The sequence below is a fragment of the Oreochromis aureus genome, linkage group 18 (assembly GCF_013358895.1).
Source record: "Oreochromis aureus strain Israel breed Guangdong linkage group 18, ZZ_aureus, whole genome shotgun sequence".
In the NCBI taxonomy this organism is placed as follows: domain Eukaryota; kingdom Metazoa; phylum Chordata; class Actinopteri; order Cichliformes; family Cichlidae; genus Oreochromis; species Oreochromis aureus.
In genome coordinates this window covers 15,704,888-15,776,575 of record NC_052959.1, presented here as the reverse complement: position 1 = coordinate 15,776,575, position 71,688 = coordinate 15,704,888, and the positions used below count along the sequence as shown (strand labels likewise).

Sequence of the window (71,688 nt, the reverse complement as noted above, 5' to 3'; positions counted from 1 at the left end):
GACATTGAACATCAACCATTAACGGCATCAAGTGAGGGGAGGGGTAAAAACATCTTATTGGATGTTTTCTCTGTGTAGGTGTGTTAAGTGCAGCGATGATAGCTCCATATCCATCCTCCAAACATATAATGTACATTATAATGTACATTGGCTTGGTGCTCTGCAGCATAGAGTATTTGTTTCACTGAAGAGGTTTCAGATAGCAGAGATTCATCATTGCTGTTGCTCATCATTTTAACCTTGAAGTAGCATGAGGAGGGATCCAAGCTGTTGTTTCTGTGTCTTTTTTAAAAATCTGGTTCTATGAAAACACGAGTTTGTTGGCTAGATTAGGACGGCACGATCAGGAGAGATGACACGTGTCCTCACCTTGTTATTGATATGTGCTTCTTCCTTCCTTTATTATTATTTATATTGTTTTTTCTACATAACCCCTTGCAGGTATAACCCTGAAGGAAAATGTTTAATGTTGCTGTTGAAGCTCTCTGCACTGTATTTTATTGTGACAGGACCACTGACAGTTTTGTTGCATGGCACTTTATTGAGTTAATGTCTCGTACCATTTACTCTGTTATTTTAACCAAAGCGTTCTTTTTCTTTTTGTAATCGTTTCACTTACTGTGCAGTTTTGTGCAAAGATAGTTTTTTTTAAAATGTTATTTTATTTTAGTGGGATTTTAAATGAATAGTTTGACACTTTGGGAAAATACTTTTCCTGCTGAGACTCAGATGAGAAGACAAAAAGCGCACTTATGATCCTGAAGCCAGCAGATTTTATTAGCCTAGCTTGGCAAAAGGGTAGGAAACAGAAAGCTTGGCTGTGGCCATTGACAAAAAGGGAAAATAGCACCTCTGAAGCTAACTAAATAGGACTCGTTTAATGCGTGACTAATTCTTGCATAAATAGCTGCAAGCATCATGGAGTAAAATGCAAATTAGTGAGCTTTAGAAGTGCTAGTAGGTGATTTTGTTGCTTGAGTTAATCAGTTTTCACACAATAAATCCACAATTCTGGCAAAAAAGGTGAATTTCCCAAAAGGTTACACTATTCTTTTAACCAATGAGTCGCACCAGATTTGATCTAACTGGGAGGACAACTGTACTGTGTGTGGTTGTCATTTTTATTTTTATGGATCAGCAGAGTTGCTGCGTTCGATAAGCTGACTTGTGAAGACTCCTCTTGTAGCTCAATAGAAAGGACAAAGTTGTAATCGACCGTGGACCTTCAGTCTTTTTAGGGCGGTTGCTTCGAGTGGACGAGAGCGTTGTCCTAGCACCAGATAGTGCCTCCCTTTCTTCACCTCTCTTTTCTTTCCCTCCTTGATCCTCGTCTTTAGCATCAATGCTAAATAAAGTTACTCACATGCATTCATGATTAGCTTTTATGTAAAGTTATAGTAAATGCTGTTAATCTTTGTTTTTTTAATTTTCATTATGTATATCAATGTTTTGGAGAGTGAATATTATCAATGATCCTCTATAGCATATAGTTATTGCCTGTAACAGACTGTAAATGTTGCCTTTGACAGCAGTCTCCCTGCCAGCTTTTGTACTGTAGCTGCTCGGCATTTGACAGCCTGACGCTTGTGTCGGACATCGGTAAAGTATGACTAACTTGATGTTGTCATGACAAGGAATGGTTTGTAGGTCTTTTTTTTATAAAAATCTATCGATAATGTTGCTTTGAAATCAAAAACATCTTTATCCTGTGATGCAAGAGTGACAACATTGGGTCAAATTTACCGAGTAGGCATATAATGCATTCAACACAGGCCTGGTCAGCCAGCCGGTCTGCCTGTCTAATTTCCATTGAAATGCTAATGATCAGTTTTCTACACTCTGTAAGCAGAATTTAGGACTCTGTGTGCCACAGGCCAGCCAACTTGTTGAGCAACACAGCCTAAATCATGTACAAGTTTGTAGAAAATCTGACTCTAGTTAAATTTGCCATTTTATTACAGTTTTATTATGTTTTTTTTGCCACTTTGCGTTTTTTATGTTACTTTGTCTGTAAGCAAAGAGTTAATTGAGTTTATTTATTGCTGAATGTGTTGGGTAAAACATGTTGTCTGCTGGTACAGAAGACAAATGGAAAGTTTTATTTGTAAAATATCAAAGCATAAATTATGTTCTTGAAAATTAATGCACTTACGCACAAAGCATCTTTATTTAATATGATTTTTGTATTAAGCATTTAGAAAATCTAGAGGACTTTAAAAAATAATATATACGTCAAGGTAGTCGATACACAAACACTGGCACGTGAATTTCAAGGCTTCCAACCCTAACAGTTGAAGAGTGCCATGTTCAGAAACACTTTGTGAGGTAGTTTTAGTGTGCTGGCCAGTGATTGTTGAACGGTACGAGTCGATAGTTTTGTTTTTCTTTTCCTTTGGCTGTTTTTAGCTGTCACAACTCTGGATCAAAGCATGCAGGTCCACTTATCTTCCGCTGTCCCCTCTCTCCTGCCTTACCGCTTGCTAATGACAACAGCTTTCCACTCCTGAAAGTGCTGCTTGTAAAGTATGTCATCCATGATCCCCATAATGATTTACTGGAAACCTTCCTCTTGGCTCTTGTCTTGTATATAAATGGAGATTTCTGTGTTTGGGTCTCATTACACAGATGATATTAACTCTCTTTTACTCTGTATACCATGATGAATAAGAATAATTGACCTGCTGCTTGGTTAAGTGTCACTGCAGAGTACAGAGTGCGGATCAGGAAGCAGTTTCGGACCTCTCGGCTCAGTGTGAGTGAGACGGTCATCCTGGACTGGGTACGTGACCCCAAGTCTCTGCTCTTGCTCGGAGTTGCTTGACAGAAGCAGAAACAGGTCGCCGCCTGTGATAAAGTCTTAAACTCAGTGCTCACGTTTATCTTTTGAGTGTTCTGGAGTTCTTTCTCATGTCTGTGGACACATAACAAAAGTTGTCAAAAAAAAAAATGAAGCAAATAAATAAATGTGTTGAAAAACGTGTACGCATTTGAATCTCGTGTGTTTGATTGTTACCGTGCACAGTTTAGTTGAGTGTGGAGTTCCCCTGGGATCTATTCTTGGTCCCCTGATGTTGACTCTTGTTGTCCTAGTTGGATATTATTGAATATTTTTTTGAATATCTGGTTACAGTGTACTGTAGGAGATCAGAACTACAGTGGTAACACTTCACTGTCATCTATCTAATATTAAATTGTCTGGATACATGAGAGATGTTTAAAAAATAAGTGTTACATTTTCCTCAAAGCTTTTATTTTCCAATTCCACACCAATGCACACTGTGTTTTCTTTTGACATTATTATCAGTTCTTGGTCTCATACTAAATACATTTATACAAGGAATAGGTGACTGATTTTAAACTTTGATATACCGCAATATGCAGAAGTCTTGAGCCACCCCTAATTGCTTTTGATTTTGCTTCAGTAGCCAGACTTTCATATCATTTTTTTAGAGTCATCCAGTCCTTGTGGCATTTTTTTAAGCCACTTAACACTGACCTAGAAATCATTTAAGCATAGAAAAGGTGCCTAACTCGAGGGATGAGCCATTGTTGTGTCCACACATAACAGATAAGTTATAAAGAAGCAGTTTTGAATATTTAGACACTTTGTTACTAACAGCCTGTCACAAAAACAATTTGTTCCCATTTATTTACTTGAATCTCTGAAAAATGTAAAGCACTGTTTGACAGGCATAAAATTTTGCAATTACAAGGTGATTTCCAAGGAGCCGCTAGCAGAAAACTCAGCATGGTGTGCAGTGTGTCCTTACAAATTTGAGGAAACTGACCAAGTGAAGGGAAAAAGAAGACATTAATTTAAAAGTAAATTTAAAAGACAGAAAGAAACCAATTTAGTAGGTTATTTAATTTCAGTTTGTTGATTGCTTATCTCCAGCACATCATACTTTTCTGACTGCCATGTGTCATAATGCTGTATATAACTGTACTTGCTCTGTCCAGTCTTGGCAGGTTGAACGTCTAAAGAGCCAGAAATGTGTCCGATAAAACATGACCCCAGTGAGAGACTGTTTTTGCTGACAGTGCAACCTGATAAATGGATAACATTATCATAAAGCTTTTCTATGTTCTGTTACATAATAGTTTGTACTTTTGCTCAGGGTGAGCACATCTGCATGCGTTTGTGCAGCCCTCCATTAGTGATCATGTGCTCACCAAGTGCTCTGCAGCAGCAGGGCCAGTCAGGCTAATCCCCTAAAAACAGAGGCAGAAAAACTGGGCTACACACAAAGGCCCTGGACTGGTTTAGCTGTCTGTCACCAAGCACCAACCAGTATATTTGTAAAGGTACTGTAGGTACTCACATGTTGTGTTGTGGGTCTCTTTTCATATCTTCATGCCACATATATATGCGTATGCATATGCATTCACGCTTTGCACACTTCCAAGAAATTTTAAAGACAGCTGCTGGTTAATTGAGGTTAACTTCTTTTTCAAGAATCTTAGGCGATAACTCGATTCACAAATCTCTAAATACTGTGGGAGTGACAAAATATCCACCGTAACCTTGATATTTACAAAATGAAATGTACTAATTACATTACTTCTACATATATTGTCGTATCATAGGTAATCATAGAATGTATATTTTTTGTAGGCAGGGTTTAGTGTGAGGTTACAGACCATTTCTCCATCTGTCAGGAATGTGGACAGAGGACACAAATGGATGACGAGGCAGATTAAATGAAAAAAAAGCAAGGCTTTGTTTGGGCTGATGAAAAATCCAAAAACACCAAAATTTCAAAAGAAACATGAAGCAAAAAGAAGGAGAATAAATTTCCATTGGTGCACTGACAGGGCAGCACATCAAATGAACCAACAAAAAATGGGTGGTAAGCACAATTAAACATACACAGAGACTTGATCAATTCAGGAACCACCAAAGTTCAAATCTACCATGAAATGGAAACTGCTGGAAAGCCAGTGTAACTGTCCACAGTGAAACAAGTTTTACATCCTGATGCACTGAGAGGGTGCTTGACAGAAACTTGCACCTGCCCATATTTACACATGAACTAGTAACAGGTAGCTGAAGAGAAAAGTTTCAGGGACAGACGAGCCAAATATTGAGCCACAAAGACAAGATGTATGTTCAGAGTAATAAAGGTGAGGCGTTCAAACCTAAGAACACTGTACCAGCTGACAAGCATGGGGGTGATAGCATCATGCTCTGGGGCTGTTTTGCTGCCAGTGGTGCTGGTACACTGCATAAAGTGGATGAAAAGATGAAGGAGGACCATATTGAGAACTTGAGGACTGCGATGGGTCAATGCCAGGAAGCTAAATCAACTCTACCAATTCTGCTAAGAAGAGTAGTCAGATATGCAGCCAGAAGTACATCAGAAGCTTGTTGAGTGTCTGTTTCAGGTGCAATTTGCTAAGGGATGTATAGATGTATATACTTTTAACCCTATGTGGATTAGAGACAATTAAAAAGAAATTCACACTTGTATAGCCAATTCTTGTTTTAATTAGAATCCCAAATTACCATAACATTCATGCTCATGACGAGTGGATGTAAACTTCTGAGGACAACTGTACATTCATAGAGCCATCAGTCTATAGGCTACTTCCAGGTCCAGGTCACCCTATCCCACTGCTTTAATTATGCACACCAAGAAGGACCCCCATCTGTGTTTTTAGTCCAGGTGATGTTGTTCCTTGGTCTTTCTATTTATTGTCAGGTACTGAGTGAAAAGACAACCATCAGTTTCTGGGTTCTCTGTGTCATTATTCTATTTTCTATTATTATTTTTTTGTAACTAAAAGCAAACTTTGATCCAACTTTTATCTTGTGTCAGATTACTGGACTGTCAGGACTATACGGTAGGTACAACATACATTCTGAAAAACAAAGGCTGATTAATACAACAGGAAATTAGAGAGTGTATAATAAGAGTGTGACAACTTTTTGAATATATATATATATATATATATATATATTTCTCCACTGACTGTATTTAACCTTAGATGGCAAATCCTAAATTGAGAATTTCTTGTGTTTTGTTTGTTTTTTTATAAGTGGGGTGAAAGATATACAGCAATCACTTATAAACTGATGAAAGTTGCAATACAATGTCAGTATTAAAGGAATTGATATATTGGTTTAAGAAAAGGCACTAAATTTGGTGCATATACAAACAGCTTTTAGAGGATAGAAATACCAATAACAACAGGCTGTCTACATTTTTCACAAGTATTTTATAAAACCCTTAGCTACTAGGCTGTAAAAGTCACTCGTTGCTTTCAAAAGTGTACAAACATTGTAATTATCTGTGTAGTATTTAGTGTATTGGATGGCATGAAGCAGGATATCATGTCTCTCCCAACTCTAACATGCTTTCTCCTGCACTCCGTGTGGGCTACGCTACATTTGCTGATCAGTTTCCAGTTTCACCGCCTATTCTTCCAAGTGCTACGAGCTGCGGCCTGCATCTTTACATTAACTCTGAATGTGTGTGCGTGTGTGTTTGTGTGTGTTTGTGCCTCGGTGTTTTAGCCGATTACTTGGGAGCTATTTGCTGTTGTGTGGTCTGTGTCACATTTCTGCACTGGTTCGGATCATCCTTTGCTGGTTTTACCTTTTCTGTATCTACCCTTGTCATTTTCAGAAAGAGGAGATTCTGCATGCAGTGAATGAGCACAATCAACATGGAGAACAGCAAGGTGACCAGTCGTCCGTGTAGATGCTAAAATGAAAGTTTTTACCTCAGAACAAACGTGCAGTGTTTTTAAGAGCAGTCACTGGCTAATAAAGTCACTAACTGCTGCAGAGTGTTGTAGACATCACTGAAAAGACGAATTTGTGTTCAACTACTATGGCAAATTGAAATACCTATTCATTTCAGTTCAATTTATATATTGCCAAATCACAACAACCTTTGCATTAAGGCGCTGTGAGGAAATGTAAAAAGTACATGTTTTAACTTGCAGCAATTCTTAATGATCTGATGAACTGACTGAACACTAGAAAGTCACTACGCTCCCCCTTTTTATAGAGTTTGTTTATTTAAATAAAAACCAAAACAGATTTACTGTAAAGGCCTGTTGCTACATTTGTTGAACTGCCCCTTAAAGCATTGCTCATCCCCGCTGTGTGCATGTCCCCAGCAGCCAGTGAAGGAGGTGCCCCCCCTGCCTCGCCACCCAGCCCCTCTTCCTGTGACCTCTTCCTCTCTGACCCCTGCTGTCACTTCAAAACACCACGCTACAGGCTCCATCCAGCATGTGCAGGTGGCCTCATCAGGTGATTAACACATCCAGCATATTTGCATTTATTTATATATTTGTTAAAGTAACATGAGAATATGAAAATGCAGCCATTTCATGTGTAATTGACAGCCTTGTTCCCATTCTTTTCTTATACTCATAATCACACTAGATATCTGCAGGTAACACAGGATTTCACATACAGATATATATGTAAGTATATATAATGTTTGTTCACTTGTTTACAGTGGTGACATCGTTCAATCATCTGAGGCCTCCAGAGAGGGACCTCACGCCGTTCTCTCAGATGAAGTCTGTTAAGTCTCTGAGGCATGCCGGCTTCACTGCGGTCTTCACTGGACAAGCGGTGAGCTGGCTGGTGCATTGTTATGTAGTGTACTGTACTGTGTTACATATCAGCGTGGCTGTAGCTCAGGAGGTAGAGCGGGCCATCTGCTAATTGGACGGTTGATGGTTCGATACCTGGCTGTTCCAGTCTGCATGCCAAAGTATCCTGAGCAAAGTCCTGAACCCCAGGTTCTTCTCTGGTGCTTTATAAGAACCGGCCAGTATACATTTGTTTTAATTGAATATGAATTTAGGCTCAAAAAATAACAATAAATTCGTTGTGAGCACCGCCCCCTATTTACACAATAACCCAGTCTAAAAGTGGATTCCCTGTTGCTGCTCTTGGAAACCCGGAATGGACACATTCATCCATTTTTTTAATCATCCATCCATCCATCCATCCATCCATCCGTTCGCTTCTGTCTTCTGCTTCCTATTTAGGGTTGTTGGGGGCTGGAGCCTATCCCAATGGATTTTGGGATATTATTCACAGATCATGATCTTCTTCCCATGGAAATGACAGCAATGTCCTCTACATAACACTGTGTGACATTAACAGAATGTAACCTGAAAAGCGAAGTGCCTTAAATTGAATTCTTCCAAATGACCAACAGGGGGCGACTTTGGCTGGACTATCGTTCAACCCAGGGGTCGGCAACTATCAGCCGCATGCGGCTCTTTAGTCCTTATAGTGCGGCTCCGCGTGGTTTGGGCAAATAAATTAGAAGTATTTAGCTGAAGTGTATTTTATTTATGTTAGTTCTTTTTAACTCGTAGTTCTAAAATGGAAGATTATTGTGATATTGAAATATAAAAATAAAATTATATTCTATTATTTTTCATCGCTCAAAATACACACTCAGTAAACACCCGTGCATTTATCGAGACTTTCAACCCCAGGTAGGCCAATTATGGATCTTCGGATCCACATTATGTCAGCAGCTGTTCTCCACCGTGAGCTATGTTAAAGACAAACACCGTTCACGCCAGACAGATGACAGTCCTGTGTAAACTGACTTATTAGCCCCGATTTGCGGACTCTGAGAAAGTTCAGGAGCAGAAGTCCCATTGTAAACAAATCACGAGGGGAATGGACATGCTTTTCAGCATCTCTTTAAGCACTTGGGCATACAGCCGGCTGTGAATTTCAGCTCACAGCCCGATACCTGCAACAGCACAACAGCACAGATAGCTAAAGGCAGCGAGGCATGATTGCGGGTGTCGCTCAGGTGCGTCCGCCTCTGCAGCGGCGCTGCAGACCACGCCCGCCACACACATTAACCAGGTAAAATACATATTTAGGCAGAATTTTGCAAATATCCATTTTCAGCAGCATAGTGCGTTTTTTTCCAATTATTTTTTAAGAGTCAGGTCAAGGCTCCAACAGCCCAAAAAGCGATATAAGGTCTGACAACAGTTTTGTTTGCTACATGGATCATTTTCGTTCAGGTTGGTGTCTTTCCTTTTGTTATATTTCTTTAAGAGTTCAAAATGTGTTAATTACATAAATAAAATGTAATTTTCTCTGTAGCACTTCATGGATTTTATAAGCAACACACTTTATTGTTCACACAAAGCACAAAGGTAAAAAACAATATATACAGTGTTATCTTCATTTTTAGATGTCAAAAAGTATTTATGCTCCCAGTGTTTTCTTTTGCGTGGAAACCGGGTCCAAGTGGCTCTTTGGTTTGCAGACCCTGGTCTAACCTAACCCTAACCCAGATTGAGTCTATAAGGGAATGACATTATTTCAAACTGTGTAGGACCTCAGTAAACACCTTTTGTCATTTATTGTTTTTAGACTTTATTATAACAGAAAAACTGAGAACTGAGGGGGAAGATACGCAGAAAATGGGCAACAGTGAATTGAAATCCCTGCCTCTACAATAACCTTTCAAAATATGAGTTATCTGTGCAACCCAGTGAGCTAAACCAGCAGTCTGATGAGTCTGACATCACCATGAAAGAATAAACTGTCTTCATTAGGAAAAATGTTTATGAGGATTTAATTTCAGTGATTTTATCTTCAGTACTTTCCCTCTGTCTCACATTATTGCACGCTGACAGAAGCTTGACAGCGGGGAGGTGCCGGAGGAGTTACCGATTGTCGACGTGATCCTGGCTGACATTGACTCCCTCGTGCCGACACATGACGAAACAGGTCGTCCTATTGCCGAGTGGAAACGACAGGTGATGGTGCGGCAGCTGCAGGTCAGGCTGCAGGATGATGAGGAACAGAGGAGACAGGTACTGTTCAGCTTTTATACTGCACTGTGTATGCAAAATTCCCAAAGCGTTGAGCTACTTGCTTAAAATCCATATTGTTCCCTGTAACAGGACATAGCTAATGGCTACATGCCAGTGGATGGCTGGAAGTACTCCCAAGCCCACAATGCAGTCTTGGGACCCTTTGGTGAACTCCTAACAGAGGATGACCTGGTGTACCTGCAGCAGCAGATTGAGTCTGTTTCACATCAGAAACGCTGCCAGGCCTATGAGCTGGAGCTGACCAGGCTGACTGAGGAGCTGAGGGCAATTTTACCTGATCCTATTGTCAACATTTCCCTCAACAGAGAGGTTCTGCAGCAGATGGACTCTGAGGGGAAAATGCACCTGACTTTGCCAATCTGGTGCAGCCGTGTCTCAGAGATTATCAAGAATATGTCTCTCCTGGTGGCTAATCTGACTCAAATCACAGAAAAAGATGGTGAGATGGGGTTGGTGGAGGGGATGGTGGAAGGGATGAAGGGTTTACAGAAGATAAAAGGTAGCCCAGGAATTGAACTGGGACAGGGATTAGTGCAGACTGGTCTAAACTCAGAGGAAGCCCATGTGGAGGCCTCCAGTGTATGTAGGATACCGCACATAGGGATGGCATCTGCTTTTAGCCATCGTTTGGAGAGCAACAGCTACAGAAGAGCACAAAGGGAAAAGGTGGAAAGGGAGATCCAGCAGTCTGGAGTCTCAGTTAGAAACCTCCGATCAACCTTTGAGGGTCAGATTGGTGGAATTTATCCCTTTGCTGGGGTTATAAAAGCAGGAGGGGGGTTGACGAACCAATCTGTAGATGGAGCTTCAAGTGGAAAGAACAGCGATGTCAATACAAGCTTCAGATGTGAGGTCGGCCAACCTGACACTCCTAAAACAGCTGCACCTGTAATGGAAACAACCAGCTTAAGAAAAGAGCGAATCGTGGTGCTATTCCTGAGCCACTGGAAGAAATCTGCATATGCTATTTCAGTGAGAGCAGCAAGGCAGAGGCAGGGACAGGCTGCAGCACCAGGAAGAGTGACAGAAGCACAGCCCCAACAGAAAATCCCCTCCATGTTTCAATTCTGCCAACAACGAGGTGCTGTGGATAAAATGCTGAACTCCTGGAGAAATAAACTAGAACTTAGAGAAGTGCAACCTTTACCTTCCTTTAGCATTTCACAAAATCCTGCCCTTTGTGTAACCTACTCCCCAGAGCAATTCCTTCCAGATGTGGATGGTGTTGCAGTGAGCCACGACACCTTGACCCTCGATCTCTTTATGCTGGGTTACTTTCACATCTTAGAGCAGGATTTGTCAGCTGAGGAGAGGAAGATGAGACACCTCCTTTGCTTTGAGGTCTTCGACCATGTTGGCAGTTTTCCTTGGGAGAAGGTGCGGGACTTCCATAAAGTTGTCCTCCAGGAGATCCAGGCTGGGAGGCGACAGTGGAGCGACGGCTTCGAGGACATCAAATTTCACTTCTTTGGTGATTCAAATCCATGCCACTGTCCACCACCATCATCATCATCATTGCTGCCAGATTCCAAATTAGTACCCAAAGTTATAGTTCAAAGTGCTACTCTGGATGAGCGCTGCAGTGACACAGACTTCTCCTGCTTCCACAACGAAGACATTTGTAAATATATCGACCGCAGTTTTGCTTTCTGGAAAGAGAAGGAGGCGGAGTTGTTCGACTTTGAACATTAATTCTGCTTGTTAAACGTGATGCTTTTGCACAGATTGATGTTGTTGTGTTTGTTTTGTTGAACTAACAAAATTTGATACGGAATGCGTTGTAGCAGTATTAAAAGGTGTGACTGATAAATAGATGTAGTTATTGTGTAGCTAGAAAATAATGTAAAAAAAAATGTGATTTCCCATTTTGTTACACTGACAAAGTTACAGCAAACATTTCATAAAGTTTAGATACTGTTTTCAGTTTACATAATTTGAGGGGTCATTGCAATTTGTTTGGACTCTATTTAAAAGGACAGTGCAGTAAAAATACATATCGAAAGCAGTTTGATGTTCATGTTAAATGTGTCCCAGCACATGAAAACCGCTGCCTAATATATTCTCGGCTGTGTAAAGTGACAGCATGTCTTGTTAACAACACACACTGTGAAAACATCGGCTACCCTGTGTTAGAAACCAGAAAGTGCTGAGTTTGAAAGACAGGGAGGATCTGATAAAATATGTAGATGCAAAAGATGCATGTGCCTCTCAAACCGCAGTTATGTTAAAACGGAAGTGCATCTCCTGTCAGTTCTAAGATTTTATGTATTGGGACTTAATAGAGAAATACAAAACATGACACATTAAACTGTAAACATTAAGCCAAGACGCAGGAGAAGCGTAGTACACTATCACCATCCTCAGTGGAATTAAGAGGTTACGTAGCAGTCACGTGCTACTAATCAAATACACGTAATTAACTGATAATTAGCCAGTGTGAGCGCCTCTATAAAAGCAGAAGTTTTGGCAATCTGCTGCTCTTGAGCACTGAGCATTGAGGTGTTTGTTATTACAATGCCAAAGAGGAAAGAAATAAGCAGTAACCTTAGAATAGCAACTGTTGCTGCCCATTAATCTGGGAAGTGTTAGTGTAAGGCCTTTTCCAAACAGCCAATCTTCCCAGGAGTGGATGTTTGCGAAAATACAACCCAAGGTCAAACTGCAGAAAGGGTTGTCAAGAGAAAGCCTCTCCTTAAAAAGAACATGGCTGCATGGCTTAGGTTTGCAGAGTTGTATCTTTAACAATAATCTTAGGACCGATGAGTGAAGATGTTTCACCATAATGCACAGCACCATGTTTGGCAAAAACCAAATACAGCATAGCAGCACAAACATCTGGCTTGAACGACGAGTCAGCATACAGAGAGGAGGTGCAACAGCTAACGGACTGGTGTAGAGTCAACAACCTGTCTCTGAATGTGGACAAAACAAAAAAGATGATTGTTGACTTCAGGAGAGCACAGGGGGGATTACTGTCCACTTAACATCGATGGATCCTCTGTGGAGGTCGTCAAGAGCACCAAATTCCTTGGTGTTCACCTGGCAGAGAAGCTCTCCTGGTCCCTCAACACAAACCCCCACACACCCCTCACACACACTCGTCACCATGCTGCCTTCTCACAAGAGGTACTGGAGCATCCGGGCCCTCACTGCCAGACTGCGGAACAGTTTCTTCCCCCAAGCCATCAGACTCCTGAATACTCAGTGACTGGAATCACACACACACGCACACCTTCATACATGTCACTACAAGCACTTATCTGCAGAATCTCTCTCTCACACACACACACACACACACACACACACACACACACACACACACACACACACACACACACACACACACACACCTTCAGACACCAAGTTACTTTTGCACAATACTCAGTTGGACTCTCTTGTCTTGTTTTTTCTTTTGCAATTTTTGCACATTGCACTTTACGTAGTCCTGTCTTGATTGTCTGTTATATGTCATATGTAGCACCATGGTCTCGGAGGAACATTGTCTCGTTTCACTCTGTACTGTACCACTTTACATGGTTGAAATGACAATAAAAAGCCACTTGAACTGACTTGTCTCATAGCCACAAATCACGGGCACCTTGCAGGGATTGAGCTGACTGTGAATCCTCTGTATGCCTCTGTATCAGCCATTTCTCTGAGAGCTAATGTTTGGCTAAAACTGGGGTCACGTAACAGGACAATGATCCCAAGGAAAGCAGCAAATCTGCAACAGAATGGCTGAAAAAGAAAAGAATCAAGATGTTGCAATGGCTGAATCAAAGTCCAAGCCTCAACCTGATTGAAAGGTTTTGTGCTGGGACCTTAAAAGAGCTGTGAATAAATGAATAGCTGTAAAATGCAATGAAACGCAGTAATGTAGTCAAGACGAGTGGACCAAAATCCCCCCACAACAATGTCATACAGAAAAAAGCACTTCACCTTGTTGCTGCTAAAGGTGGTTCTTGCTGAATCATTGGCTTGACTCAGTTTTTCACATACTGTTTCTACAATTTGACTTTTTTATTAAATAAACATAACACCCTGCAACATGTCCAGTGTTGTTGTTCATCTCAGTTTGTATTTACCTCGTTTTACTGGATACATTTTTAGTCATGTCACGATAGGTAAAACCTTAAAAATGCCAGAGGCTGGACTTTCTTTTTACCACGACTCTATGTGGAAACGTGATGCTATAGACAGAGTGCCCCTAACACATTTTACATTACCTATTCGGCTTTTAATCTGAAGTGATTTTTACTAATTTGGATCAAAAATATCAAAGGTACAATGATGGAAAACCCCTCAAATACTAAAGTAACAGTATCTTCATACTGTTTCGGGCAGGAGTCTCCATGGACCACACTGTGCTCTGCAAAGAGCATAAGAAGGAGGAAGAGCAAAATCTGTAGAGTTGGAGGTATACACTGGAGAGAAGAGGAATGAAAGTCAGCAGAAGCAAGACAGAATACATGTGTGTGAATGAGTGGGAGATGAGTGGAAAGCTGAACATGCAAGGAGCAGAGGTAGTGAAAGTAGATGAGATTAAATACCTGGGGTCAGCTGTCTAAAGCAACAGACAGTGCAAAAGAGAGGTGAAAAAAGAGAGTGCAGGCAGGTTAGAGTGGGTGGAGACAAGGGTCAGGGGTGATTTGTGGATTTGGATAGCAGCAAGTATGAAAGGGAAGGTTTCCTTTCTTTTTGACAGTGGCACCGACAAAAAGACAAGAGGCAAAGTTGGAGGTGGCAGAGCTGAAGATGTTGAGATTCTCACTGGAAGTGAGCAGGATGGACAAAATCAGAAATGAGTCCATCAGAGGGAAAGCTCAGGTTGAGTGGTTTGGACATGTGCAGAATGAGGAACAGTGGATATACTGGACAAAGGGTGTTAAATATGGAGCTGCCTGGCAGGAGGAAAAGAGGAACACCTCAGAGAAGATCCATGGATGTAGTAAAGAAGGACACACAGAGTTTTGGTGAGACAGAAGAGGATGCTAAAGATAGGGTTAAATGGGTGGTGGATGATCCGTGTTGACAACCCCTGAAGGGAGCAGCAGAAAGAAGCAGAACATGAGAAACTGTACTATGATATATAAATACTTACTTGTGAGTAAATGAATTGCATTTATTTTTTTATAATAGAGGAGCATGGAGCAAATGCACAAAATGTGTCAAGTTTAGTGTCATAAATGACAACAGACTATAATCTTCTCACGGGAGAAGTCGTGACAAACGAATTTCTCATGTTTTTGTTTCAAAAATCAATAAAATGATTAAATTGGTTATGATGTTTCAAACAGGATAACTGGTCATTAACTTCTTAGAACTCAGAACTAGTCATTAGTAGTGTTGCTGGGCATTTTCATTCATATCAACATCCTATTTTAGGAAATGATACTGAATATACCTTAAAGTTACATTTAACTGTTTTATATGGCTGGTGAATAAATAAAAATTACAATATTTATTAAATAAATGTATTTTTAAAATCGTCTCTTAGGGGTTTCTCTTATTTACCTTAAACTAAAAATCATGGGCGTTTTTAATTAGTTTATGTCCAAGAAAAAACAAAAAAACAAAACATAGTACAGCTTCAGGCCCAATAGAAAGGTGAGGGACTGAGATAGGTGAGGTCGCGCAGGCGCACAAGCTCCCTAAATTGACAGGAGGATGCTGAGCTGCATTCCCATCATTCTGTGAGGAGAGGAGGATCCCCCTGCGCAGGCACAGCGGACGAGACACCGAGCGATAAAAACATATAAAAATAATCCAAGTCGAGCTGTTTATCTGCCACCATGTCCGCTGGAGGAGACCTGGGGAACCCCCTGAGGAAATTTAAACTCGTGTTTTTGGGAGAGCAGAGCGGTGAGTCAGAGCTCGGGCGGGTTTGGGTCATCCTTATCAAACATGCGCATATATCGAAGGCCATGTATGTAATCCGTGATCATTTTGGGAAGTTCAAAGTGAATCCAGAAGATGTTTCTAGTGGCTTTGCTATATTAGACGCCCATGTTGCCCCTGGCATAATTTGTAGCTGTGGAAATTTTGATTAACCGATTAAGAAAAAGAAAGAGAAATGGCTCGGATATAAACGCAAATTCTTGTATATCACCTAGAGGGCTTTGATGTTGTTGTTTTTTTACTTGCCGCAAAGTGCCATCATTGGAAGCAGGCGCTGTGAATTGTGGTGTTTTGATGTGCTGCAGTGACCAACAAATATGCCCAGCCTTTTCCAGATAACGCTATATTTCCCCATACATCGCTTATTTCTGACACAAACGACCCTTTATTGTGTTATATGACAGCGTTTAACATTTCCCTACCACTCGATGGCTATTTTTTTTTTCTTTTTAAAGAAGAAGATAATAAGCGGTCCCCCATGTGTCAGTTCGGGACACACCCTAGGCTGGCGATGTCTGTAGCATCTCTAAACCTCACGGTCTCCGATTCGGTCCCATAAATAATCAAATAAAACAAAAAAACGAGAGCTTGACAGCGCCACGATATTATACCAGAGCTATTTAATTCAATAATCCGTGTATTCAGGGTGTGATCGGCTGTGTATGTGCGTTGATGTGATGGCACAAATTCAGGAGGAGCGGATCGATAATGGTTTAGCGCTGTAAAGCTGCCCGAATACGTGTTCAGACATCAGACATCCAGAGTGGCAGCAGAGGAGCCCTTATCCCATCAAAAGCACCAGCAAAGACTAGAAAAACACATAATTAGGCCTAATATGACAGCAGCTCGGCCTGTTTGTGTCTTACATTGTGATGCTTTAGTGTGTGTGTGTGTGTGTGTGTGCTGCATGTCTAAGACAGAGCTGTGTGTCGACTGAAAAAAGCCTCACGTTGTGTTTGCGTGGCCTGTACTGCAATGTTGCTGTCCACGGTGCTGAAACGAGGCCTGGTGTGGCCACTGCCCATCGCTGGCTTCAGGAGTACTGCTGTCTGCGTACTGTGCATGAGGCCCTTCTGGAAAGAAAAAAAAAAGTCCTGTCCTCACTCATGTGCGGATCTGATGTAAAATGGTGCTGCTGGGAGGGATGTAAATAAAAATGGAGATCACTAGGCTCACCTTGATCCTCTGAGATCAAGTCTCCTTCGGCATCAGTCCAGTGAGCATTAACAGCCGGCCTTTTTGTTACCGTGGTCACATTTCTGGACACAGTTTGTGTTTTCGTTGCAGTCACCTCTCACATTATTTTCAAGGATAAAAGACAGGACGGGAGGGGGAAGACTACTTATTGTATTTAAATTGTTCACCTTTGGTTGTATGGTAAAACTAAAGTGCTGAGTAGTGGCAGAAATACACAAAAAAGAAAGGAAAATGCAACGGAGAAAGAGAAGGAGAGGAAAATGCACGCATAAATCAAGACCAAATGGGAAAACACATAAACGATTAGCACAAAACATACAGACATTTCACAAAAAACAACATTGCAACATTACTTTGGGATTTTGGTTCTTATCTGAACCCTTGAAGTGGAATAACATTTGAATTTCACTTTAATTATTTGCATTGTTTAGAGGCGTACATGTTTCTATGAAGAGGAACATTTACACATTTGATAACAGGAAATCTAAGATAACAGATTTTTCTTGCTTACTTTGAACTGAAATCCATTTTGCTGCCCTTATTTTGAGCTATTCATTGATTCATAATCACATATTAACTCAGGCATATTTTTGGTGAATTACCGGGCAGATTTTGTTCCAGTGAGTCATGGATTTTTTCTCCCCCCTCCTTCATTTCTTTTCATTTTTACTGGCTTGATAGCTGGCACTGGTTAAATATTCATATATAACTGTGGTGTTGTCACATCAATGAAGCATATTTTCATTATGTTGATTGAGATCATATATCTATGTGTCTGGACCCTGAAACCAACCTGTGTGTGCTCTGTTTTAGTGGGGAAAACGTCTCTCATCACTAGATTCATGTATGACAGCTTCGACAACACATATCAGGTGAGATCTGGAACAGATCCAGAACCTAAAAACAATTTTAAATTATTAAGCAGCATTGATTGATGGCGTTGCTGATTAGCATCTATACGAAAGAGGTATTGGTGGTATTGCTTATAACTGTAAAAGAAATTCAATTTTTCTTTTGAATGTTGAAGGTTAATATGGGACCGTTATTGCAGCGAGTGCTTTTTGGTCAAAAACACTCAGTATATTAGATTTGCACGAATTATGTCCTGATCTGAATCATGCCATTTATTCAAACATGATCAGGAACAGCATTGCAGCACTATTAGTTTCTTTAAGAAGAGAAAATATATCATTCCCTCCTTCGCCTTTCTCAGAAGTTTGGTACATAACAAGTCTGAAGGATTGGGCCCTGAGGGCAGCACAAATTAAATTAGTGTTTCAGTCTGATTCAATTTCTGTGCTTGTTGGCTCCCTTTTTTTCCCCCTTTCTTAACAGCTTTATGTATTTGAACAAAAATCACTCTGCTAGGAACAACAGATGGTGCAGAGAAACATTTAAATTTTAATGATTGGGTTTTTGCTGATGATTTTTTCCCCCTCTTTTGTTCTTTCCTCTCCACAGGCGACCATTGGAATTGACTTCCTATCGAAGACAATGTACCTGGAGGACCGGACAGTAGGAAACCTTGATCTTCATTTTTAAAATTCTCATTTCTAAATACATGCGCAGATGACTTGAGGTTTTAAGTAGGAAACAGCCCAATTTCTTCTCTGCTTTGACTAATCCTTGATTTGATTTGCTTAATTATTCCCTTCCGTCACACACTAATGTGATTATGTTATGGTTATTTCTGGTAGTAACAGCTTTGGTGAGCTGACTTTTCTGGCCCTAATAACTCAGAGCCTTACCCATGGATCATCTGCTTTAGCCAGTATTAATACTTTTTCTTTGTCAGGATATTATTGTGCTCTGCCAGCCTGCACAGGAGCTGATACTGGCTTATCCTCCTGGAAGTGTACTTATAGGCTGTGTGTGGTGTGGCAGTTTATGCTGAAGGCGTGTGTGTGTGTCTGTGTGTGTGCACACATGCAGGTAAGGCTGCAGCTGTGGGACACAGCTGGACAAGAGCGTTTCAGGAGCCTCATTCCGAGCTACATACGAGACTCGACGGTGGCTGTGGTTGTCTATGACATTACAAGTAAGCAGAAAGCTGTAGCCTGTATATGATGCAGGTGATACAGTTGTGTGTTTCTGTGTTAAACAGACAAACACTTGAGTAAAAATATGTAGTTTTTGTTGTGTTTTTGAGACAAAAAAGCTGTATGTAATAGGAAACTCTGGGCTCCACAGATGTAAATTCATTCCAGCAGACCTGCAAATGGATTGACGATGTCAGGACAGAGAGAGGAAGTGATGTCATCATCATGCTAGTAGGCAACAAGACAGACCTGGAAGAGAAAAGGTAAAGATAGTGGCTCGTAATCATCTCTAACATTTAGCTACAGTCGAGTGATCTTCGTCGCGGAGGTTTTGTTCCTTAAATGAGCAAAAAAGCTGTTTGAAGCAACACGTCACTGCCGAATGAATTAGCCCGAGATGCTGAGTCTGGCCTGATTTTCCTGCAGGCAAATCACGATCGAGGAAGGAGAGCAGAGAGCCAAAGAACTGAACGTCATGTTCATCGAGACCAGTGCCAAGACAGGCTGCAATGTCAAACAGGTGATCCCTGCAGTTTTACCAGATTTCACAGCATTTTTGCCATCACTTGATTTCAGTCTCTGCCAATCCCCAAATCCCTCCAAGGTGATCACGCCACCACACAGACCCGGTGTGGATAAATCAAACGTTTAAATATGTACAATGTTGGTAAAATGTGCGTTCCGTATTTAGTTCTTGCTGGCTAAAGATGAATGAAAAGAAAAAACAAAAGCTAGTTTACTGATATCTATCTAGTACATTTACTCAACTACTGCACTTAAGCACACATCGAAGGCACTAACATTTAATGTTACTAGCTATACCACTTAACATCCAGTACAATTTTGGAAAATATCAAACTTTCTACTTCAATAGATTCATCTTACTGCTGTAATTATATTTTAGAAATTCAAAATTTTAAAGTAAATCTTCCTCAAGAGTATAAAAGTTCAAATCAGGCCAGCTTCAACAAGCACTAGTGAACATTTTTGTGTTGCATTGCTACTTTTATTCAATACTTCCTTCGTCACCTTCAGCATATACATTAAGTAAACATCAAGCCTAATATTAGTCAGGGGGTAACATGATACAAAAAAGCTCCCATCTTCCCCAAAATAATTCTTCACACATCTTGTAATGCACTCACCCCCCATTTTTACATTTTACCATTTTTTCAAGCCTGCTGCCTCCTGCTCTCTAACCTCCTCCCTCTTGTTCCCCTCCTAGCTGTTTCGTCGAGTTGCAGCAGCCCTACCTGGAATGGAAAGCCTGGACGATGCAAATCCTGAAGGCAGTATCCTTTACAGCCGCCGTGACTCACCATGCCGATAGCCAAACAGCCCAGCAATAGGCGGCTTATTTTTAATCTCTTAGTGGCTGCTGGCACACGTACAGACAGACTGCCGAGGAATCAGCCATTAAACCTTTTATGCTTAATAATGGAGGAATACACAGAGCCAGGAAGATGGTGTGGATGCACAGGCACAGCACCACATAGTGGCTGATTGGGAAGTGACAGCAGAGGAGGGTGTGTGATGGAGGATGGTTGTGTAAGGAAGGTGAGGGATTCTTCTCAATAAATGGGAATTATTATATGGAAACTTACAAACCAAGAAACATTTAACTTTAAAGATGTGCCCTTAAATTGTAGTATAACATATGGATTTGTCTATACTATACTATGAAGCTCAACATATTTTGGTTTGTCTACAAGTCTTGAGGATTGTGGGGAAAACATGGGGCAAAGTTTTTGGGGCCTCAGATGGAGCTGCGTAACATTGGATCAGACAAAAAACTACAACTATGGAGGGGAAGGAGATAGAAACAAGTAATTGTAGCATACAGGACTTGAGTCCACAATAGCTTACGGGAATCTTTGACTATCATTTTTGGCATGTATAGGCCACATAGTTTACTTCGCCATGTGACTTTTCCTTAACGTGCCAATTTCCAGTGATTGACATCAAGCTGGACAAACCAGCGGAACCAGCTGTGCCCGAGGGCGGGTGCTCATGTTAATGCAGAGCTGCACTTGGACAGCTCCCTTCACACCATAGGCTTGTTGTGTTGCTTACTACTGGTTAGCTTCCAGTTGACTTCTCCAATTGGATATAGGATGTGGGCCTTGTATCTGATTGGACAAATCAAATGTTATCTTTCAGTCTTGTTCAGTTGTAAAATATTGTATACTTTGTCAATATGTAAGTGACTGGAGGAGAAAAGGGAAGAAAACAATTGTTGCAATGAAAATGAACACACACACACTGAAAAAAAAACAGTTTGGAGAAAAATGAGGAAACCAATGGAGTTCTTTTCGCTGTTATGTTTTGTATTTTTTATATATAAAAAGGGAAAGCACCAAAAATGATGCCTAAACACAGAAGGAGAAATAGCAGGAGGGTCGGCCATTTTTCTAAATAGCTGAACATGTCTGAATGTCTGCAGCACGCATGCACGCTGATCTGATCTTTGACCTTTGGCCTGCCCTCCAGGGTCTCTGTACTCTGGAAGGAGGCTGACTATCTTAGAATGTTTTATAGCATCTCTCTATAGCATCTCATGACAAGACGTATCTCATTTGATATTCCCACAACTTCCAGTAGGATCACCTAACAGTAGCTGTGAAAATGTGGCACTCTATCTCTCTATGGGTTTAACTTTTATAGAACAAACTGTACTGTGGTTAAAAAAGAAGTAATAAAGAGACAACTTACTATCACAACTCCCTAACCCTCCTAAAAGTCCTCTCCTCTTCCTTCTCTCCTCCCGCTATCCTTCTGTCCTTCCAGTCTCCCCATCCCTCCATCCCGGTAATACACATATAACAATCCACTGTAATGCACCGCACTGTATATAATAATGTAATATGTATGTTGTGAACGTCCCTCTGTAGAAGTGGTCCTTGTTCACCAGTATGAATAATGTAATAATGTTTAATGATTAATAAATTACAGATTAAAGGGCTTCACTCTCCTAACCATCAACATTTACCTGGTAGCAAAATTATCTACTCTTCTACTTTATTTACTTTCTGTTTTTTCTGAGAAAATGTGAGATATGGCAAGTTGTTGAGAGTTTCCACAAGCAGGTTTAAACCACTACACTAGTTACATTAAATAGAAAATGACAGAATATATTTAAAGTGATTAATAACTAGCAATTGAATAAAATACGCAGCTTCATTTACACAGCACTTATTTTTCTTGGGAACAAATGGGTTACTAACGGCTAAGATACGCTAAGACACTGATAGCATCTAAGCTAAAGCTATGAACACAATCTGACCTTAGATATGCAGCATTTACTTACAATATTTAGTGTTTAGTTATGTTGTATGCCATGTTTTTGTATTTTTAATAACTAAATATGAAAATGTAATGAGCACTTCATGTGTGCTTATGCAGATATCAGTTGTTAACTGGTAGCTAGCCATTTTAGCTGTTATCTAACTCTTAACATTAACAACCAGTAAAAAACACTAAAAAGTGTAGCCTCACCAGTTTGATGTTTTATATGAGTACCCTTTCGTGACATTGCCTGGTGACACAGTGTTGGGTAAGTTACTTTAAATTAGTAACTTAGTTACATTACTAGTTACTTCTCTAAAAAAGTAACTCAGTTACTTCAAGTTACTCGTTACTTTCAAAGTAACTAGTTACTAGGGAAAGTAACTTTGGTTTTACTCAGAATTCTCTTGTTAATGTGTTGCTTCCATAACTGGATACCCAGCCAGATTGCCAGTCTTCTAGCTTGCTTACTTGCCACAAGTGCACTGTGCCACCTACCAATAGAAAGGAAAAAATAATGTGCACATTTCCACGAGAGAAATCCCACGCCTGGACCGTCGTTGACCGCCGCCATGATTCTAGCCTGCTTTTTACATCCAACACAAAAACTGCAGTCGTGGTGCTTTTGATTGTACTCAGAACTTGGAAATTCTGCCTTCTGAATAGGAAGATGTAGGTAACACCAGACTGCAGATGAGCTGCATACAGAGCTGGACTGGGCATTTTGACTAGAGACCGCCCACCATTATAGGAAAAATCATAAAGCCTTTGAATGAAAATAAACACTGTTGTGACAGTGATGTACACTGTTCTGATGGTATATATGTATCAATCTATCAATTGTTTGTTGTAAGACTCAGATAATTATTTTTTTTAAAGCGAGACATTTTAAATGAGAATAATAAAGAAAAGTATTTCCTTGTCCCCCCTTTCCCTGTTAATGCCCTACCTGCCCCCTGGCAAAACTTTGCTAGATCCGCCCCTGCACAGTTACCAGCTGTCAGCTACTTGAAAAGGATCCTGGTGTTATTTGTCTCTCAGAAACAGTTCATAACTTCCTTCAACTCATCCATGTCACCTAAAAGGTAAACCTGTTTCTCCATCAGCTGTTCAGCTCTGATGATTCAGTAAGGACATCTCCTGGTTTCATCTTCATGTTTCCTCTCACCAGATAACCAAACCGATATCATGACCAGCAGCTTTACAGCTGTGGCTCCAGCAAACATCAGCTGATACTAGCAATTAATATTAAATAAATTCTAACAACAGCTGATCAAGCTTAAACGTGCTGCTGTTGTTTAACGCGACATCCGCTGGTTTCCTCTTTCTGGCGCAAAGTGGGCGATAAATAAACAAGAGAGAAAAGCCGATCAGCTGATCATTGATCAGTTTCGTGATTGAAGTAGAAACAGGAGAGGAGAGAATGAGAGAAGAAGAGGCAGCTGTGCAGCTTCAGCTTTGTGTCTTTTTCATTGTAGCTGAAGTCCGGGACAAACTGTTCCTTTTCACCTCAGTACGAAACGCTATTTTCTCTGAATACCAGACGATTCTGTTTTTTACGGACGGTTGGCAACTAATAATTAACCGTATGAACAAAATAAAGTTCAACATCAGTAACATAGCACCCACACAGCTGTATAGAAACTCCGTCATGCTAGCTAGCACGCAGTACGAAAAATGTCAGCATACCGAAAATAAACTCCACCTAAACTTGGTTTATATCTGACCCAGATAGACTGCAGGTCATAACTTCTTACCTGAAGTTCAGTTCACCTGACACGCGGGACCGCGGCCGCTTCGGGTCTCTCCTCTTGCCTCCCTTTCCTTCATCCACCTGCTGGCTTCCACCACTTGCTAATGTTATTGAATCTGTGGAAGCTCCGCGATATCCACCACACGAAGTAACGAGTAACGAGCCTATCTAAATCCCAGTAACGAGTAACGCGTTCCTGGTTTTGGCATAATAACTAGTTACCGTGCTCGTTACCACAATAATAACGTCGTTACTGTAACGCGTTACTTAATAACGCGTTAGTCCCAACACTGTGGTGACATAAATTGAAATTATATTTGCTTTTACCTCATAGGAAACCTCAATTGACATTTTAGCTATAGTTTAGCTTAATTAGCTAACTGGTTGGAAAAGAGACAAACTATGGACCATTCCTAAAACATGAAAACATTCATAACTTCCCCACAACTATGAAATCAAAATTAACAACAGTAGTCTCTGAGAATAAGCGACTGGACCAGTATAATCTCAGACCCTTCCAGATGCCTGTATTACGCATTAGCTCACCATACTCAGGGTGTCTCTCCGTTATCCGGAATCACTTAGCCTAACATTGGAAATCAGGATAAGCCGCCACATGAAGATGGTTTTTCAAAGGAAGATGAAACTGATGAGAAAATACGAAGTCTGAAAGCAACACAGCAGTGTGTATGAGAGTAAAAACACCCCAGAGTAATATCATATTAACAGTATGTGGCTTAAGTGCTTTATCCTGTAAGACTGGAAAAGAGCAGCAATATTAATAACGTTTTTCCAGGAACAAAAGCCGGTGAAAATGCAGATTGTGTAAGTTAACAGATTCATCAATATTAGCAGCTCTATCATTAAGACATGGGAGAACCTGATGGATTATAAAAAGTATTTCATTAAATTAATGTTTAAAAGGTAGTTTTAGTTTTTATTCTTTCAGCTGAACCCCCAATGATGTTTAAAGGCCTGAAAGTAAATAATAAATACAAAAATAAAATACAAACTTAGACTTAGGTGATGCACAAATTTCGTATAAGGTCAGGTGCTCTGTTTAGGATCATATATTGCTTATGGAACAATAATATTGTTGTCAAATTGTTTGCAACCAACAGGAAAAAAAACCCAATAAACTAAGTTGCCTAAGACTCTATAGCAGTACTGATGGTCACCAGGGGAAGCACAAAGACTTTTGTGCTGTACTATTCCACAGGTCGGAGAGTTCTTCTGGAGAACTGATTGGGCAGCAAGCAGTTATTAGGGTACTAGTTGATCTCTAACCTGAAACTACAGGTAGCATATTAACTATAAGTCACCTTACCCGTTACCATATATCCTGGTAAGAAATGATCCACCTTCACAGTACTGTAAACTCAGGGTTAATCCTGAAGTCACCCAGATAAGATTAAATCCTGCTTCATAATACAGGCCTCAGGTCTCTGTATCTCATTTACAAACGAGGCAGTTGTTATTGAGACTTTTAAAGAATCTAAAACTTGAATTCTTTGCTGCGGGAGATTTTATACTGACCTTGTCACGTTTTTGGATGACCATTTCCCCCTCATATGGTTTGGCACACAAACCACAGATGATTTTTTTGGCTACTAAAGCAGTAGCTTTTTTAATGCTAAACTTAGTTGGCCTTCCTCTGGCTTTGGCTTTGCAGTGAACTAAGGGACTTAGTGAGCATATTTCTCAAGCTACCCAGTTGTGTCCTAACCTTATTTATGAGTTAAAGTAATTGGCATTTAGACTTAATGGATATTTACATGACATGAAATTGAATTAGTGGAAACTGCAGGCAAATGCTCTCTAGTAAAAGGCAAGCCTCAAGCCTTAACCTTAGACGATTTTTATTTTATCATTCTCTTGTATATTTGGAGGAGAGACCGGTTCCTCTTAGTTTAGGCCTTTTTAGTAGAATAATGAGAAATAGAGGAACAAACTAACAGAATAACAACTGAGGAAAATAGGCATAAAGCATAGTAGGCTACCAGTCATGCAATCAGTCTGTCAGTCATTAAACTGTTTACAGTGTTAATGTTCTCCTGCCTGTGGCGAAGTCATAATTATCACACTAAGGCGGAGTTCCCTGTGGTGAGTCAGTGTGTGAAAACCTGACAGGTGAGGGGAAGTTGAGGTGGAAAGAACCTTTTAAGAAGAAAACTGTCGCACATCAGGTCACTTCACTCTGCTCTCCTGATGTAAGAGGACAGGTATTCCCCTGGATGAAGGCCGTTAGTGCTGTTAGTGGACAAATGAACTGAAAAGAGACAAAAGGTCCAGGGCTGGCCTCCCTGGAGGGAAGTCTCAGAAATGAAAGGCTAGTAGCTTCATTTTTTTTCATAGAGTCATAGATGCGTTATTAAAAGCACAAACACAGGATGAAAAAAATAGAGGAGTTTTTAAGATATGGCTTATGCATCTATGCAATCAGCATGAAGCAGTGCACCTTCCCTGTGAGCGACACACCCCCCAGATCTGAAATTCTTCATCTATGATCTCAGACCGTGTCAGGTCATTTCTCACTTGCACACAAAAGAAGATCATGTCAAGAGTCGAGGCGTTTAGGGACACAAACCTCCGCTCGCTGCTGAGGGAGCTGCGAACTGACATCGCTATGGCTGTGGATGACCCTTTCCCCCTGGTCTATGGTTTGGCGGATAAAAACATCATCACAGAGCAACTGCTGAAGGTACGAAACTGAACAGAGATTGGATATCGGTATTAATTGTGTAAACGTTAATTTTGATTTGAATTATTTTTTAATGCTATTTTAAGCAAGTATCGGGTACGGCACTATCCAACATTACAAATATACTGAGTTAACCTGACAAATTAGTATTATTTTTAAATAACAATTAACAATTAATAACAATGAAATATAATTGCTTATAACTGAAAGAATATTTGTTGCATCTGGCTGCTTCCATTAAAGGATATCAGTGCTGAATTTTCAGTCTTCAAACTTAATGTTGTGTCTATAGGAGACTCTGGAGAAGGAGGCTAGAGAAGGCATCCACAAGGCCATGTACTCCCTCCTGTCCTGGGTGTTGGAGCAGAGCAGATCCACTGTCCAGGCCTTCTTGAACAACTTATCCAAAGACTATAATCTGGACAGCTACCCCAGGCTGCAGACCCTGCTCACTAACCTGGATTGCCGTATGTGACACACAGTTTACGACAAAACATTTGTCACACATAAATAAATCTACATCTATACATTTGTTATGGGCATGAATGTCATATAATTTTGTCATGGTGATTGACACGATAAGTTAATGATTCCTATTAAGGAATGAACTGTTGTTCTTCCACGGTGGAATGATTGCACACCATATATCTATTGTGACTTCAAAATAACAAGAATTGAGTGCACAGGTTTTACTTTATGTTAGATTCACACAGGCTCAAGTATATGTATCTGTACACCCCCATTAATATTTGGTTAAGTGCCCCTTAGCAAGATGCACCTCGACCAGATGCTTTTGGAAGCCATCTGGCATAATTCTGATGGTGCTCTTGGCAAATTTGGAAGAGTTAATCAAAAATGGCTGGTTTCCTGGCATGGACCCGGCTTTTAAGCTTAACCCACAAATTTGTTGGGAATTTTGGAAGGCCAGTATCTTAATGTTAGCTTGTTTGATCTATGGTAAAACCATTGTGTGTGTGTGTGTGTGTGTGTGTGTGTGTGTGTGTGTGTGTGTGTGTGTGTGTGTGTGTGTGTGTGTGTGTGTGTGTTTGGAAAATCAAATTACATCCAAGTTTCTGATTTGAGGTGAAGTCAAAGAATTCGGAGGTAGGTCTCCTCTTCATCAGCCCATCCATTCTTGAAATCTATCATTACCACTGGCAGCAAAACAGAACATGATGCTACCACCACGATTAACAGTTGGTACGGTGTTCTTAGGTTTGAAAGCCTCACCTTTACTCCTCCAAACATACCTCTTGTCACTGTGGCCAAGTAGCTCAATCTTTGTCTTGTCTTTTGCCAGACCTTGGTAAAGTGGTCACACCCGAATAACTTGTCCCTATGTACATTTGTTTGAATTTATCTTGGAATCTGCAGTTGTTTAAAAATGGCTCCAAAAGACAACTTGTGTAAATCTAATAGTCTCCTTATTAAATTTTCACTGAGTTCCTTGGACTTTCCAGTCGTATTGCCAATACAATGAGCGCTGTCAAACAAATCCTTTTTAAACGGCAAAGAGAACTACTGGCGGTAGTCAACCAGTTAATAGGCCTTTAGTGAGTGTATGTATGTATTTTGGCCTGTATGTATACTTTTGAACCCGTCTGAATTAGAGAATTAGAGAAATATAAATAAATAGTTTCTAGTGCTCACTATTTGTTTGTTTAGAGTCAATAAAGATGATGTACAGTTAAAAAGAACAGTTCAAAGAAATCATGAAAAGACCAAAATTCTATGACGTTCCTGCCCATGATGAGCGTCTGAGGATCCTCAGAAGAATACACTACTGTACCAATGTCAAATCACATTCAGCACAAACTGACATTCCTCAGCCTTTTTCTATTTTTTTGTATTAATTTACAAAAGCAATAAAACCTCAGTTGCGTCTGTTGCACCAAAGCGGAGCTGAAAACAGTCTCTCAGGACAATTTTCTGTCACATTTAGACTCTAATGGTTTACATTGTTGCTGATTTTGTTTGACAGGAAGGGAGACTGCAGGTTCCAAACATGAAAACAGACCATCTGGAGGTCACAAACCTCCTCACAGTAAGAAGAGGAGCCATGCGGATCGAGAATCGAGCTCCCAGCGGTCACAGTATCACGCCAAGACAACCGATGGAGGAGGTCATCTCCCATACTGCACTTGCTTTGTATCTGTTCTCTATCAGACACTGCAGACCACTTTTTTACAAGATAAAATAGGACCTGTTACGTCCATCCCATTTTTCTATTCTTGGATTAGAATCATTTTCCGTGATTCATTTAATCAGCTGCTCCCTTTAGGGGTCATCTGCCTCCATCTCACCTTATTCTCTGCATGCTCCCCTTAACTATAGTCACAAATCTTTTCTAATTAGCTCAACTAATCCTTATTGACCTTAGTCACTTTCTTCTGATTGGCCGCCCCCAGAAGTCTTGAACTGCAGGTGGGTGGGGCTTCTGTGCTCAGCCCCAGAGTTGTTGAGAGGATATCGCTTCTCCCAAAAACTCTCTGAAGAGTGTTTGGAGCAGTCTTTGGGCATGTTTAAATATGACTATCCACTATTGTTAAAGTATATCGGACAAAATAATAAGCAAAACATAATAGGCTTATTTTGACAATCAAAAGATACATAGTTTTCACTAAGAATTAACTTGAATACTCTAAAACCCACATGACTGTGCTGTCTTGTCTACTCTGTTTAAGGAAGTAAAGTGAAGCTCTACAGAGTGAAGAGTGAAGGTCCTGGCTCCAAGCTGCCATCTGAAAACAGTAATTGTCATAAAAATAAATATATTAAATACTTTCATGCCACAAATACATAACCAACCCAAATTCTGCTTCAGGTGTGCAAGTATTGCCTTCCTCAGTCCAGAGAGGAGCCCACCTGCCCTCTTCATCCTCCTCCTTCTCGGCTCCCTCCACGGATCCCCCAGTCAACCATGATAACCAAGAAAAGGTCCATGTTATGCAGGCATATTGCTTGGAAGGTAAGCCATATAATAAAAATGCGAACTTCTTTTTTTCAGAAAACTGAAGCAACATCAAACTATGAATGTGAAAAGGCAGACCTGACTAACCTTTAACCTTTATGCAAGATTTTCCCCTTTAAAACCCACTGTCATTTAACAGGGGCCGCCAGAGAGCCCATTAAAGCTGGTGGGGGTCCTTCAGAGGAGACAAACGCATCAAAGTCCAAGTCTGCTAAGAGCACATTTCACCACCAGGGGGAGACAGCCACAAGCATGGTAGAGGCTGTAGTCCACTCACTCTTCACTAAAGTTGCTTGTGCTTTATATGAATGTGGGTGTCTGCTTATCTATGTTACATGTATCTGTTTGTGTTTAGATTCATTACAATGATGATGAGTGTACAGTGTGTAAGGATGGAGGGGAGCTGATCTGCTGTGACGGCTGCCCTCGAGCTTTTCATCTGGCCTGCCTTGACCCTCCACTCTCGTCCATACCCAGGTGAAGAATAATGTGCTGGTGTTCCGAGATGGGTTTTTTTTTTAAGTCTTGCTTTGAGAAAGAGGTTATAACTTTACATTATCTGCAGTGGCTCTTGGCAGTGTGAGTGGTGCCGTGGACACAGGGTGAAAAAAGAGAAAGCACAGCTACCCTTACAAGTAAGTTCCTGAAGGAAGGAAGCAGGAAATGTGCACATACCGAATCCACTGAATAACCTGCAGTACTGTGAAAAAGTCTTCAACGACCCTCATTTCTTTATATTTTGCTAGGAAAATGGGAAATGGTTTCAGCAATTTGTTAAAACATGAGCAAACGTACATAGAAATACAGTAATTCAGTCAATATTTGGTATGACTGCCTTTATTCTTCAACACAGTCTGAACTCTTTTAGGCAGCTTTCTGGTATTTTCTTTAAGTAGTCTTCAGGAATAGTTCTCCAATAGTTCTTCTTGAAGGTTTTTTCTTCTGATGTTGGCTGCCATTTGTTCTGTTCTCTGTCAAGATGATCCCACAGTGCTTCAGCAATACTAAGGTCCAGGCTCTGGTCTGGCTAATCCTGATAATGTTTCATTGTGTGTTTTTTCTATCCAGGTGTGCTTTCACTGCATTGGCAATGTGTTTGGGATCATTGTTATGATGAAATATTATCCTTTTCTCGATCAGACGCTTTCCAGATGGTACTGCATATTGGAACAAAATCTGTTGCTACCTTTCTGCATTCAAGATTTCATCATTTTTTACAAGATCCCCAACACCACTAGCTGAAATGCACCAAACCATGACAGAGCTTCCACTGTGTTTTACAGATGGCTATAGACACACTGTTGTACCTCTATGCTGACCTCCTCTGTACATGATGTGAACCAGAAGTTTTAGATTTGGATCACTCCAGGACACCTGTGGTCTTTGGCTTCCTGTCATTTAAAAAAAAAAAAAATTTAGCATACCTCTCTTTTTCCCTTCCTTAAGAACTGCTTCTTGACAGCCACCCTTCCACTGAGACCATTTGCATCTGCTGCAGATAGTTTTTTGGGCCTGACATTTTTTCTTTTGTCCTCCACACTGCACACCATGCTGAGATATGCCTGGTTTTGGCTAGTAGCTCTTTGGGAATTATCTTATTGGTACAAAAATGTGCTATCTTCAGCATTTTTCATAGATTCAGCAAAAGAAATGAACAAATTATGTGACTGGACTGAAAATGAGTAAACAAAAAGCAGCCAAAGAAAAACTTTAAAAGACCTTCAGAAAGCCTGGAGAGCTATTGCTCAAGACCACTTTAAAAAATTCCTAGAAACTCTGGGAGTCTTGGGAGAAAAAAAAGTGAGCAGCGGCCCAAGCCTCTGAGTCACCCCTAGTACTGACTAGTACTGTGTGGTCATTTTTAAATGTGAGAATCTTTCTGCTCAAAGCAACTTATATTTTCAGTACGTTTCATGTGTAAAAGAAAACTCATGGTTCTCACACCCTGTCTGGTATTTCCAACTTTAGTAATTTGTATTTACGTAGTTCGGGATAATAAGTCACAGTAAAACTTGAAGACTTGTTTACAAAAAAAGTTTTAAGGGCTTTGGTAAACACTGATGCTTTTTCTAGAACTGATCATAGTCTAAATATTTGCATTCAGGCACTCTCAGCTCAGCCTCAGCAAACAAACACAAACTGCAGTAACTCCATCACCGATGTCTCATTCTACTCATCGCTGTCATCCTCCCTCACAAGCGTCACGACGACGATGAGTGCGTCAGGTGGCAGAAACCAGGTGACCTTCTACATCATTCAACCATGTTTTTTTTTTAACCAGTTCAACTTCCATCAGCCTCATCCTTTTTCCGCCTCTGCAGCATGTAAAAATAGTCACACTTGATGCATGTATAAATTTGTCTCCAGTGCTCGGGTGGAGAGCTGGTCGGCGTGAGGGAGGTGTGCGGTGTTTGCCACCTCGGAGGAGGAGATTTGACCCACTGCTTTCAGTGTCTGAAGCATTTCCATGTAAACTGCCACTTTTCCAAGTAAGAAAACCACTAATTTCTTCTTCCGACTGAAGAAGAAAGATTTTTAATTAAAGATTTTTAGGAGACGACAGAGAGCGTTTCCCCTGAGCTCCTGAAATCCTAATCTCAGCATCATCTACATTAGAAGAAAAAAAACATTCAGGGCTCTCTGAGAACTTCCTGTATGTTGGTATTGACCACCAGTGTGCATTAAGGGTGTGCGCTTACAATAATCTCTCTTGGGATAATGGTGGCTAATGGATTGTAAATGGATCCCTTGCAGCTGAGTAGTGAGCAAAGTGAGCGAGGTTCACAATGATTTTACACAACGATAACACAGATACAGCAAATTGAAGCTGAATCCATGTGATAAGCTCTCGTGGCTCCTTTTTATGTTGATTAAAAACACAGTGTTAACCAAACCCAAACGATAAGAACAAAAAGCTTCCCTTTTTTAATTAATTAGGACCCCAAGTTTCATGTAAACAGTTTATTTTCCCAGCTGGAAGGGTTTGAACAGCTTCCTGTGTCAGAAATGACGTATTGATTGAGAGAAACCTTATACACCACGGAAATGTTCACTCAAAGCATTTGTGTGTTTGTAAGAGGGAGGTCCATCTGCCTGTCCTGCTCCAGACTGTGGGGCAGCTCTGCTGAGAAAGAGGCTGAATCCAGAGGCGGGCAGGTGTGTCTCCACATGTACACACCTTGAAAAAGAATTTACAACCTTTATTATCTTAATCCCACCAAATACTCTATGTAATCTCTCCTGTGTGTGTGTCTGTGTGTGTTTGTCTTCAGCTTGCACCGCTGGTTCAAAACACACTTAGTCATGATCAAAGCGCCTCCCTCTCTGAGCCCGTCCTCCATAAAGATGAACTGGACTCCATCCTGGGAGACGTGAGTGGAGATCAGTTACATGTCGATACCACAGATGCAGGCAGGATGCAACAGTGCACGTCAGACACAAGATGGCTGCTTTCCTTATCACAGAGACAGTCAGTGAGCTGTCGGGGTAAACAAACAGCACCGAGGACAAAACATTAGGCGATTCGGAGCAGCGTGTCCTGATGTTGTTTGCTGTGATTTTGGCCTGAACTATGTGTACAGATGTGTACAGATGTGTGAGTTCTTCTTGGCTTCACTGGGCACACAGTCTTGATTTGAGTGCCTCTGTTTTTAGCCCCTACGTGCTGACTATTTAAATAATTTACAATTCAGAAGCTAAATTTTCGAGTTACAGTGAACTCTAATAAGGTGTGCATTATAGATGGCAGATTGATTGATTAAAGGATTTATATTTACCTAATATGTTACTAAATCTATGACAAATAGACAAATAGGTGTGCAGCAGTTAATCCTGTTGTGTTTTCTTCTCTTCACTGCAGCAGAGCTCCATTGATGGCATCTTACAGTGGGCTTTCCATAACATGTCTCGTCCTCTTCCAGGCTCTCAGGGATGCTATCAGTGACAGAGAACCAGGAATGCAACACTGTAAATCAGCAATGATGAAATCAATGTGGCGCTGATTAAAATGAGCTGTCTAAATATGGGTGCTGATTATTTGCTTCTTTCTCACTGCTTGTTAAAACAATTCGGTGACTTTTGATTGCTCAGAGACGGCTCACTGACTGTCTCTGATTGAATGTTTCATACTATGATTCACACATGAGTCATGTTTTCCACTCAAAAAATATGAAAGGTTATGTGAGAATAAATCATAATATGAAATGTATAGAAATGTATAGTTGAACCCTAATCATGTATTTAGAAGATCTGAATGTACAACATGCTGAACCTTGAAGCAGATGGTCTACAGCAGCAGACCAAACCAGGTGCCACTTCTTCGCAGAAAACTGAGACTACAATATTCACAGGTTCACCAAAATTGAACAAAAGATTGGAATAACATTGCCTCATCTTATGAGGCTCGAATTCTGCTGCAACATTTAGATGATAAAGTCACAATTTGGGGTAAACCACAATAAAGCATGCATCCCTCCTGCCTTGTATGCCTGCAGTGTAACAGTTCAGGCTGCTGGTGGTGTTGCTGAAATGGTTTGGGGGACATTGTTTGCACACACTGGGTCCCTTATGACCAGTTGAACCTTGTTTAAACATCACAGCCTACCTGAGTATTGTTGTTGGCTTAGTTGCAGCATACCCATCTCCTGATGAGTCACAAAGCTCAAATAATCTCAAACTGGTTTCTTGAACATGACAATGCTCTCAGTGTACTCAAATGGCCTCCACAGGCACCAGATCTCAATCCAATAGAGCATCTTTGAGACATCATAGATGTTTAGCCCACGAATCTGCAGCAACTATGTGATACTATCAAGTCAGTATGGACCAAAATCTCAGAGGAATGTTTCCAGCACTTTGCTAATCTGTGCCATTAAGAATTAAAACAGTTCTGAAGGCAAAAAAAGGGTCCAGCCAAGTACTGCCTAATCAAATGCACTTAATAGAGTGGTCATTGAGTGTATATAGCCCAAGCCAAGCTCTCTGACCTCAGCGCTGTGTGTATGCACCCATTTGCCTCCAAGTTTCCATGAATTTCAGTGCAACCAGCACTTCTCTAATGACATAATGCTTTATTGTGATTATTGATGGAAAATATGCACTGTGCAATAAAACCACTGGCCTGAAACTCCTGATTTAACATTGGACCTGTGACAAGTTACAGCTGCAAAATTAGCTTGTAATGCTGCTCTGGCATTAGCTACTCTTGGTCTTAACTGATCAAATAAATGTAGTTACATAGTTAAATACCAATACCAGCCTTTCTGTAATGCTTTACCTACTCTTTAATCTTTTGGTTCTCAGTCTTATTTTCCCTGCATACTAACCTCACGACTCAGCACTTGCGTGGGAGACATGGCAATGGGCCACTGATATCTCTGCTCATACAGATTGACCCTAACAACTGTTTGTCAGACTCGTCATACGCACATACATATCTGCATACACACAACTATGTGCATTTTGGCTCTAAAGAACCACAGGTGCTGTACTTTAATGTGTTTATACACACAGGGAAACTAGACAATAGTAGGCTAATTTCAAGTCTCAGCACCTTTTTTTCCTGCAAATCACAGACAGATGTGCTTATCTAAGAAGAAAGTGTGTTATAAGAAATTAATACCCACATGCACACATGCACAGTGGTGAAACACAAAGAAAAACAGACAATGCAAATGTCTGCATGCGCCCAAAGTCATTTTCTCTCACTGCTTTGGATCTGCAGTAGAATTCACATTCACACGTTACGCCACATGGTTTCAATACAATGAGGTATGCACACTGAGAAATGCCTCTATTTAACAGGAATTCCTTCAGGACTATATCACTTCAATGAGGAATGTTGTTTTTGTCATGCTATTCATGAGTTTTAGCATGAGTGCCAGAAGGATGGAGCTCAGCCAGGCAAATTTTTCTCCCCTCGGTATTCGGTTGCCATGGCTCAGAGCTCCTACAGACCCAAAACAGAGGATGAGAAACATGTTCTTTGCAGTGTGTGTGTGTGTGTCTGTGAACGTACAGCTCTGTTTATTTATCAGCCTGCTTTCCAAATGGTTCATGAAACATCTTGCATACTTGAGGCCTCTGTGCCTTTGTAGGGAAGTCAGTATCTGACATGGAGAAGAGAAAAAGTTTGCGGAGAAAACAGAGAAACATTTTATGCCTGGGAATGTCAAATTCTGGCACTGCTGCAGGTGTCTTAATTTTTACAGTGTAAGTAATGTTTTTACTTGAGATTTACTAACACACTGTCCTCCTGGGGGTGGGTGCAAGCCACATAAAAGACCACATGGAAGAAACTGATAAAACATTCAAAGAGCTTTTCTGTCCAGGGGGGAAAAAACATCTTCTCGCCACTAGGTGGATCCCACCTGTTTTTGAGGCTTTGTACGGGAACATAATTCTCACCTCAGCATGATAGCAGGAAGTAGGCTATTTTCTCCCACAAAACAATGTCTGAGCTTGTAGTGAAGTGGGGATTGCCGAGATTTGATCTTAGGCTAAAGCACCATTTCCCCATACAAGTGATAACATTACACCACAAATAGATTTCAGATGAAGATACTCTATTGTTGATTCTATTTATGTCACAGCTGTAACTGTTGGTGACTTGTAAAATCAGCATTACGAAAGGCCGCCGAACTCAAGAAATATCCGTGCCCAAAATTTAAATAACAGGATTACATGTAAATTTTCAGTGTAATTTAAGAGGCAGAAATCTGCTAAGAAGTCATGTTTTTGTGTAAAATCACACAGATGTTTTGTGTGTCTGTTGTCTACTGAGTAGTGTTGTGGTTTAAAGGTCTGATTGTGTCTCATCTCCTGTGTTGCATCATATCTCTTCTCAAGCTTTACATACCATTTTTCTTGCTTCACGGCATTCCTATATGATGTCTAATGAGGAGGAGAGGTCACAGACGTTATCTGGAGTATTAGTAATGTGTTGTTTAAGGCTTAGGTCATGGCCTTATTATGTCTGCTTCTCAAAAACCTCAAACACTGGATCATTGTTTCGCTATTGGTAGCAAGCTAAACAAATATTAAAGATGTTTCTTTATTCTAAGCCGCTGTAATTGTGTCCCTGTTTCATCACACTTGTAATGGGAATGTTTTAGCGTTTATTTGGCGAGACTGGATGTTTCTCAGATGAGAGTTTTACGTTTTTGAAAATGATTGAGCAATGATTAAAAAAACAAATAGGCACAAGAATCGTGTCTACACCCACTTTTCTGTGTCACTCAGTGTGAAGTCAAAAGGTTAAATTGTCTAAACACACGCATCCTGTTACAACTACGTTCATCACAGGCCAGGAATTCTTTGGAAAAATATGATAAGTGAAATTCCCACGCTTTGGGCATCCTCTCTCTTTGGAGAAGTTAAAGTTGTGGGCAGCTTTCCAGCGTGTGTTCCTGCTGGGCCACGGCAGTCCAGGTCTAAAGAGCTGAAGCCTCTGCGACTTCCAGTCATGACCCTTCGCTCTTTGTTCGCACTATTGTTATGGGCAGGAAATTGCAAGGGGCCCTGCTCAGGTTTGGCATGAAACTTCGGAGCAGAATGTGCTACTTCTTTAAAACCCTGAGTAACAGCAGCACCACTGCGAATAAAAGAAACCATTTTTAACACACTGAGTAATGAGCAATCTTTTAAATGACTAAACTAACATTGCACAGCTATGAACTACGTGAATGTGGGTCATAGCTGTGTATATAGACCTAAACACCCATAGTTTATCTTCTGATAGGTGTTAACTTCCCCACAGGCATTTTTATTTACAATCTCAAAAGCTCATTGTCTTTCATTTGTATGGACTGCTAGGGCTGTAAGCTCTGCCCTCTCATTAGTGATTTTCTGCCTCACTGGCCACTTCATTAGGTACAACTTGCTAGTACCAAGTTGAGCCCCCTGGTTCCTTAAGTCTACATGCACAGATTCAACAAAGAAACATTCCTCAGAGATTTTGGTCCATATTTACATAATAACATCACACAGTTTTTCCAGCTGCACATCAATGATAAGAATCTCCTGTTCCACCACATCCCAAAGGTGCTGTATTGGATTGAGATCTGGTGACTGTAGAGGCCATTCGAGTACAATGAACTCATTGTCATGTTCAAGAAACCAGTGTGAGCTTTGTGACATGGTGCACTATCCTGCTGGAAGCAGCTGTCAGAAGGTAGCCACACTGTGGTCATAAAGGGAGGACAACAATACTCAGGTAGGCTGCGACATTTAAACAATGCTCATTTGGTGTAATGGGGCACAATGTGTGCCACACATTACCCCACCAGCAGGCTAAATTGTTGATGCAAAGCAGGACATATCCAAGCTTAGGCCCAAACCCTGCCACCTAAATTTGAATGTTAGAACAAAATTTTAACGCTCATCATATCAGGCAATGTTTTTTGATCTTCCATTGTCAGTTTTAAGAACATAAACATTGCCTCAAACTCTTATTTTTTAGCCATTCCGTACTTAAGTAATAGTAGAGATACTAGTGTTGAAAAGTACTCAAGTAAAAGTGAAAAAGTACAGTCTCTCAAATGTACTCAAAGAAAGTTAAAAGCAGCTTTTTGGAGGACATTTCTACTAGCTATTGTTGTGCAAAGCTAACTGAGCCTTGTGACATATTAATGTAATAATAAAATAGTATCAGTAGATGGGAATAAAGACTTTACTTCTAAATTTAAATCTAAATTTAAATTTTAATAAATTTACTCATGTTGAATCATTTAGTAAAACAGCACAGCAGAGAAAAAGTAGGACAATTAAAAAAAAGAAGCTCTATTTGCTTTGCCACTAAACAGGAAAATGTGTACAGTCAGGGGTTACAGTGGGATTCGGTGGGTGGGGGAAGTCTAAAATCAGTTTTAATGGCTCAGCCTGAGGAAAAGAACTAACAGTAATTTCTATTGAGACCTCTTAATGTATCAGTTGTGATCAGCTGACGTGCTCTTCTTTACAGATTTATACATCTGAATTTAACAAGGTGTAAGCAGATGTTTCATGAGTTCTCTTGTTTATGCTGTCTTTATACTAGACAGCCATTGCACACCAGTCACACACACTGTTCTTTACTTTAAGTCCATTACAATACAGCAAACTAACCTATTTATTCTGCACTAACCTGCTGAGTATTTTTCATGAAACCTTTAAATAACACAGTTAATCTACCTCAGTTTGCCAAAATGTCACATAAACAGACCCAATATTTGATTTTAAAACATGAGAACTTACATTTCCAGTGTATCAGACACCACTGAGTAGTCCTTACCTTTAAATCTAACCTTGTTTCTTCCTCTCCTGTCCTGTCTTTCTTATCTTTCTCCATCTCTGAGTGAAGTTAGCGTCTTTCTTTTCTCTCCCTCTCCCTCCCTTCTCTCCCTTTATGCTCGCTCATTTTCTGTAGGGCTAGCTAGATGCTGAAGTACCACCACTGTTGTGCCAAAAAAAGAAAAAGAAAAAAGACAACACGAACCACTTTAACTCCTGACTTTAGCAAAGGCTTGTGCCTCTTTGATCTCTTTTTATACGACATCCTCTGGTGATTAATACACGAACAGGACTGCCTCTCATGTGTTACTGTTCAGACTTAAATCGGTTTAATGTTTGAAGGCCTGTGGGTTAAACCAAAAGTAACAAGCCTGTTTTGAAAATGTAGAAAGTACAGGTATTTGTTTAGGGAGTAAAAGTAAAAAATAGTCAGGAAAAAAATATTCAAGTAAATTACAGTACTGTATTCTACTTAAGTACCACAACAAAGTATTTGTACTTCTTTACTTCCCACCTCTGGCTTTCAGAGAGCCTCTTCTGCATAACTTGACTGTAAAAAGTGGTTGTTTGAGTTACGATTACCTTCCAATCAGCTCAAAGCTGTTTGGCTATTGTCCCCATATCTCTGGCATCAACAAGGTATTTTTGCTCAGGGAACTGCTGCTCACTGGATATTTTCTACTTTTCAGATATTTTTTTGAACCCCCGAGATGAATGTGTGGGAAAATCCCAGTAAATCCGCAGTTTGTCAAATACTCAAATCAGCCCATCTGGCACCAATACCCATGCCACATTCAATATCACTCAAATCACCTTTCTTCCTCATACTCATTCTCAGTTTAAACTTCAGTAGGTCATTGTAACGATGTCTACATGCCTAAATGCACTGAGGTTCTTCCATATGAATGATTGATTACATATCTCCATTAACAATCTGTTGAACAGGTGTACCTAATAAAGTGGCCAGTGATTGCAGTGTTCACACATGTATTAAACAAGTTAAATATTGTCCTTTCTTGGGTTAAATCTAAAGTCGAGGGTCTACTTTTCACCACATGTGAGCTAGTTAAAGAGAGAAAAGACTTCCCTTTTCTTCACTGAAACGTAATCCGTCACTCTCGACTGTGTTTTCCACACAGGGAAAAACTTCTGATTTATGACTGCATAAAGCAGAAGGTTCTAATAAAACGTTATACATGTATTTAAATGCACAACAGCTGGGTAGCTATAAGACTAGCCCTCAACAGATGTGACAGTAATGGAGGGAGAAGTCAATTACATTTGAGTTTTTCTCTTCATAATTTTGATCCTGTACGAGGTAAGGTTGTTATGTGGTGCTTGTTTGTGGACTAGATGGGCTTTTGTAAGTCTGGATAATCATTTTTAGATGGCTGAACTTTGTTTAAAAAGTGGTGTACTTCATTCCCACAGGCGAATAAAATCAATAACAGAGTAACAGAAATGATATTTTTCTGTTATAGAGACTCTTCTTTCAAAATGTGGTACTTACATTAACCACAATGAAACCAATGACTGTTCGTTGGTGGCTTCAAGGGCCTTGTATTCATTTAAAACCTGTTTTTCCTCTACTCCACACTGCAGGAGCCTGGTTTTGCAGGAAGTTGTTGGATCCTCTACTCCACACTGCAGGATGGGCGGATGGGCGGATGGATGGATGGAATGGAAGGATGGATGGATGGATGGATGGATGGATGGATGGACAGGATGGACGGATGGATGGATGGATGGAAAATGTCTGATCTGATAGATGGATGATGGACCACAGATGGGCTAAAACGACTGGATGGACGGATGGAAACAGATTGGATGGATGAGATGTTGGATCATGGATGGACGGATGGACGGATGGACGGATGGATGGATGGACGGATGGACGGATGGATGGATGGACGGACGGATGGACACATGTTTCATTACCAATAATAACCCAATACTCATACTAAATCAATACTTAACTCTCACATTGGATCTACAAAATAGCACGGCTGTCTAAATTATTTTAAGATACCAGTGGCACTACTTGCAACCTGACAGGTTTCAGTCCTCTGTGTGATATCATAAGTAGTTTATAACGTGAAAAACTTCATGACTACTTACTACACATCTGTTTGATTAGAGTAAATATAAAAGTTTTCTGTTACTTCAATTTCTCTGATGTTGGTCTTCGTCCAACATTCCTGTGTTGCATAAGAGCGGTCTAAAGTCAAAAAGTCTTATTTGTTTTCTGATATTCTCTGAGGTAGATCAGAGCACGCTATTACACACACACACACACACACACACACACACACACACACACACACACACACACACACACACACACACACACACACACAAGCAGCTGTATCACATGCCTCTCCAATTTTGCCAAGATAAATTTGCCTTCTTCTCCCTCCTGACATGAAGTTTCCACTCTTAGTTAAATGTCATGGCCACTTTTCCTTCCTGCTTTGAGTGATGCTCGAGCTGTAACCTAATAGTGGTTTTAAGTCAGAAACAATGATCTCTTTGCCCTTTTTTCTTCACTGAAACAATGCCATTTCTTTTTTCCTGTGCACAAAGCGGCTAACATGCTGAGCAACCACGACACACGAGGATTAAAACTGACATGCTCCTGGGCTCCAGCTATTTTTCTCATTGTCTCACTAATTTGAAGCGGTTTGCAGCAATTTATTAAAATTCGTGAAGTCAGTGTGTGTGGTTGAATCTCGTCTCTGTCTTTCTTGTTCTGTTTAGAGTAGTATGGTCAGCTCTGAAAACATCTGAACCCTTGGTTAGGATGAAGAAAACTTCTCAAACTGTTGCTTTTCCTCTGCGTGTCCCCTGAGGAGGCCAGATAATGATACGCTGGCGGGGCAGATTGCAGGGTTTCCATCGGTCTGGAACTGTAAACACAGCGGAGAAGGCTCGTTAGGACATTCCAGAAATGTCCTCAACTGGGGATTCTTGGAAGAGCGCTTCGGCTGTTTGCATTCTTGCTTTGGGACAGCAGTGCTAACAGAGTCTCCTGTGATCACTAACTCCTCCTGAGTGAGAATTATATGGGGGAGAAAGAAGGGGAACAGATGCTGGGCATTCCTCTGCACACTGTGAGCTGGCCATTGGTGACACGTGCTGCACCCAGTGAAAAATGTAGCACGGTTAATGTTTGCTCTTATTTTTTTGCTTGTGTGAGTGTTGTGGATGAAAATAATATCTACTGAACTTGTTTAAAAATACTTAAAAGTGAATACTCATGGCCTGACTTCTTTTAATTAAAAGCACTGATGACATGAGCACTCACGCTGGGTGAAAAGGGGGTGATGTTTTGTCTCTTGAGCATTGAATTATACTAAAAGATGTCCCTCAGCTCCTCCAGCTAGTGCAACTTGCTAATAAGCTGATAATTTTACCCATACACAACACGAATGGAGTCACCTATTGCTTAGCAAGATACTACTGGGAAGTCTCAAGCTGAGCGTTTTTGCCATCCCTTTGGTTTCAATCTGGGTGCTACAAGCGAGGAGGCATTGTAATAGCTGAGTCTAGAATTACACTAGTGTCTGATTGGGTGTAAGTGTTGTACATTTCACAATCACTGGACTACTCCATGGATACACAACATTGCCATCTCACTAAGTACACTCTGGACCGACCTACTTTCAGCAGAAAGTATAACAGGAGTGATTATTTGTGTGTTTAGTGCACAGAGACACCTTTGTCCCTGCTTAAGAAACTGTCAGAAGGACGGTTGTTCAATCCCTGACTCCTCCAGTTTGCATGTTGCTGTATCTTTGAGCAACATACCGATCCCTGAGTTGCCCCCTGTGTGTTCATCTGAGTATGTGAACGTTAGAGTTGCCCCACATATGTGTTCATCACATGAGTTATGTGAAAAATACGTTAGTTTAGATGGGCCTGCTATAAACACAGAACAAAAACACTCAACTTGTCAATCACAAGGAATATCCTCATATGTGATCTCACTTTTCATAGAAACAAAAATTAGGTTAAAAAAATATCTGGTAATTCTTTGTTTTACATCATCAGGTCATTCTGCCCAAATAGTTAAGAATGCATGCCTATCTTCTTCTTTAGGAGGCTAAACACAGAACAAAAACACTCAACTTGAATCATCCAGTGATAAAGCATGCATTCATCATCCATTCTGAGTATGGCAGGCATCTTCCTGTATGCCCTGATCTCCATCTTACCGTATCCATGGCATCTTCCTGTATGCCCTGATTCACTACATAGTCAACATCTTTCGTCCATCAACTATCTCTCCTCTGCACATCCACCTTCCATCTCTAACTTTGTTTCCTTTACCAGTCATGAGCCCTACATTCACATAGTCACCACTCTCACCTCCACAGTCCTGCCTTTCCTTCTCTTTCTCTCCTTCCTTTGTCCTACACCAGTAATAGGAGTTTCCATTAGCACACTGTTAGCCAACAGCACCACAGCTGGTCATTGTTAACCTGACCTCCAGCAGATTCAGCATGAAATCTCATTCTTGATGATTAGCTTGTTTGATTTGGCAAAGATTTTATACTGGATTCCCTCCCTGATGCAGTCTTCCCCATTTATCTGTCCCGCTTGGGAACTGCAAGTACACCGGAGTACACCGGCTTATCAGCCCCCCTGGCTGGATTAGTGGCTGCACACTGTAATTACAAAGTATCTTTGGTTACTATATCCATTATCTGACAAAATCATTTATGTCTTTCTCATCATTAATTTGAATAGATGCTTCAAAACAGCTGCCTGGACGTGTTACTGAGCTCTTGAGTAGTGAGACCTGCCAATAGAAGGGCTATCAGGAGATTAGAGAGCAGTGCTGCATGATTTACCAATGCCACAAAGGACTAGAGATGTAATCTAAATCGCTACATGAGAAATTGAGAGAAAGCCACAGTTCCTTTGTTTTGTTTATGGTTCACAACTTTACATTTTTGTTTCAGCACACTGAAAAACTCCATTATAAAGCATGAGTCAATGTAAGTGAGTAAAATACACAAAGTCTGCTGGAAACTTATAAACACAGAAGAACATTTAGGAGTCAAAAAGCGAGTGAATATTGATCCCTAAACTCGCGGTGCTGTGAGAAAATCACATTATGTTTACAGTTCACTCTGCTGCCTCCACGTTTAGAAAATATAAATCACCGTAAAACCTCTGGGATAAAAAGGCTTATCTAAAGAATTTCAAAGTTAGATTTATGTGATTTTCCCCAAACTTGAACAAACTATAATTACAGACACCAGTTCTTAAATGTCTGCAACAGGGAGAGCTCCCAGGCCTCCAAAAAAGCCATTTAGGAGTTGAAACAAGGTCATCACAACGCAAACATAATCTCAGTGTCATATGGCACATTTGGAGAAAATGGCATTAGAGGTTAAAGGACTTGTTCCAAGTAAATTCAAACGAATGCAGCTGGTTGGAGGTTTAAAGAAGCAGACATATTTGAGACTCATTCTCAAGGATCATTCACAATTAGGTGTTATATAGTAAATGTTAGTGATTCTTACAGCTAAGTGATCACCTGGTTCAGTGTCATAAACTGAAACACTGAGGAATGACGTTTTCTCCAAAGTAAAGCAACGTGAATGTAAGCTAGGATTAGATTAAAAAGTCTGTTTTTGTTCAAATGATTAAGCCCACATCGCTGAAAGACTTGATAAATATGTACATAATGGAGACAGACGTAATAACGTTCAATCAGCCTGACAAACATGTTACAGATTGTACCTTTTTTTTTTGAAAGAGTATAAACTACACAGTTCAAGCACAGCTGATGCTCACAGCTTTATCTATCTGGGTCAATGCACAGTATGACATTTCATGAAGTTTAAATAGAGTCAAAATTTTTCCATTGCATATTTCTGACCGGTTAAATTCATCACAGGAGGAGATATTTTCCCCCCCTCGCTTCTCCATTCGGCCTTAAAAATAGACTTTCTGTGCGAAATAAGACAATGGCCTTCTTTTAGTCAACACAATACAGCCTCTGTGTGTCAGCAGACACGTCCAGGCCTGGAGTTGCTACCATTAACATATCTGACAGCTGAATCATCGTCACTTACTGGTAGTAATGCCAAAGCTGAAAGTCATCAGGAAGATAATGGATGATACTGTTAGAAATTCTTTGATTTGCAAACAAGCTGACAGGCAGAAAAACAAGCTGCCACAGATGGAGTTAACTCCTTGAAAAAATCTTTATGATATGTGTTAACAGTGAAGGCGCGATAACTGTTTCCTTATCTCTTCAATGGAAGTTGTAATAACACAACATTCCTATCAGTTCCTAAAATCATGAAGTACCATCCAAAACAGCTTCAGATAGATTATCTTTTACTCCCCATCCAATTTTGGTTTTATGTGTTTATTTATATAAACCAAATTAGGTCTTATTTCCCTTCTGACACGCGTTTAAACATTAAACCTCTAAAAGCCCCTAAATATTCCTCGTGGTGGAATAAATGTTAAAATATGGGGAAGACATACATTACGCTAAGGTTTATTCTAGCAGTTAACACATAAATGTAAAAAAACACAAGTTAAAACTATAAGAGAACAATAATAATATTTAGAAGTATAATTATCATGTAATACTCTAAAAAATACTCTGAAACTATTAAATCGTGCTTTTAAACCACAAACTAATAAAGTAAGCCAAAGGTTGGTAGCGTAATGTCTATTATTACCCAATATGCAGTGCAGTGTTGCACAATACTGAATAAACTCCACATTTGTTGCACAATTCGTTTGTGCCAGTTGAAAAGCATTAAACTTCAGACACCTGCCATGTCAATTTATACCACGTTTTATGCTGGGAAACCATACTCCATAAATACCTCCATTTTCTGTCTATTAACCAAATGACTTTTCCAATTGAGGGTCGTGCAGGGGCGGAGCCTACTCCAGCTGTCATAGGGTTAGAGGTGGTGTACACCCTGGTTGTCTGTTGAGCACAGGGCTGAAAGACTGACAAACACTGATGATCGCATTTCCATCTAGGGCCAATTTTGAATTCTTAGTTAACCTAATGTGAATGTCTTTGGACTGTGAGAGGAAGCACAGGTCCACACAGAAGGCCAGTGCTTGTTGTCGCTGTGAAACGGCAGCGTTAATCACTGCACCACAGTGCCGCCACCTATAAATACCTGCTCTGCTTAACTTAGAGCTAAGGGCTCAAATAAAGCTTCCTATCACTCCATCACACCCCAATGCTTTTCACACTGCTAAGCCACTCCATCATCTACCTGCTCATCCTCTCTTTTCACCCCTTACTGAACCCTCACCCCCCCCTCAGCATCCCCAGCCTGCATTCCCCTCATTGCTCCTGGACCATGGAAAGCCCCTGGTACATTTTCAGAGCTGCTGAGCTTGTACGCAGACACAGAGCCCTCTCTCTCTCGCTCTCTTTCCACGGTGCTGCTGGCCAAAGCCAGCCATCAGATCACATGCTATGTGCAGCCTCAGCAGCAGAGGAACGCAGCTATTTGCTGGGGGCACACATGCTGAGGCTCGAAATGAATGACTGGCATTCTGGTGACCTCCCAGGATGGCAGTGGCCTGCTGGGGTGGAAGACTGTTTTAGGATGGGGTGTCATGGCTTGTTGCACCGTCATTCGTCTGTGGCAGGCGTGCTGTCTCCGGGGCAGAAGGCTGCAAAATATTTTCACATCTTAAAAGGGCATCTTGGGCTCAAAGCGTAACAATGATCAGTTTGATTCACTTTCACCCTGAAGATGGTGATGACTGGACCTAAATGGATCTATTTTGTGGCTTTTTTAGTTTGAGGCTGAACCCTGTAATAAAACTCAAACATCAGTCATTAAACAAAATGATCTATGGCAGGCTCCCTTTGTTGTAAAACTTCATGACCAGATTTAAACACTTGACTTATCAGGATTTAGTCAAATACCAGAAAATACAGTTAACTTATGAGAAGCTTATATCTTTCAGTGCCTCAAAGAGAAGTGAAAAAAAGAGAAGTAGGAGAAATAAGGGGATGGGAAACATCATTACAGCAAGCCTCAGCCCTCAGAACTGCATGAGTAATGCTCCTGAGATCGGAGGCCAAATATTCAGAGCTAAGAGAGAAAAAGAAACAGAAAAGTTGCCATGGTGTTGTCAACATGTAAATCTTGTGTGTTAAAGGTGCTACAGCTAAATAATTTCCATCAAGTCGAGGGCTGTTTTTGAATACCTCAACTTTTAGTTCACCACACTGGGGAAATATTTGTTCTTTGTTTCGGATCAAAATATCACCCTAGTTTCATTTTGCCTTTAAGACGTAGAAAGCAAAACAGAAGGCTGTATGTGGTATCCATGCATTTTGCAGTATCTGACACCTTTGGCTGGCATTACTGATAAGCCTTCTTGCACCTCTGACTGCAAATTTCCGTGCAGACCACAACACACTGTCCTGCTTCTTGCTGTTCATGGAATTATTTAGACCTGCAGTTACTCTTCTCATAATACATCTCTATTCATTTTTGAATTCTAGCACAGACAGTCACAGAGCAAAGTACAATTCACAAGAAGACCTCTCAGGTATCAGCAGAAAAACGTGGATTTTCCAGTTTTGCAGACAGAACTTGGAGAGTTGGGTGCCTGTGCTCTCTTTGAAAAGTCACTCGAACGTGGATGGCAGTTGGAGTCAGTTATAGCATTTATAGTAAGCTTAAAATGCTAAAATAAATAAACAGATTTCCATTCAAAATACATAAATAAATGGAATAGATGTGAGCACAATTTGCCATAAATTATTCAGATGAACAATAGCAGCTGGGACTAAGTTGTGTTTCTGTAACACTGCAAACCTCTGTGCAGAGGGAAGGGAAACTTAAATTCCCCAAACAAGGGGTGTGAACCATTGTTTAAGATGAAGTTGGCCATCCTCTTCAACAGTCTGACATACAGAGAGTCTAGGTTAAGCTGCGATTTACTAATCAGCTTCCCTGACCGGGTCACAGTTTACATCAGTTTGTTCCTGTCCTTCAAAGATAGATTGCTGTACCATGACACCAAGGAAAAAGATAATACTGACTCAATACAACATCCATAAAACAGTGTCATAATGATCTTTTCAATGCAAAAGGAGGACAGTTTCTGCAAGCACAACAAACACTGATAACCCTTCCTGCATACTGCTTCACAGTTTGTGTCAAAATTCAATCTTGAATCAGTAATAGTCCCAAGATACGTACAGTGTAAGGTCGTACATGTTCCACAGTTTGGCGTTGGACTTAAGATCCAATGGACAACAGCCCTCATCCAAGGCTTCAAACCCCTGGATGACTGAGAACCTCCTGGTAAAATGTAACCAATGTTTGAATGAGAGTTTTCATCTGGCTGTGTGGTTAAGGGTGCTTTCACTGGACAACATTGTCACCCCACTCTGGTAAAATGTGACCACTTTGAAACTGTTTTATCTTTTTGTCTGCTTTTCTGCATTTAATTCAGAACCACAGTGTTGCGGTGGTGTTTCCTCACAGAAAGAACGTCCAAAGTTCAAATTCACCATCAGACCGAGGACTTCCTGTGGGGAGTTTGAATGTTCTCACTGGGTAATCTGGCTTCCTCCCACAGTCCAAAAATATGCAGTTAGTGGGGTTAGGTTAATTAGTGACTCTAAATTGGCTATAGGTGTGAATGTGAGTGCAAATGGTCGTCTGTCTCTCTGTGTTAGCCCTGCAACAGACTAGTGACCCATCCAGGGTGCCGTATGGCTGCTGTGATCGACTCCAGACCCTTTGCAAATGTGATTGGAGAAGTCGAAGAAAGTGAATGGATGGACAATAATAATAATAAAATGGGTGTTGCTTGTCTGACAGCAATTTAACTGTTTATTAGCCTTTTGTAATTTCACTAAAATTAAATGATGAACGATGGCTTATAAAAAGTCTTGACCCAGATATCTGCTTGATACACTGGAAGCATCAAAATACAGGCCATTGTCTCTGGAGACTAAATCAGGATACCAGTAAATGGGTTAGATACATATCAGAGTGTTATCTATCTTCTTCCTGAATTTTTCCTAAAATTGGAACTATTTATTTATGATTTTGGGCCATCTAACTGATTTATTTTAGCAAGCACTGTGCCAGATATGGCTGCACTACACATCCGTTTTGACATCTCTTCATACTGTATCCCCAGTGATTCATATCTGTAGTCTGTTTGCTATAAATGCCTGGAAATTCCCTTCAGTGCCATCCAACTTGCAGCAACATGCTGAGCTTCTTCCCTTTAAACAGATAGGCAACCAGTTTTTATTATCTCTACTATCAATCTAAACAGGTGTCAAAGAGGAATGATGTTATATGTTGCTTGCCTGCTTACTTCAACATAATTTCATCAGTAAACTAAACACCTAACATTGGAATTTGAGGTGTTGCGAATACATATACTGGGAAACTTATTATCAGCACTTTCCTGAGAACAGGATGCTACTTGAATGCAGCACACCTTCTTTTTGTCTCTTGTGTAATGTGTGAATCAGGAAGCCATGCCACTCCAACACTATCGCTTACATTCCCCACCAATCCTGACATATCAGGTGACCTTGTCAGCTATTCCGTCTTATTCTTTCCCACGAATCTAACAGTGCAACATGCATCCTGTCTTATCCAGTCCTTTAAACTCTCTGTCTGCCTGATACAGCCATCAAAGACTTATATGATCTGAGTCCAAAGATATGAATATGCTTGAGGGAACAAAAAGAAAGTGATAATGATGCAGAGATAGACATAGAGTCAAGCATCTTGTTGCACAGGCTTCAGATAAACTACAACACTAATCTCTGTCTGTGTTTATATGGCCTCTTTTTTAAACTATGACAACTTCATTCGATAAAACGTCTTTTAAAATGACCTCCAACTGCAGCTTAGAATAAAGCAGATAAAAAAGGCTTTAAATATATTGTGATAAAGACCATTTCATGCCTGTTAGCTGTAGCTTTTTGCAGGATTAATTTGTCTGCTTAGGTTCTTGATGTGCTTAAAGAGCCATAGGACCACGACCAATGGTGATTTCCATTTTCAGTTAATCAACAGATTATATCTAGATTAAATGATTAGCTCAGTATATGAGTAGTTAAAGAAAATAATGCCACTGGTGTGCGGTCTGCTGTTGCGCAGACATTGGAGAAAGTGGAGTTTTCATTTGGAGGTGAGAACTGGGATGAGTCACAACAAATGAGAAGGTTTAATCCCACCTCTTATCACACAAACTGTTGACAAGGTGGATTTTTTTTCTTCCTGACAGTCTGAACCATTTGGTGCATCTCAAATTACAAACTTCCATATTTACACTTTCTATTTTGAGTGCCTACTGTAATTGTGTGCAGACTGGCAAGTGCAGCTACATGCCGTGTACTACGAGTATCTCTGTGGGGTAGTCATAACTTGCAAGCAGTAACACTGTACACTGTACAGTTATCACCCTTATCTTGAGCTAGCAACAAGCTAGCACAAGGTTTTATGCTGCCATTAGCAATGCTAGCTGGCTAATAGTAACAGATTTTAGGAGTCAATATCACTTGTATTGTGTTTTTGTTTAGTTTTTATGCACATTAAACTGTTTTCAATGTATAAAAAATTAATGTGAGTGGTCACAGACTCTTGCAATCTATAAGTGTTTGGAAATATCATGGTAGCTAGAGCAACAATGGTCAAATATTGTGACTGCTGTTTGTGGCATGTGCTCAGTTTCATTTGGGACAGCACTATTCTCTCCAGTTACTACTCATGGAAGTCTTTTAACATAACTATCCAAATAAAACGTGATTTCTAACCCTTCCTGATCTTTAACCTATGCACACAGCTCAATAAAGTATGAGAAAAATCAGCTCTGACTTTTTTTTGTCTGTTTTATTTCACAATGTTTTATAGAGGTGTGAAGTCAGTTATTAGGATGGTTGAAAAGTTCCAGTCAGTCTGGTATCCACCTCGTTTATCTCAACATGTAACCCATCATCTTTAATGGCATATTAATACCAGAATTGTTTGGGTTTATAGCCATCAAGTTAGGTAAACTAACAGTACTTTGAACAAAGTTTTATAGTGTTACAGTGCAAGCAGCCTGTGATGTTGTAGACCACTGAATCCTGCACACAAACAAAAAAAGCCACATGATCCTTGGGGTTCTTGTAAAAAGAAAAAGAAAAGTACCATAATTTTGTTCCACCATGCAATACCACCTGGAAAGCATCTGATTGGTATCTTCATTTTTCATCATGACAATGATCCCAAACATGCTGCTAATGAAGTAAATGCATAACTGGATTTTAAAAAAGCAAACAAACAAATAAAAACACACACACACAACAGAACACTATCACACGGGGATTGGCCTCCCCAGAGCCTGGAGCGTAGCTATTTTGAACCTCAACATTAGCTTTGAATGTCGTTCAAGAAACCTGGAGAACTATTCCTGAAGACTACTTAAAGATATTAAAGAAAGTTTGGTTAAGAGAGTTCAGGCTCTAGTGAAGAATAAAGGTGGCATTACCAAGTATTAGCTGTTAAGCCTGTGAGAATTGTGCATTGTACCATTTTTCCCTTGTGTGTGTTTTAAACTCTCTTAGACAAATTCTGTTATCATGCATTAATGGAAAATTATGTAATTAACAACGTGATTCATTATTTTCTGCTGCATCTAGTAAAAGTAGAAAATGATGTGTGGCTCAATACTTTTGCACAGTAGCGTTTCTAAAACACAAACACATGTAAATTAAGTCTTTTAAAATCAGTTTCTGGGTCATACATCAGAGCAGGATGTGCTTACTGCTGTTTAGGAAGTTGGGACATGCTTGATAAAAAACAGGAAACAGAAAATCCAAGCTATGCAAGTTTACATGAGTGGCAAACTCATTGTATCCATGACAGTTTCAAAACTGACAGTGTTTTGAGAAGCAAACTGAACTTTCAAACAGGAACAAGCCCAGAGTTATTTTCAGCATTGTAGCAGGCTGACAAACAGTCAGAGCTTCTTTGACCTTAACTAGCAATGAACTTGTGAAATTCTTTACAAATAACATTTTAACCTGTCTTTGTCACCTCGCCCACATTTTAAGTGTTTCCCACAGCAATTTTAACCACTATTGGTATTTACTTAGACTATTTCTCTCCAATCAATCTTTCTGGGTTTACTTTCATAATTTCTTCCTCTATACATTAATGTGCCTTCTAGCACTATTTCTAGAAAACTGCTTAAAGTCTGTTTACCATTAATTAAGGTTTCAATTTTAAATATGATTAACCTATATTTGGCAGTAACTACATTGTAGTTATGAAGCCATGACTTGATTCAGTTGCCAGTTAATTAGAGACTCATTTCTAACCTTCTCTTGTTTAAAAAAATCTTTAAAGAGAAGTTGTGATACAGTTACCAGATCATCTGCAGAGGAATGGTTTATTTCAAGAGTTTCAGTCAGGAGTCAGAGCTGATCGCAGCACAGAAACAGCATTACTGAAAGGTATGAATGAACTTGTCAATGCCTCTGACTGTGGACTCATCTCTCTGCTTGTCCTGCTAGACCTCAGTGCAGCACTAGTGACTGGTAACCACAATATTCAATTTAGAGATTAGATCAAACCATTGGTATTAAAAAATCTGCATTGCAGTGCTTTAAACCAGCGGTCTCCAACCCCCGAGCCACCGGTCTGTGAGTCGTTTGGTACTGGGCCACGAGAGTTGAGGATCGGGTGTGAAATTTATGGTTTTCAGGGTTTTTATCGTTTTTTATCGTTATGTTTTTATCGTTTTTATCATTAACTCAGTTTCCCTGGGTCTTTTCCAGTGTGTTATGAATAAATCTTCTTTATTGTGGTACCGGTACTGGTTTTATTTTGTTGTATTTATCCGCGACACCTTAAAGGCCGGTCCGTGAAAATATTGTCGGACATACACGGTCAGGGACCGCTGGTTTAAACCCTATTTATTTAGTAGACTCCAATTTGTTTAACTAAATGAAGATTCACACGCAAAAGTTACTCATTGAGTTTCACAGAATTTCAATATGCATGCATCTCTTAGGCTACACTATTAGAAAACATTGCATAAATTTAAATTTCTATGCAGATGATACCCAAGTTTATCCATAAAGTCAGATGATACAAATAAATTAGTTAAACTGCAGGAATGAATTAAAGCCATAAAGAACTAGATGACCTTTAATTTCATGCTTCCAAATTCAGATAAAAATGAAGTTATTGTACTTGTTCCTAAAAATCTTAAAAACATTGTGTCTAAACAGATATCTACTTTAGATGGCATTACCTTGGCCTTGAGTAACACTCTGAGGAATCTTTTGAGTTATTTTAAATAGGATATGCCCTTTATATGTGCATATGAAGCAAACATGTAGGACTGCTTTCATTCATCAGTGATGCTGAAAAGCTAATTCATTCGTAATGCTGAGCTGTTTCTTGATCCACTGAATGTTTCTTCTTCTCGGATCAATTTTCACTCTGTGTGTTTATACACCACTACTGTCTTTAATCATTAGCAATTATTAAACTCTCTCTGTCTGTCCCATCATAGTTTTAATTTGGTCCCTCACCCCCAACCTCTCCCTGAGCCTGCCTCTGTCAGAAGCTTTTTCCTGTTAAAAGGGAGTTTTTTTCCCTTCCCATTGTTCTTGCTCATAGAGATTGTGTGATTGTTGGAGTTTCTTTACTGTAGGGTCTTTACTTTATGTTATAAAAAACATGGAGGTAACTGTTGTGACTTAATACTGTATAAATAATGAATTGAAGATTTAATTGTCTGTTAAATAGCGTCAAATTGTTACTATAATAAGTAAATACACTACTATATACTGTTCCGTTATAAGATCTGCTTTTCCATCATTTCTTCAGTGTTTATTTTACTTGAACATTGTTTAATTATGCAAAAATAGAGGTGTGTACCTTTAAGGACTCCCCCACAGAGGTTTGCCTTCCTGCTGCTCTCCTTTTCACAAAGAGATTTTTATACTCTCTTTAACACATGCCTAAGATGAGTAAATTTAGACTCAGACTGTTTCATTTGTGCAACTGGTAGTTTGACTAGTCTTACTGTTGCCTCATTTGTGCTCATGTTTCCACGAAAACCACAAGAGAAATATGAGTTTACTGTATATAGCAACAACACAATTGTGTTTTATTTTACTGGGTGTTCTCGGATAGTCTTCAGTGCCACTCTTCTTTTCACAAACAAGGAATAACTCATGAAATATAAGTTTCGTCTGGTTCGGGGTTTCAGCGCCTACGGGCAGACAGACACTGAGGAATTTTTGTGGCAGGCCACTTTAGATGTTCATCTCCTGTAATGACTTTTTGAAAACATCCATAATTGTCAAAGGGTCAGCCTCACATTCCTCAGCAAGTTCACAGGAAGTGTGCTACAATAGGGGACAAAATGACCAGAGGCGTTGTCCACCAGCAGACACACACATGCTGACACACAGGGAGGCAGCAGAGGAAGTAGTGAGGTGGTGTTAAACGACTTGAGCAGGCTTTTAAATAGGTGGAGACTGTGCTGCTTCACAGTGTGGATCTGAAGGTGGAAATGCTAACATGTTCCACTTTGCTGACCAGTTGCCTCCATGTGAGTGCCGCCCACAGAGACACAATGTCTGCATGTTCTTTCTTTCTTCTTCTTCTTCTTCTTCTTTTTAAGAAAGAGAGCCTTTAACAATATGTATGCTCATGTCCAAAGCATGAGGCAATGTGTGTGTTTAATTAAGGAGGTAGGACAAAGACCATCAATAGAAACTCATCCAGCCTATAGATTTTTAGGTCTAATTAGATAATTAGCCTGAGGTCAGTGGCCACATACTGGTCGACAGTAAATTACTCATGACTGTTGTGCTATGAATGCACAGATTTCTTCATCAATTCACTCGCTGTTTCCAATTGTTTTTTGTTTCTGATGGGGACTTTTGGTGGGAAAATGTGGAATATACAGAGGCAGGATAGCATCTGTTGCACTCTGCGCCTGCTGCTTGGAGATATGAATCGTCTGTTATGACTAAAATGTCTGCTATTTAAAGGCCCCATAATAAAAGCCAGAGTCATGTCTAAAGTCCTCAATATAGCAGCAGTTAGGCCCTAGCAGGTAATAAATAGTAGCTCAGGGTTGTCTTTTGGCTCTGACAGAAATAAAGCCTGCCATAAAGATTTGCTTTCTCCCTCGAGGCGGAAAGCGTATCCCTTTAAGGAAACAAACATGGATGCTCCAGCCCTGTAACAGACACATTTTACATTTGTATCGTGGTCAGGTCTATCCCAGCTTTCTCGCCATCCTTTCTTCTGTATGAAGACTTATCTCAGACTTATCTTAGTGGTAATGTTCAGATTTGGACTGTAAATCAGTAAAAGCCGTGCCACTGCATGCCATCCTCAGGGCTCTTGCTTGTACAATGTTGGGTACAACGAGTCATTATGTTTGTAGTAGCGGGGCTACAAAGACTCGGGATTCCAGGAGACAGCTGTCCCACACATGTACCACACAGGCACACGCACACATTTAAGGCATGTAACAGCTTCAAAACATGTGCACCAGCAGAGTTTTTATCAGCCCATGGTGGCCTGTAGTGAATACCAGGAGCCTAGATTTCTACAGCCCAGGGATAAAAAGTATGCAACCAATTTTAGGAGATTTCATTGTATTTCACAGTGCAATATTTTAGACTATTTCACTTTTACACCAGGATTTCATAAATAGCTCTAGTTATTATTCATGTGAAGCAGTTGCAATAAGCTACGCTTTGGTCTAGTAAAAAGTTAAAGTACTAGTAGGAAAGTCAGTGCGTTAATAATAAAAACTCAAGGTAAAGCTTTATTTTGACAGCAGGCATTTTACAAATTTCCAACAAGAATTATGCAAAAATTAATAAAAATTAAATGCTTTTTTTTTTTTTTGCAAATGCACAGTGTTTACACAGCAAACCTCCAAATGACCTGTCGATGAGCATTTTTTATTTAAGATTGATGAAGCACTTCCTCCCCCCACCACTACATTTATTTTTCAGTTGGGAAGCTTGTCAAATGCAGATAAACACATTTGAAACCAACATTTAATTGAACATGGAAAACTCACAGTTTCAGATGTTAGAACTGAACAGCCATCCATTTCCTGCCGACTATCCAGCTCAGGTTCATTGCTGGGGCTGAAACAGGGAGAAAAGTGGTGGTTACCATGGACAGGTTACCAATCTGTCACCGACCTAACACATAGAGACAGACATCTATAATTGCCAGTTAACCTAACCTTATGCACATCTTTGGACTGTGCAGTATACGGAGTAAGCCCACACAGAGAACATGCAAACTTCACACAGAAAGGCCCAGGCTGGATCAGAACCCAGGACCTTTGTGCAGTGATTGCAGCAACAATGGCAACCACTGCACCACCACCGCAGTGTCTCGCTTAAATAAAAACTTTGAACCTGGCATGGCTGTTGGCTGGTCTGAGTATTTCAGGAACTACTGATCTACTGGGATTTCCCCCCACAACCATCTCTAGGGTTTACAGAGAATGGTCTGAAAAAGAGAACATATCCAGTGAGCAGCATGTCTCTGGGTGAAAATGCCTTGTTGATCCAACAGGTCAGAAGAGAAAGGTCAGACTGCTTTGAGCTCATAAGAAGGCAACAGTGATTCAAATAATCATTAGCTTATAACCAAGATATGCAGAAGAGCATCTCTGAACGCACAGCACGGCAAACCTTAAAGTAGATGGGCTACAGCAGCAGAAGACCACACTGGGTGCCCATCTACTGATGACCTCTTCCAGCAGTGCACCATGTCACAAAGCTGAGTGACAGTGAGTTCACTGTACTCAAGTGGCCTCCACAGTCAGCAGATCTCAATCGTTTGGGATTCATTGGAACCTGAGGTTTACATCAAATGTGCATCAACATGGACCAAAATATCTCAGGAAAGTTTCCAGCACCTTGTTGAATCTGTACCATGTAGAATTAAAGCAGCTCTGACGGCAAGCAAGGGTTCAACATCATGCTAGCAAGGTGTAACTCATGAAGTTCACATGGCTTTTGCGCTTCCACTCTATGATGTCTTTCAGGCCTTGCTTATTTCAGCAAAACAATGCCAAATGACACTGAGGATGTTTTCCAACATGGCTCCCTAATAAAACAGCCTGGCCTGACAGGAATTCGGGTCTGTCACCGATTGAAAACATCTGGCATATTATGAAGTGAAAAAAAATAATTAGGTGATGTAATAAAGTGGCAAACATACATGCATACTCTGAAATGCTACTGGCATCAAATTCAGATTGACAATAAATTTAACATAAAAAGCAATAACAAGTCTCAGTTTAAACAATTCAAATGATGTCTTTTTAAAAACTAAATAGACCATCCCAGCTTTCTTCAGAAGCAGAGTTGCACATGCATCACCAACTATTATAATTATACATTTCTATACGTTCAGTTGGCCTGTTGAGTATGTGCGTTAATTATGCATGCTGTTAATGGTGCAGTACATGCAGTGTAGTGTGTTTTTAATTGAACTAAAGTGAATGATTCGCATACTTATGCATCACTGAAGGAGTTTATCGCATCATAACTGCTGCTGTTTATAAAGTTGCTCACAGTTTAGTGAAACAAAATGCTCATTCCTTTCCTATACTTCTCTTCCTTTCCTCGTTGGTAATAATAAAGCGCACTGCAGCTTCCCTCCTCCCTCCTCCCGTGTGGTTTTTACGCTTTTGATCCCCGAGGGACCTCGCGTTTTGCATTCCTGGCATTCCGACCTCAGTCCCTCCTCGGTTACTTATTATCGCCGCCTGCTCTCTCCACAATCATTTCACAGCAAGAGAGGATCGCGGCAACACGTCCAGGGGGGGAAGGAAAATGAGACACGTTTAACTTCAAAAAAGCTGATGCCAATAGTGGAACTATTTTTACTTCGAAGTCGAGGATAACGTTGGGTTATGATGAGAGCGTGAGCTGGTAAGAAGAGCGTCTTTCTTTCTGTTTTCTCTTGAACGCCAAAGTCGCTACAGTAAAACTTCTCGTTAAATATTTGGTAATTGTGTTTTAATTAAAAGTTACTTACAATGTATTAAAGAGGAAAGTAGAGCTGTGGAGTATTTTACGTGGTGGTTTTGTGCGCTTTTGCTCCACCGTGAGAGTGGAATTTTTGGCGCATGCACTTTTTGCCTGCAGTGATAAAATATGTCCACATCTGCATTTTGTCGCTGTTGGTAACATCGACTCATTGCCACACTGTTTTCTAATAAATAAACATTTTTAATGACTTTGTGTTGAAAGTGTTGCTGTTATTGTGAAAGCCTGCCTCAGCTTTATTCTCCTCTGATCTCACTGCCACCTCAGACTGATCCTACTTTACTCTCTCACCCCTCTGTTCCAGGTTCACAGCTGATTGTTTTTTAATATTTTCACTGAGGAAAAAGTCAACTGATTCAAAGAGATAATCACTAAGTTCACAAAGCAGTATGTCGTCCACCGAGGAGTCGTCTGGCAACGTCCTGCATCGGCTCATCCAGGAGCAGCTCCGCTACGGAAACCCCACAGACACCCGTACCTTATTAGCCATCCAGCAGCAGGCCCTGCGGGGAGGCAGTGGAAGCAACAGTGGACCCAGCAGTGGGGGCGAAATGAGCAGTAGCCCACAGTCTTCTTTGGAGAGTCTCACCCAGGAGGACCCTCTGTACCCTCAGCTCTCTGCAAGGCAGGAACCGCAGGGCCAAGAGCACCAGGGAGACTACCATCACTCAGAAAGTGGCTACCAGCTGCATGGGGAGAAGCTGCCAACTTATGAGCAGGCCAAGGCTCAGTCTCAGTACATGGCCTGGCAGCTCCATGAGGGAAAGCTTCTGCATGAGGGGGTCTTCCACGAAGAGGCTGATCTGATGGCGCTAAAGTGCAGCCATGTGCGGTCTCTCAGCGAGCATCGCATGCAGATATCTCTGGAGAGGAAAGACGCAGCAGCTAAAGCAGAGGCCATAAAGATTACCTCTCACAGCTACCCTGAGCTTCCTTACTACAGCCCGCAATGCTACCAGGGCCTGGGGCCAAACATGGACAAATGCAACCCACCCCCAGAGTACTCAGCCCCCATCCAGGGCCAAGGATTTATCCCTCACCAGGTCCAGGAGTCAGTGCAGCCTCAGCAGCACAGGTACCAGAAGGAGTTTGGTTGTGTGTGTTTAAGCAACTTTAACATTACATCATGCACTCCGGTGTAATTTTTCTCACAAGAGCCCGCCCAGTGGCACCATTGTGTTTCACATGCGTAAACACATACTTTTAGTGTGAGTCACACCGTAGTCTGAATACTTATTCATATTTCCTCTTTGAAATACGCACCGGAGAACAAGTCCAGCCCTGTAGGTATTTGTAATGTTTGGCATACTGCAAAAGGAGAGTTTCGCATACTTGCGTTGCCTAGGATAGTTTGAGTATGTTCCACATACAGGCTTTTAGATTCTTCACTGGAGCCGGCTGGCCTGCCTGCGTATAAATTCATACATAGTGATACGTTAGATGTCATACTATATAAAAAAAGCTCTTTCTCATATTTGTATTCTATTAAAAGTGTGATTGAGCTAGAGTGTCCTCTAATGTATGCGGGTATCTCTTAGGTATGTCCAGTCTGGTCAGCCAGCAGAACCCCCCTGCTATGACACATTCAACAGCCTGCCACCTGCTGGCTTGGAGGAGCCCAACCAGGTGGAGCTGCTGCTGATGGAGAATGAGAGGCTGAGACAAGAACTGGAGGCTCACAGGGAGAAGAGCGGCCGTATTCAAAAGGTGAGAAGAACAGAAAAGCTTCATCTCTCACTGGCCCACAACTGAGATAAACTAGAATACTTTACAAGTACTTACAAAAAAAAAAGGTTTCTCTCAATATCTTTAATTTTTAAATACATTCAACACAAAGGAAAGGATTGCCACACCATTAAGTCATGAAAATCCCCAAAGGAATTTGGAGAGCATCCAGACAACACCCTCCATCTGAGCCACCTGTCTATGAAACACAAGCCCAGTTAACAGTTGCTTCCCTGATATCCAACCCCAGGCACACTCCCTCATCAGGGCAGACAGATGAGATCAGCAGCTGCTTCCTTCCACACCACAGAGGCACAAACAGAGGTCACAGCCTGCTACTGTGTTTACACACTCCTTTCATTGTGTAGCTAACCTAGTGGAGGTCAGAAAGTGTGCGTGTATGTGTGTGTGCGTGCAGAGGCCATAGATTTTCACTCTAATCTGGGGCTTGTCACACAGCAGCCAGTTGGGTTTCGACCCCCACACTGTTAATGAGTGCTTGGGTGGGGGTCTACAGCAGTCAAGTGGTGGGCTGCCCTTAAAAAGTGAAAGGTCTTTTTTGTTTTCGTACCCAGCACCACTTTTTCCATGTTCTCCCTTTTAAAACAGCCCTGCTTTTACAGCCATGTTGTTGCTTTTTGTGACTGAGTGTCAGACCAAACTGGCTCCTAAAATGAGATATTTACTCGTTCAACATAGTGGAAACGACTTTGGTGACATTTGATATCTCAGCCAATTTATGCTTTAAAAAAATCCATTTTGCTCTCTGCTGGAGTTATGTCACATGGCCCTTGCCTTGTCTCAACCTTAAAGAATGATAATTGCCAGGGTTGGAAAGTTTTCTCCGTCAGGCCGCAGCCCTGGGTAAACATGCCTGTGTGACTGCCGTAATGGTGGGTGTCTCTTTGCCGTTTTCCACAAGCCAGGCACAGGCATGCACACCTTCCCTCCACTGGCAGCCTTCCCAGTTCTGTATGTGTGTGTGTGTGTGTGAGAGAGAGAGAGCCTTTGTGTGTGTGTATGTGCATGCTCCTGTGTGCTCACACACCTGGAACTGAAGCTATCAGCGCTCAGGAATGTAGATATAAATCAGTCGCAAAGGGAGTGGTGCGAGCTTAAATTCCTTCTCAGAATTACACCACACACATGTTCACACACACACAGAGTGTGCTTTATTCACATACATTCATGTGAACCCATATATGTATCTTGTGCTATAACAGCGTGAATCAACATTCCAGCTCCTCTTCAGCATGTCAAGTAGGTTAACCGAAAATTCCTTCTCTTCTCCTTTCTTCCTCTTTTCCAACCCTCCCATTTCTCCCCCCTCCCCCTCCTCCTTCCGTTGCAGTTGGAGCAGGAGATCCAGCGTATTTCGGAGGCCCATGAGACACTGAGGGAGGCCAGCAATAAGAGAGAGAACTTGGAACAGACACTGAGGAGGAGGCTTGTGGCTGAAGTCAGGAGGCTGCAGGATTTCAACAGAGACCTTAGAGGTACTGACACCAAACTGCAGTATTCAGTGACACCAGCTCCAGCAGGTCCAAGGTTTTCAAATTAGTCTAATTTTTGAAACTTTGCTGCATCACAGAAAACCTGGAAAATGCCAGGACGCACGTTGCAAAAGAAGTCAAGGCGGCCGACCATAACCAGAACATCATGGCGAAGCTCCTTGAACAAAGTAAGTATGTCGTTTTGTTGGGTTAGTTTCCTCTCCACTCCTCCTTTTCCTCCTCTAGAATCGGCATGCTTGATTGGACTGGATTGTAGCATACCATGGGCCCCCTTCTGTTGCTAAGGGCATCATTTCATGCAGGAATTTCACTTACATAACTTCAGCTTATTTGGTAAGAGGGCTTTATAATAGGGAATTCAATCCATGCACCTCCTTGCAAAAGGAAATGAAGCCCTTCTAAATCACAGAGCAGCAGTGCAAGTGGTAGAAATGAAGTCCCCCACCACCACCACCCCTCCTTCACCACCACCACCTGTGTGTGAGTTTGATTTTCAAGCGGGGTTGTGGTGTTTGCATGGCCTTGATGAGGAATGCTCTGTGCTATGTGGGTCAAAGGGATAGGGCAGATTTCTCCCCCTTCCCGCTCTCAGCATTCCGGGAGTGCTTCACTAAATGAAGAACACTGGCCACCATGTAAAAACTCGGGTACTTATTCGGTTTTAGGAGGGATAATTGCGGATTAACTTTCCGTACTTTTTCAGAAAAGACTTGAGAAAAGTTTGAAAAAAACTTTCACTTCCATTCTGTCCAACACACTCTGACTCTAATCCTGTAATGCTCTTCATCTGACCGTGTTTACTTTGTCTTTTGATTCAGATGAGGAGCAGAATGCCGAGCGGGAGCGCATGGAGAGGGAGCTGCAGCGGCTGCGATCCACAGCTGAGGAGCAGAACCTCAGGGCCAAACGACTCGAGGAGGCCCTGGAGGCTGCTCGAGGACGAGGTCGCCAGCTCGAGGAGGAGCTGAGGAGGAAAAGGGCGTATGTAGAAAAGGTGGAGAGGCTTCAGAGCGCACTGGCTCAGCTCCAGTCCACCTGTGAGAAGAGGGAGAGCCTGGAGATGAAGCTGAGGACACGACTAGAGCAGGAGCTGAGGAGTCTGAGGGCACAACAGGTAAAGCCTTTGTCCTTGGTCATATATGACGGCAGTTTTTTGTTTGTGTTTTAGGATCTATCTCAAATATTTTATCTCTTTATCACAGAGGCAGTCACAGCCCCCTGGAATGACCATGAACTCACTCCAAGAGCGCCTGCGGGAGCGTGAGGAGCGAATCCTTGCCCTCGAAGCCGACGTGGTGCGCTGGGAGCAGAAGTACCTGGAAGAGAGCACCATGAGGCAGTTTGCCATGGAGGTGGCTGCCACTGCCGCTGCCCAGAGGTAAAGACGGATGTAGCTTGGTATCTCATTCTCCTTCTGATGAATGCTGGTAATACATGTGTACAAATGCTCAGTTTAGCTCATTCAAGCTTGAATTAAGCCCAGGAAATGTTCTTTTTCTGTTCCAGGGACACCACAATCATTAACCACTCGCCCTGCCACTCCTCCAACAACAGCTTCAACGAGGACCTGCCAGTCGCCGACCACAGAAACCAGGAGATGGAGAACAGGTGCATACCTACTATTTATCAACCCCCTTTTTGATTTCAAACAAGCCTTCAGTATTTGCCTCTTTTATTTCAGCCACTATTTGGTTACCAGCTTTCTGACATGTTTTTTTCTGCTCTGCATCAGGATCCGTGCCCTCTATGCTCAGATTTTGGAAAAAGATGCCGTGATCAAAATCCTCAACCAGCGGCTGCACCAGGACCAGGGTCGAAAGGACGAGCAAAGTCCACCTGCAAACCTCCTGAATGCAGCGGGGGCAACCCTCCGACCTGCCTCCTCCACTCCCTCCATCAGCCCCACAAAGAGCAACACTAAGACACGAGGTGAGGAGCACAAAGTTGCCATTTTTGATCCAAAGACATACATTTTTGTCTACTGCTGAAAGGTTTGAAATAAAAAAGTGCCGCTGACACATGCTGACATCTTCTGTGACGCTTTCTCATAGGTAAGAGTCTGTCAGATGATCAGACTTTGCCCAGTCGTCAGTTCTCTGCTCAGTCTGAACCTGGGACGCTAGAACGGCAGGAGGAGGGAACCAAAACCAAAGAGGCAGCCACTACAACTAAGCTCAACAGTGGTAAGCCCCTTATCATTTATGAGCGATGGGTCAGTAAGCCAAAAAAGCAGCAATCTTGCACAAATTTATACCCCAGTACAGCTGCACACATAAAAGGCATTTTTGGCCTTGACTTCATGGAAGTGCATATTGATTAACCATGCTGTGGAATAACCAACCAGTCAGATACCATGTGTGTAGGCCATGGTTCATAATGTGGGCCCTGTGGAATGTGCAGTTAGGGAATAATGTAGATTTGTTGACTGAGCACGCTCAGTAGAGTGGCCTGTTTGACTGTGGAAAACGTCTGTTAACCTTTAGCCACGGCTAACTGAACTGCATCAAGGACTTTTCTTTCTGCTGGTCTTAGCCTCAAAACACTTAAATAATTATCCATGTCTTCTTTGTTTGTTTTCTTTTCTCCAGACAAGGCAGCGCCTAAGAAGTTGCTATTAAACCCCTTCAGAGGCCTGGATGAGCTGGATTCGGAGGCAGTGGAAATCTTCATTTAAAGAACTGAGAGGGAGATTTTGAATGGGGATGGGGAAAAGAAAAAAGAAGCTATTTCTGAGTATCTGTGAAGAGGTGCAAGACTGGAACTAAATACTGGAGGCAGGAATGTTACCAAAAGAAAGGAAAAAAAAAAAGGACTGTTTTCACATTTTAGAGACAGAGCTGTGCTCCGACTCACTTTCTCTCACTCGGCTGGACAGCTGCAGGCAGTCTGCCTGGTGGAGTGAGAAAAGATGAATCTTCTGAGGTACTTGGACAGTATTTTGGATTGTAACATGGCAACGTGTTCTCAGAGAGTGTATGCCAAAATATTTATAAATAAATATATATAAATATAAATATAAATGCTGCTTTCCCACCCTGTATAATCCCTATTATTTCTTTTCCCAAACCAATGAATTAAAAAGCTACATATTTATCTTATCTGGTTTCCACATTCCCCAAATATTAACTTAAGCCTCAAGCTCTTCTAGATAAACATTTAGTAAGAGGTTATCTTTATGACCCACCCCTTCTCTTGAAGTATAAAACAAACAAACAAAAAAAAAGTGAATTTAATTCCGATCAGATCGATATTATCTTTATGTAAGACTCCCCGTTATTAATTAATTTAAGCTGATAGCACTGCTGATTATAGCGCTCCTGCTCTTTGCACGTCTTGAGTCTCGGGTAGCTGGTTCTACAGAGATTCAGAGGTGCGTGAACAGGGAGCCACATAATATATAAATGCATATACTGACACAGACCTGGTGTTGCAAGCTTGTAATTTTGGGAGGATGCAGCATCACGGTGTTTCATCGTCTCTATGTTTCTCATGCTCTTTATCTTTTTTTCTCATAGTATGTTTGCATGTGTGGTTACAGTTTGAGAGTGTTTGCCCTGAAGTGGTGATCCAGCTGGTTTGGTCGCCATTTAAGGGCAAAAGTTGAAAATGCTGTGTTGTTGTTTTTCCTTTTGTTTACTGTGAGCTTTGAACTAACAAACAGGTTAATTATTATTATTATTGTTATTATATATTTTCTACAGATGTTTGTTATTTTAGATACGATAGTGCTTTGAGCGGGACGCCAAAGAGTTTTATGTATGTATGTTTGTTGTAAGTTATGTGCCGACAATCACGGTCTTGTCAAGCTGTACACAACCAACCGAGTGTTGACTTCAAACAGACATTTCTGTGAACTCGAAACAATATGAAGGTTTAATACAGTTGAATTGATGCAACATTTCATAAAGCAATAAAATATTCTAATATAATTTACCAGCTGTCTGACTTGTTTATCATTTCATTTATTGGCTGAACGATAAATACCGAGGTAGCTCCGGTAGCACTTTTCTGATGAGTCTCCTCTCCGTTGTTACGCCAACTCCTCATTCCTGCCCCGTCGTTCCATCGCAGAGAAGAGTGCTCTTCATTAATGAATACCAGAGCTGCATTCTTTTGGGTTCAACTTTCTCGGGTGGCCAGCTCTCTTGTTCTCCTCTTGCCACGGAGAACATGCTTGGCATAGATTACATTCTCATTAGGACACGTAACCTTATACATGACAAAGGCAGGTTTCTCCCAGATTAGCTGCTAATGTCATTTGAAAATTCTTGTGCACCTTTGCTAACGTGCATCACATTCCTGCATGCTTTCAATGCCTCAGCTATACCTCACGCCCAGAAGTGTTTATGAACTATTTCAGGACAGGCCACTGGACATGAAGATGAGAGAAAGGAGAGGTCTGTTGTATGGTGTCTATTTCCAAATAGGTCACGCGCATACGTGAACACACACAGGCCCGCGCAAACGAGCCACAAATATCGACTTGTACCAGTTTGGGGCGGCTGGAGCTCAGACATTGGGTTTTCACAATGCGCCAGAACAATGAGAGTGACAGCGACAAGGACAATGAATGTTATGGTGTCATCAGTGTCCTTTCATATGTTTCAGCGGTCACCCTGCATGGTTTGGTTTGTTAAAACTAAAACACACCACCGCAGTTCTAGTAGATGCCTGCTTTATTCACCTGGTGATCCTGAGTGGTTCCTACTTCGCTTTCACATACAGAATGCTGTTCAAAGGTGTCGTGCACATGAGAGCTCAAGGTTCTTTCTTTTATATTTGCCTTCATCGGGAAATACAATGACAGAGGCATCTCTTTGGTCCTGAATTCATTCTGCAGCTTGATACACACAGCCAAAGCCAAGAGTTATCTTCAGAGACGAGAAGAGCAAGGAATCGTGTAACAAATGGCATGACCCACACAGAGCCCTGATCTCAGCATCCCTGGGTCAGTGTGAGATTACAATAAGAAACAGGAGATAGCCTTAAAGGACTGTTTCGAGTTCACCGAGAGGGTTGGAGCAACTTTGCTGCCAGCTTTGAAAAGCAAGTCCACAAGTTGCCCATTTAAAGTTGAAGGATAGTTAAACCCCCCAAAAATCATTTAGTTTTACAGTTTACTTCACTAATAGTATTCTTAAACTCTTAAAAAGCCAGTGCCCATCATATCTTAAACACCTCACAGTTCCACATTATCCCACTTTGGTCTCGAATGGCAGTCATGGCTGACTTCCAACCCTTATAAAGCTTGTGTAAAAAGTAGAATCTGATGAGTTGATCTAATCAGCATCATAAACCTTAAACCTACACTGATATCAAAATGTTTCATATTGTCATACACTATGCTTCCAGAGCACACTGAGCACATGTGAACATTGTTCATTTTGTATGTAAAGCTTTATATTCGGCAATGTATTTTAAAATTTTGTGTCCATTACTTTAAAAAACATAGCCTTTTGAAACCGTCTGATTCTTTAGATATACTCTGTAAACTGACCATGAACACCACAGCCTGCTCCGTTTCAGTCCAGCAACATTCATCACTGGAGCCCCCATTAATCTGTATCACACTGTCTAGTTCAGTACTTTAATGCAACCTCTGAATAATCCAAAATTACTATCTGTTTTATAAGATGATTCACAAAAGTGTAATTCCACAACACATCCTGTAAATATCAAATATGTGAAAAAAAAGGTAAGTGAATTAGGAGGTTACACATAAAATTAATTACAATTTTTATTTGTAAAGTTTCACTTGCTGAACAGTGACTGCAACTTTATTTACATTTGCACCACAAACCCTTCACAGGGAAAAGAAAACAAAAGGATGTGTTGGGTGTGAGAAGCCGTGGGATCAGATCATTCGGGCTTGTGGTTACTCAGTTTTCCAAAAGTAGAATGGGAGGCAGAGTCTTTAGCTATCAGGCTCTTTTCCTGTGGAAGCAGCTCCCACTTTAGATTCAGAAGACAGACGCTGTCTTTACTTAAAGCTTTCCTTTGTTACAGTTGTTGTTGGATGAGAAAACCCTGAAACATCCTTTAGTTATCCTACTGGGAACTTCCCATGATACACTGTGTGTTTTTTCTCCGCTCACCTCTCTTTATTCCCATTGTGTTTACACACCACTATTGCATGGCTTTAAAATGTGTACTCTCTTAATAATCTTTTGTATAGTATTGTATTTATAAAATAAAGCAGCGCTATTGTGGATTGCGGAAGCATTCATAAAGGCTGTACGGTATTGGTTTGGGTTAAACAAAGCCATGATACATTACAAGAACATGTTTTTTGTTTGCAGTCAAAAGTCCTTTGAGGGCTTATTTTTAGAAATGAATGCCTCCAGGCATCAGCTTAAAAAAAAAAAAATCAAAGCACAATAGCCAAGATAGTTTCCAACATGAGATGATGTTTTCCTTTAAGACAAACAGGCCTGAGTTGGCTTAAAATACTGCAACTGTATCCTTAACGGAGAGCTTGACGGTGCTCAGGTTACTTTTTAAGAACACTCAAGCTTAAAAACTTTACAAGCTTATAAAAGAAAAACTGAGGGAATAACCAGGCATTCTTTCAACTTTACACCTAAAGACTTTTAACAGAAAAACTAAAGTACAATCTGTGGAACTAATTATCTTCAGTTGCTTCAGTTTTTTAAGACCAATGAACTATGAGGAAATGTAAGACTTTGGAATTTAAGAGTGCATGTCAAATATGTGTAGCTAAAATACAATCTTATATAACTATCTCCTAACCAATACCCCAAAACAAACTAGTATTAAACTCGAACGCAGCTGAGCAGCTGAAGTCAGGGCATATCCTGCATTAGTGGGTTTAATGAGTGGATGAGGAACATGTAAAAACACCTAAGCAAGCCTGGACTTGGACAGAGAGGATATGAGCTGGTGAGATAGCACAGATGCTTTTGACAGAGATGCTTGTATGGGAAAACACAGAGCAGGAACTGGTGGTATGCGGTGCCATCAATCTTATTTATGAACTGAGAGCTCTTATCTGGCGTACTGACTGACAACATTGTGAAGAGCAGCCAACATTCCTCCGTAAATGTGAAAGGCAGCTGACATGTTTCGACCGCGGCTTGCTCTGTTTTTCCCAGATCTGGTATGATGGAGGAGGACAGAATGTAAATGAGAGTCAAGGGTGAAATTCCTTTGTGCTCAAACACCCAAGAAAATTACATTTTCTACACTTTTTGGATCGTTATTGCCTCTTTTCTTTGGCGCGGTCACATGGAAACTTCACATTGAACCTCAGTCGGGATGAAAAGACTGGGTCTGTAGTTGTGAAAACTGTGGAGGTGTGTGTGCGCGCGTGCACGCTGGTAGGTTTATTGCCCTGTCCTGATGTTTACAGTTTAATGGCACATTCCAAGCAAGAGCTGGCTTTTGAAGTTTCAACGCACTCAGCAAATATCCTGCAGCTGAAAATGGATATCAAAATGAGTCAGGGAAGAGGAGGAAACCAGACTGTCCTTGATTAATAATTAATGTCTTTAATCTAACACATTAATACACAACACACAACACAAAAACAACATCTGCTATATGCACATCAAAGGCATGTGCAAACACACCAACAAACACAAATTACTGTTGAGGCAGCCTGATGAGAGATTGATTGACTGGCCTCCTCGGGCCAGAGATATGCTGCACTCATTAGCTGACACGTGAAATCATTTTTCAATTACCCAGGAAGCTGGGGGCCTTACACCCAGTGGGAGAATAAATCCACCAATCCCCATTATATCTTTTTTTTTTTTTTTTTTTTCTCTCATGCCTTAAAAATGTTTGGATATTGAGAATACTTGTGTCATATCGACAGGGGACATAGGAGAGCAACCACCTGCTGCACAAAGCGACAGTTGTAAGTGTCTTTCCTGTTTGTTCAGGGGCCACTTAAGTGACCCTGTGTCTGTATTTCAGCCACATGTCCATGTGGGGGACTAATCACCATTAGCAGCTATAATTTAGATTATCACTTGGTCAGGAGGTCAGCTTATTTACTAAAGCTAGTGACCAGAAAGGATCTTTCTGCAGTTGAAAAAGTCCCTCAGCTTAATGTAGGCCCCTACTATGGAATTTCACTCTTCTGAACAGGATATTTATACATAATCAAATGTTTCTTTGGGCAATTAAAAGGCAAATAAAAGACAGATTTCTGAGGATTATTTATATGCTGATTTGTTCCATCTATTGCAAATTATCGTTTTTTTTACATGGAGAACAGGATGACTTAACATAGAAAATGCACAGTGATGGGTGCACACAAACTGGCCTGTGGTATCTCTTCTTCTGTCCATCTAAGATGTCCTTTAAGGCACATAGGAACTTCCACAGTTCAAAGAGCAGCTTAAACAGCAATGCAGCCACTCATTGTTGGATAAGGAGTTGCCCCCTGGTTTGTGGTAATCCTTGCATTAATCTTTTGAAATGTAAAGCTTCTGTTATGTCATGATATCACACCTACTCTGCAGTGGCCATGACATCCTAGTTTTACAGTATGTTGAGGTACAAGCTGAACAGCATCACCCGGTGGTGATTTTACAAAACTGCAAATCTACTGCATATTTTTCTAAAGGACTGAAATCTTTTTTTTAAACTCAAAAATAATTTTTGCCAATCTAAATTACAGCCATTCTGTGAGCTCTGCCGTCTGCGGAATGTGTGTGCTTTTACTTTAATTACAAATAAGGTGCATATTTTATTCTGTTTGTCACAGAATTGTTATTTTACTTTTAAGGTAATACCATTAACTGTGGTAGTACTATCTGCTTCATACACTCACTCGCTTTACTTGCACTTTACTAGGTATAGAAGTATAGAAGTTCACCTGCTCATTAATCAAAATAATCTACAACAATGATAAACTAATCAGCCAAGCACATGGCGGCAGCTCAGTGGATTTATGCATGTAGACATGGTTTAGAAGACTAGCTGTTCAAAGCGAGCGTCACAAGGGGGGGCGTGATTTAAGTGACTGAGCATGTTCGTCGATGCTAGATGGCTTCTGGGTCACTTCATGGATATGCAGCCAAAAAATCTGCATCAACTGTGTGATGCTATCATGTTAATATGGACCAAAATCTCTGAGGAATGTTTCCACCACCTTGTTGAATCTATGCCTCGACTATTAGTAAGGTGTACCAAATGAAGTGTCCAGTGAGTGCCCATTGGGCCCAATGATTGTAAAAATCTGCTTTATATATATATTAAAACAATTCTATAAAATCATTGATTGAGCCCTGTACTGGCCGGTGTACTCCAGACAACAAATCACTCGAACCCACCATTAAAACCCCGCCCACAAGCCCTCGCTGCTACGGCAACAGGCACGGCAGCTTATCACTGCTGAGGTGTAAAAACTGCAAACCCAGTTGACGTTTTGGTGTTATTAAGGTTTTATAAAGGTGTGCAAGAGGTTTAAGAAACTGAAAATGTGCTCTGTGATCAGTTGTGTTACCAGTCGTCTCTGGAGAAGAGTGAAGAGACTGGAAAAGTGTGTGTTCCCAAAATGATTGCCAGTGGTCCCTGGAGGTTATTAGCTGTCACTGGGTGAAAATGGTTGCAAAGAAGCTGCTACACTAAGAACTTAGTGACTGCTTTAGCTGCTAGTAGTCTGTAGTTTCTCACGTTCGTCTGCAAGTACTCAGCCAGCAGTAGTAAAATTTAAAAAGTATGACATAAACCAGAAATAGAGACGGTTCACCCTCATAGTAAAAGTTGTGCCTCAGAGCTGCAGCTGACATGTTTCGAAAAGAGCATCTGCTTCTTTAAAGGCAAACCGTCTCATTACTGATTTGTGTCACGCTTTTGACTGATTCACTGCAGCTCAAAGAGCAGCTGGCCAGTATTTGTAGAAAAGTCAGTCAGTTTCATACAAACTATGCTGGTTACCAAAGCAATCACACAGAGGTGTATTACCAGTTGGGAAATGCACCTTTTTCCTTAGAAACAGTTAGTTTGGGGACACTGACCAGTCTGCAGGTCTGTGTCCAGTGCATTATTCATTTGATCCTACATCGTCACCATGATTGCCACACTTTCAAAATAACAGATTAGTTAATGTAACATGGTTAGTGGTCACAAGTGTGCAAATACTCAATAGTATCAGAAGTATTTTTGCGGCCTCGAGTATCGCCATCTGGTGGCCTTGAGATAGAATGCAACCCTTTATTGACCGTGGGCCCACCGGCGGGCCCATTTTACAGGTAAATTTGAAGGGCCGGTCAATAAAGGGTTAATGCGCTTCCCAGTTGGCTTCAATATTTTCTTTGAAGATTAGCATGTATAAAGATGAGAGGGAAGTTTATTGTGAATGAAAACGCCTCCAGCTGTTCAGTAAATGTAAAGTTAAAGGGATAAGATCACCCATGGAGCGCTCTTCGTC

The 71,688-nt window shown here is 40.9% G+C and overlaps 3 protein-coding genes across 4 annotated transcripts; all 3 read left to right on the top strand.

Annotated features, from left to right (window-relative positions):
• The first annotated feature begins 15,625 nt into the window (after nucleotides 1–15,625).
• rab6bb (RAB6B, member RAS oncogene family b) lies at nucleotides 15,626–22,266 on the top strand. Of its 2 annotated transcripts, XM_031735623.2 has the most exons (8): nucleotides 15,626–15,708; nucleotides 17,755–17,813; nucleotides 18,403–18,456; nucleotides 18,874–18,979; nucleotides 19,132–19,243; nucleotides 19,407–19,500; nucleotides 20,206–20,272; nucleotides 20,933–22,266. In XM_031735623.2, exons 1-8 carry the CDS (start codon nucleotides 15,639–15,641, stop codon nucleotides 20,995–20,997), a joined length of 627 nt encoding a protein of 208 aa, XP_031591483.1. In that variant the 5' UTR covers nucleotides 15,626–15,638; the 3' UTR covers nucleotides 20,998–22,266. The 2 variants fall into 2 exon arrangements, with proteins under 2 accessions (XP_031591483.1, XP_039458485.1); XM_039602551.1 differs by lacking the exons at nucleotides 15,626–15,708; nucleotides 17,755–17,813; nucleotides 18,403–18,456 and having other exon boundaries at nucleotides 18,490–18,979; nucleotides 20,933–22,265.
• Nucleotides 22,267–26,572: 4,306 nt separating this feature from the next.
• On the top strand, nucleotides 26,573–33,792 carry aire (autoimmune regulator). The gene is made up of 13 exons (XM_039602550.1): nucleotides 26,573–26,719; nucleotides 27,012–27,186; nucleotides 28,701–28,841; nucleotides 29,404–29,469; nucleotides 29,544–29,687; nucleotides 29,830–29,945; nucleotides 30,046–30,167; nucleotides 30,256–30,325; nucleotides 31,795–31,929; nucleotides 32,058–32,179; nucleotides 32,768–32,846; nucleotides 32,963–33,061; nucleotides 33,553–33,792. The coding sequence occupies exons 1-13, from the start codon at nucleotides 26,573–26,575 to the stop codon at nucleotides 33,631–33,633; spliced, it is 1,497 nt and encodes a 498-aa protein (XP_039458484.1). The 3' UTR covers nucleotides 33,634–33,792.
• A 23,959-nt stretch (nucleotides 33,793–57,751) lies between these two features.
• LOC116316949 (angiomotin-like 2a) lies at nucleotides 57,752–65,219 on the top strand. Its single transcript, XM_031735590.2, has 11 exons — nucleotides 57,752–57,930; nucleotides 58,352–59,122; nucleotides 59,586–59,754; nucleotides 61,124–61,268; nucleotides 61,364–61,453; nucleotides 62,105–62,400; nucleotides 62,489–62,664; nucleotides 62,793–62,894; nucleotides 63,019–63,215; nucleotides 63,338–63,469; nucleotides 63,875–65,219. The coding sequence occupies exons 2-11, from the start codon at nucleotides 58,437–58,439 to the stop codon at nucleotides 63,958–63,960; spliced, it is 2,079 nt and encodes a 692-aa protein (XP_031591450.2). The 5' UTR covers nucleotides 57,752–57,930; nucleotides 58,352–58,436; the 3' UTR covers nucleotides 63,961–65,219.
• The last annotated feature ends 6,469 nt before the right edge of the window (nucleotides 65,220–71,688 follow it).

Excerpts from the sequence above, each read along its gene's own strand:
- rab6bb (XM_039602551.1), top strand. The coding sequence starts at position 18,622 with ATGGTTATTTCTGGTAGTAACAGCTTTGGTGAGCTGACTTTTCTGGCC. Across the intron at positions 19,244-19,406 it reads ACAGACCTGGAAGAGAAAAG|GCAAATCACGATCGAGGAAG; the intron begins GTAAAGATAGTG and ends ATTTTCCTGCAG. Across the intron at positions 19,501-20,205 it reads CAGGCTGCAATGTCAAACAG|CTGTTTCGTCGAGTTGCAGC; the intron begins GTGATCCCTGCA and ends TTCCCCTCCTAG.
- aire (XM_039602550.1), top strand. The coding sequence starts at position 26,573 with ATGTCAAGAGTCGAGGCGTTTAGGGACACAAACCTCCGCTCGCTGCTG. Across the intron at positions 29,470-29,543 it reads CAAGCTGCCATCTGAAAACA|GTGTGCAAGTATTGCCTTCC; the intron begins GTAATTGTCATA and ends ATTCTGCTTCAG. Across the intron at positions 30,326-31,794 it reads AAGCACAGCTACCCTTACAA|GCACTCTCAGCTCAGCCTCA; the intron begins GTAAGTTCCTGA and ends ATTTGCATTCAG.
- LOC116316949 (XM_031735590.2), top strand. The coding sequence starts at position 58,437 with ATGTCGTCCACCGAGGAGTCGTCTGGCAACGTCCTGCATCGGCTCATC. Across the intron at positions 59,755-61,123 it reads AGAGCGGCCGTATTCAAAAG|TTGGAGCAGGAGATCCAGCG; the intron begins GTGAGAAGAACA and ends CTTCCGTTGCAG. Across the intron at positions 62,895-63,018 it reads AACCAGGAGATGGAGAACAG|GATCCGTGCCCTCTATGCTC; the intron begins GTGCATACCTAC and ends GCTCTGCATCAG.